This window comes from Bos indicus, chromosome 4 (assembly GCF_029378745.1).
Source record: "Bos indicus isolate NIAB-ARS_2022 breed Sahiwal x Tharparkar chromosome 4, NIAB-ARS_B.indTharparkar_mat_pri_1.0, whole genome shotgun sequence".
NCBI classification, from domain to species: Eukaryota; Metazoa; Chordata; class Mammalia; order Artiodactyla; family Bovidae; genus Bos; species Bos indicus.
The window spans coordinates 77590945-77663033 of NC_091763.1; the positions used below are offsets into that span (position 1 = coordinate 77590945).

At 42.0% G+C, this 72089-nt stretch overlaps 1 protein-coding gene across 1 annotated transcript; it reads right to left on the minus strand.

Annotated features, from left to right (window-relative positions):
• Window positions 1-1061: 1061 nt before the first annotated feature.
• Window positions 1062-51332, minus strand: BLVRA (biliverdin reductase A). Its single transcript, XM_019958961.2, has 8 exons — window positions 51208-51332; window positions 34879-34911; window positions 20273-20394; window positions 17043-17162; window positions 13692-13789; window positions 8156-8263; window positions 5703-5874; window positions 1062-1427 (listed from the first exon to the last, which is right to left on the minus strand). The coding sequence occupies exons 2-8, from the start codon at window positions 34888-34890 to the stop codon at window positions 1169-1171; spliced, it is 891 nt and encodes a 296-aa protein (XP_019814520.2). The 5' UTR covers window positions 34891-34911; window positions 51208-51332; the 3' UTR covers window positions 1062-1168.
• Window positions 51333-72089: the final 20757 nt, after the last annotated feature.

Consider the following 72089-nt stretch of genomic DNA (forward strand, 5'->3'; position numbering starts at 1 on the left):
AGGGCTGCAGCTACAAACACACGTGGCTCCCCTGGCCACCTCCTCCTGGGTCTCCAGTCTCCTCTCCAGGCAGCCTTCCTAGTTCTCTACCTAAACCAGAAACCTAACCATGCACACCCTTGCCCCCCTGCTTTAAGTAGCACCGTTTGGTGCCTCTGCACAGCTTAATAACTCCCCAGCCCTTCACCTGGTCTACAGGGCCCCCACCATCAGATCTCCCTCCCTGGGACTCCCACTTCCAGACCCAGTGCCCCAGGGCACTGGCTAGGTTGTCCCTCACTCCCTTCTGTTCACCCTGCTCCCAGCCACAATGCCCTCCTCTGACCTTCACACGGTTGATCTCTTCATCATCAGGACCTGGCATGGACATCTTCCCCGAACCCTTCTCCAGATGGCCAGGAGCACTCTGGACCTCCAGCAATGACTAGTTTATGTGACTTGCTTCCCTCTGGACATTGAGTTTTTGAAGGCAATGGCTACATCTTACTCATTTTTGGGATCCCCAGCACTAGGCATGATCACCCAGTTTGGCAGGGCAGGGGTGGGGGGCGCGTGGGTGGAAAGAAGGCTTTCCTGGTGGCTCAGATGGTAAAGAATCTGCCTGCAATGCAGGATACCCGGGTTTGATCCCTGGGTCAGGAAGATCCCCTGGAGGAGAGCATGGCAACCCACTTCAGTGATCTTGCCTGGAAAATTCCATGAATAGAGGAGCCTGGTGGGCTACAGTCGATGGGGTCTCAAAGAGTCAGACACGACTGAGTGACTAAGACTTTTCCAAGGCAGGGAAGAGGGTTCAAGGCACTGTTTCTTGGTGATTTAGCGTATGAGTGGGGTTTAAAGGCTGGTTCTGCTGTTTACTATCTGGGTGACTTCAAATAAGGTTTTCGAAGATACTAAGAAAAACATATCTGATAACACTCATCTGGCAGGGCCATTGGGAAGCCTGAGTGAAACCAGGCATCTTAAAGCATTTAGCACTGCTCAACCAAGGTTGGCTGTCTTTTCCATTCCTGTGGGAGCCCCCACTGGGGGCCCCAACATAGCTGGTGACAATAAGCAAATCCTGTTTACCCAAGACATGTTTAATGGTAAGAATAGAGAGAAAGGTCAACTCTCAATAAAGATCAGGCTCTGGTTTTGCTGAGCAGAGCAGCACTGCCCGTTCCCCTCACTGCTTTGAGCAGCAGTGTTTCTGGATCTCTCCTGCGAGCCACAGGCAGTGCAGGATGCGTTTCTTCTCGGCAGCCAGCTCCTCTTCCGAGAACTGGCCCAGGAGTTTCTGGACAAATATATTCTGATCTTTCAGGAAAATATTCTTATTGATGCCTACGTTGGGCATATTCTCTAGGGACCCAGATCTGAAATGGAAGCTTAAGCGTCTGTTTCGCTTTAGGCCAGGTGCTTTCTCTTCAATCCAGGTCAGCGGGCTGCGGAGGCGAGAGGCACAGTGTTAATTTCACTGAGGGCACACGGATGCTTGCTGGCACCTGAGCACCCCTACTAGATCCTCCTGTGTGCCCATCTCTCCTGCAGCTGCTGCATCCCGACCTCCACCAGCCTCCCAGAGGCCACGGTGACTGTTGGCAACTCTACTGACCAACGGTCCTTTTGTTTAGTTTTGCCACCAGGCAGGGGAATCTGTGCAATGATTTTGGTGTGAATATCAGTTCATTATTCAGGACTCTCTACCCTAGGGAGCCCTGAGGATGCAGACCTGAGGTTCTGGAGCAAACTGTTGTTTCCAAGTGTATGTGCATTTTTATGGGAAAGAATTCTTAGAGTGCTTTCATCCCATTTTCAAAGAGGTCTGTGATCCCCCGCACATGCCAGAAAAGACTAGATACTTTCTGCCTGCTCACAAAGCATCTGCTTCCATTTCACATGTGCCCCCCAGGTCAAGGCCAAGGTCAGCACTCACAAAAATCTCCAGTCCTAATGGGACAGACCCCACTTCCCTAAAGTTTCTCCTTTCTCTGGGTTTCTCTCTTCTGTCTTTATAGTAGATAATAACTGTGTTACCTGCTTAATCAGAAACAGAGAAGCCTAATTAGGCCTTTGATCTAAAGAAGCTTCACTGAATAATATGACAGCAAAAATACAAAATCTGCTTTAAAAAGTATTCTAAAAACAATACAGCATTGATTTAAAGACTTTTACAAGAAAAAGAAAAAAAATCCATAATTCTTTCGCCTAAATAAAAACCTTTTCAGTTTGAGACAACCCTTTCAAGTATTTGTCTATATGTATGTGGCATATAAACCCTAAGGTATAACTAATTTTTGACTATGTTTATTTAAAAATATCATCCTACAGATACTGCTATGATAATTATTTTCATCTGCATATCATGGACAACTGATTATATAATTCATTTACTATTTTATTATTGCCAAATATTCAAGCTCTTGCCAATTTTAATTTAATATGGATAGCCTGCATTCAAACTTTTCACACATATACAAATAAGTTTTCCTTCCTTCTTCTGGGAACAAAGTTTCAGGAAGTCTTAAGAGGACTTGCTTTGGCTACTTCTCTTTGCCTTCCCGTCCTTACTTCTCCTACAGGGTTGAGTCAGGGTCAAGGACAAGGCAATCTGGTTGGACGGCTGTGATATGAACAGGGAAAGGGTTCAATCCTGAGACGGCATCAGGGTCTTGTCTCCCATTACCATTCCTCGGATTCCTTCCCCCTCCCCCCAGGCTGTAGTCAGGCAGGCCAAGATGGGCAGTTTAGACCAGTGTTGCTGAGGACAAAGCGGAACCTCCTTCTGTTTGTTCTCTGCCTCTAGAGGGATGGGACATAATAAAGCTAAATATATAGATATGGGGGGACTTCCCTGGTGGCCCAGGGGTTAAGACTCTGTACTTCCAATGCAGGGGACATGGGTTCGACCCCTGGTTGGGAAACTCAGGGAACTAAAATCCTACATGTTGTGCGGCATGGCCAAAAAAAAAAAAACCAGATATAGGGTGTGAGGTTGCAAGAAAGGGGCCCAAAAGGATCACTTGATTGTTTTGAGTGCTGCAGGAAGCTCAGGGTAAACGAACCCTCCCTTCAGCTTACCGAGACCTACACTAGAGAGTGAGTAAAATGTTTAAGAGAAAAATAAGTGAAGTACATAAAGGGGGAACCATGCCAACACCCACACATGCAGGGAAACATCACGAGAGATGTGGACAGAGAAAACTTCCTCCTTTTGTGGTCCCACCTGCTCAAAACTTGGTTATGCTGTTTCCTGTTCATATTTTTGTGTGTGTGTGTGTGTGTGTGTATAATTTTGGCTGCACCATGCAGCATATGGATCTTAGTTCCCTGACCAGGGATTGAACCTCCACCCCCTGCATTGGAAGCAGGGAGTCTTAACTGCGAACCATCAGGGGGAGTCTCCCTGTACACATATTTAAAAGTGAGGACATCAGCTGTTGGGACCTTACTGTCAATTAGAGTGGAGCTAAAGGTAGCCCTGGGTCCATCCATGTTCTGGGCTTGGACAGCTCTTAGCTCTAGGCATCCCGACCCAAACCACAAGCTTGGACTCAGATGGCTCCTCTGGTCCTCTCTGGAAACCTCCGGTTGCAAATATCTGCATTCACCAGCCTGAGCTCTGACTACCTGCAAAAATGCTTCTTACTTCTCACCTTCCATAGGAAGGTGTACACCCACAGCCACATTCCTCTAGTCAGCACGTGTCTCAAGCACAGCAGAGGTGGCAATTTCCAACAGTGTTCTAACAGGACGAGGGGGTGGGGGGTGCACCTGGCTCTGGTCCCAGTCCTACCAACCAGCTTCAACAAGAGGACTGAAACGTGCACTTCTTCTATAGAGGTTTGGGTTGAAAAAGCATTTGAATGCTTATTTTTACAAAGTTTGAAAACTGCTAGTACAATGGAAAGAACACAGGCTTGGAAGTGAGTTGCACTGGGTTTTCCTGGATGATCTGGGGCCTGAGGCTAATGATACCTACTTCACTGATAGGTAAGGATGAGGTAAAGATAAGGCCTGATGATATTCCTTTTTTGTGCCCTTCCTGTGCATTGTGGAGGAGAAGGCGTGATCATTCGAGGACTGCAGACAGGCTGCTTGAGCATGATTCTCACATAATCATTTATTAGCTGTGTGCCCTTGGCGAGCTTCTTAACCTCTCTGAGCCTCGGGTGATCATAATTTCCCAGGTGATCATAATAATGCCCATTCCAGACAGTTGGTATAAACATTATGAGAAAATTCTTGTAAAAGTGCTAGGCCCTGGCACATTGGCGAGAACTCAGTAAACGTTAGCAAATACTAGCACTTTGTGCAACAGGGCTTCAGGCAATGACCCTGATCTCACTGGTCCTTTTACTGTGACCTTTCAAGGCTATGCATCCCCACCTCCTCATCCCCTGCTGCAGCTCTGCTCTGTTCCACTATGTTGTTGGAAGGCGGCTCTAACTTAAGGAATTGTGTCTGCAAACAACTCGCAGAGGCTCCTAATGTTTTAAAGACTTGTTATGAAGCTTTTTATCTTGAAGGGTGGTTTGCTGGTGAAAGAGCTGCATTTCGTACCAGATGGGACCCATCATGATGTTGGTTTCCCAAATGGACTAAGAGGACTTGGTTTCGAAAAACAACACATTAAGGATATTCAAGTAAAATCTGCAAACATTTAGTGATTATTTCTGGCGTTGTGTTTTCTGTCATTTATGGATGTGCGGGTGTTTATGGAAGATGCTGGGAATCAAAGAATATCACTACTCCCCAAATGGAAGAATTATCAGGGTGTGTAATGAACCAGGATCAAATGGAGGCTTTAGCAATGGAGGAACCAACAGACACCACCTCAGTATGATCTTATAGTCAACCTGAACATCTTTGTACTATTTTAAAGTCTCTTGAACATTTTTAAATGAAAAAAAAAAAAAAAAAGACTTGGTATGGAGAATAAAGAATCAGTATTTGGGGAACATTACAACAGTATGATGTGATAAAGCTGATAAAGAGCTGGGCATGATACAGGCAAGCTGAGTACAATATTAATGGCAAGATCTAGGTGGTAGCTGTGTAGATGCTCACTGCAGAGTTCTTTCAACTTCACCAGTGCCTGCAACTTTCACAATAAAATGCTGGAATGAATGCAGGTCACAGATGTAACTGGACTTCTGCTCCTATATCTGATATTGTTCACTGTGTGGCTTAGGCAACCCGCTCATATCTGTGTGTTGTGTCTGAGTCGCTCAGTCATGTCTGACTCTTTGCGACCCCAGGGACTGTAGCCCACCAGGCTCCTCTGTCCATGAAATTCTCCAGGCAAGAATACTGGAGTGTGTTGCCATTTCCTTCTCCATGGCTCCCATAGAGAAAATTAGAATTGGATCCCTCAAGTCCAAGGGAGCTCCCGGGGGGCATCTTCATTACTTGAGTGTTCCTCCTCTGTAAGCCTTCTGACTTCCAGATTGTTAAATTGTGAGCCATTCGGGGGCTCTTCTGATCTAAACATACCTAACATATCAGATCTGTATGCTTCTCTTAACCTTATGGGGCGACTAGGAGGAAGGCGTGAAGCAACATAAGTGAGATTCCAGCACCTGTCCCACTGCAGAAGCAGATGGCTCTTCTGGAGTCGGGGGTGGGGGTCTAGGTCCCTGGGTCTCCCCAAATTCTCCCTCATGAACACAAAAGGATGTCCTTATATTGCCCCCTCCTCACAGCTTTTCCTGACCTACCTTTTGTTCTCTGTCTCCAAGCACACGGTCATCTTCATATACTGGTCTTCCTTTCGCTCTTCCAAAGTGGCAGATACGAGAGAAAGCTCCCCGAAGAGGGAGACCAGCCAGGTCAGGCGAGAGATGCCGCTGAACGCAGGGAAGCCAAACCGCTCTTCTTCCAATGGGGCAGCTGTGGGGAATCACAGACAAGGCAGGGACTGGAGGGGAAAGGCTGACAATTGGGGGGTGACAGGGAGCCAACAGATGTGGCTGGGGATCAGAACACACAACCTTGCCTCCTAGCGGAGGTATGCGAGATGATTCTCATGGAGACTTTCAGAAAAATGTCTCCCTTTGCTCCTATTTCTGAAATTCAGTTTGCTGGTAAAATATTTCATTGGAAATTGCAGGTTATCTGGCTCACAGGGAAATAAAAATGTTTCAGGCTTCTAATGTATATATGTTGCCTGTGTATGCATGTATATATATATATATACACACACATACACACATATATATGTGGTACACACATATACATATATATTCTCTTAGTAACTTGAAGTAAAAGAAGAATTAACATATTTTAGTCCTGCAAGCCTATGTTCCTATAAATATATAGCTGTGTAAATTATAAGAGGGCGAAAGAATCGTGATAGCTGTGAAGAAAACAGTAATACCTATAGACTACATCAAGAAAATTGATACAGTGGTATTTTCTTAGACTTCAATATCTATCATCTCAGGTACAACAGTACATTCCAAAGAGGATCTGGGTGAGAAACCTGGTCAAGATGTTGCTCCCCTCTGTTCCCAGTCTAAATTTTAAACATAACTTCAATTTATAAGATATCATATCTGTTACACTGATTTTTAAACCACAGATTTCTTGTAACTTGATCCTGACTTAAAACAACTCATAATCATGAGTATGTTCTAAAGAAGATCACAAGCAAATCAAATTAAAAGGTAAATAATAGCAAACCAAGACTGTAAGTTTCATAGACTACATGGTTTGAAATCACTAGGACCTAAGTGTCAAACTTACACAGGAATCACAGCCCCCTCTGGGCTGGTCACTGTCTGCTCCTGCTCTTTGCAGAGGACTGAGCAGCCGTCACAAGTCTGAGCCTGAGTCATAACTGTTGGGTCAACTTTGTGAAGCTACCCACCTCTGAGCTTCATTAAAAAAAATCTGTATGACAGGGGTAATGAATACCCACTTTGTGGGATTATCCTATGAATTAATATGAAATAATGCATGTCACATACTTAGCACAATTCCTTGTGCAGATTAATGGTTATTATTTGTTGCCACAAAGCTCATTAGATGGTCATTTTAAAGGATGAAGATGGATCACAGCCTTGGAGAATGAACTTCTACAGTGGGGAAGAGAGCAGGGATGAGATAGTTAGGGTGTTTGGGATCAACATGTACACTCTGCTATATTTAAAATGAATAACCAACAAAGTCCTACTGTACAGCACTGGGAACTCTGCTCAATGTTATGGCAGCCTGGATGGGAGGGGAGTTTGGGGGAGAATGGATACATGTGTATGTATGACTGAGTTCCTTTGCTGTCCCGCTGAAACTATCACACATTGTTAAATGGCTATACTCCAATATAAAATAAAGAGTTTAAAACATACAAAAAGGAATAAAATAAAGGATGAAGATGGATTCTGAAATGAGATTCCACTGTATTTTCTGGAAACTCGTGAAGAGATGAATGGTTTTCCCACTTAACAATGTCACACTTTCCTTCCTGTAATGCAAGTCCTCGGGAAAGGTGGCCCAGATGCTTTAGGGTGCAGAACTGGAGGCTCCAGCTTGTTCATTTCCTACTGCTAATGCCTTAGGGGACAGACAGATCTAAGGAGTCCGCCCAGAGGAGACTGCAGAGCTGGAAGCTCCAGGTTGTTCATTTTCTCCTGCTAATGGAGGTGCTCCCAGAAAGACCAACATAAACGGCTGAATATATAGTAGATCGGATATTCTGGCTGCAGCTAATGTTCTGATAACTTGTTGGAGGAAGGAAGGGGCTATGCATATTCTATTTGCTGCATAGATAAGTATAAAAATATTCTCTTCTCCAAGGAACCTTTTTCTCAGTCCTTTTTAAAAAAGAGCTTTCACTTTTAACCTGTAGAACATAATATCCAATTTGTCAGGATTTCATGAGAGAAGCTTCTGCCTAATCGACTGGGCCAAAAGTATAAATGTGCTTCAGATTTCTAACACATATTTTACCCAAGGCCCACCAAGCAATCAAATCTCATTTGAGAAAAGAAGCAAAATAGATATTTTTATTGTCTGTGGCTATTTGGGAAAATTAAATCAGCCTGCAGAGACTCTTTGGCAGAAATGAATCCAAGCTCACATCCTAGAGAGCGAGGAAAGAACTCAGCATCCCCACCTCACCCCACCCTGCCTCACCAGGGACTCATGACCTGTGATCCCACCAAGGACTGACCTGTGAAGAGGAGAGACCCTTTCAGCAGGTCCTTCCCCACCACTTCTTTCTTCAGGAATGCAAACTCCTCCATCAAGAGTTCAACATGCTCCTCATGCAAGACTTTCCCTGTCATGACAAGAATGGAGTGAAAAAGGCAGTTATCATCAACTGTGTTATTTGTAGGATATACACATGAAATAATTAGGGGATCAGCTGGGCAACTTACTCTTATATGATTCAAGAAAAAGTAGTTCTCTGTACTGTATTATATTCACTACTCTTCTGGAAGTCTGTCATTATTTCAAATAATCTTCAACAAAACAAACAGTTACAGCAACAAAAATATGAGAGTAAGCCAGAAAGAGTCATGGATTATGAAATAAGAACTTCTTAGGAGAAAATGAAAGGGCAGCTTGCAATTCATGGACTTGAAGTCTCACTCATTCATTTTCTCACATGTATTTCAGCAGCTTTCTAAAACAACTAGTAATTTACGAAATTCTCAAGAACCATTTTGGCCTCATCTTTCAAAACAGGGTGTGTTGTCTATCTTAGAAATAATAAGTGTTTTTAAATTTGGGAGGAAAATGAGAAGTAAAAATATCAAGATCCTATTTACCAGAAAGAACCACTACTAAGATATTGGTTTATTTCCCTTTTGTCATTCTGCTGTGAATTATTTTTCATGATTGTGATCATATGGTAGAAACAAAATTATTTTTAGTTTTAAAGTATAAATGTAAATTCAGGTCATTGTAGAAAATTGAGAACACGTGAAAGAGCATAAAGAAAAAAGTGAAACCACTCAGAATGCTACCAGTAAATCATTGTTGCCTTTTGTTTCATTTGTTTTTTTTTCCCTTGAGTAACCAGTTAATCACTGTTGCCATTTTGTTTCATTTGCTTTTTTTCCCCCTCCCTTATATGTGACATGATGTTGACACTGATGTTTAAGCAATACAGGAAAGATCTCAGATCCTAGCTGAGAGATAATCGGAAAGGCAGTTTGGTAGTAGATCATCTATGTTACTGTGGGTATATATGACCGAGAGGACATGGGCACTAGGGAACTTTCTGGAATAATAAAAATGTTCTGTATCTTGACTGGAGTAATCATTACATGGGTATATACTCTGTCCAAATTCATTTAACTCTGCACTTAAAATCTCTGAATTTGTCACAAGGAAATTCTATCTCAAATTACAAAAACTCAGATAATCAGATGAGCACCAGATTTATTATTCAATTTCTTCAGTGGCTTTGGTGTTAGCCTGTTCAGAGCTCCTTTTGTAGAAGAAATAAAACGTACTTCTCAGAAATTCTTGTGTCATAGGGTTTGTGATTTGTAACTAGTTTAACCACCGACACAAGTGCTAGAAAAGCTCATCTCACTTGTTATTTAAATATGTCAGATTTGGCAAGCTATCCCCTCTGATTGGTGAGGTAACAGATGGGGCTAGAGATTCATTTTATGTGTGCCCATGAAAACAAAAACATGATTTTCCATTCTATTTGTGATATTCAAAATGCAAACAGTACCCTTAACCAAGCAGTAGTCAACTATATGATACCCAATGCTGAAACTATTTTCTATGGCATCCTGGGTAAATATGTTGGAACAGTTATGATTCTTAGAAAACTCTTCCTTGTATGAAGATGAGATCTCCATCTCTATAATTCTACCCCCTACCAGCAGAAGCAATACAACATAAATTTATTTTCTTTTTCTATAGAGAGCTTTTAATAATCTTAATTTTTTTTTCCTTTACATTAAATATTTAAATTTCTCTAGTGATTTGTCCAAATTATGTGTAACTTTTTAAAATTTGTTTTTGTTTTGGGGGGCTATACTGTATATACAATTTAGCACCTTCTTAACAATTTTAAAAAATGTATTATTTCATATTACTAAAACAAATTATGCTCATGAAACATGAAAAATAAAGAAACATGAAAAATAAAGAAAAATAGAAAGTAAATAAAATCATCCAAAATACCACTACCAAGAAATAACCACTATCAAAACAAATTGTCCACACATCTGTATTTAAGGTGATACTACATGTAGTTCTGTAACCTGTTCTGTATTTAGTCATGTATCATGTACCTTTTTTATGACAGTAAGAATCTATGACTGAGCCTAAATAGTATTCATCAGATGAAAATACCATAATTAATCATTAACCATTCTCTTTTGAATACTGAATTTGCGTGCCAATTTTTGCTCTTCAAATGTTGGCATGAACACTTCTGTACAAAATAATTTTTTTTATGTATTTCTGTAAAATGAGGTTTACAAAAGATCTGAACTTTTGACTATTATTTGATACGTATTTTGACTTGCCCAAATTGTTAAATTAATGATGTTGCATTTGGGGCTTTCTAATTATTGTGCATCAACATTCCACTTGAGGTCAAATCCTCTCTTCAATTTTGATTGCTCTGATTCTTCCAAATTTATTTGGTTTTTAAAAAAACTGTAGTAAAACGTATAATATAAAATTTACCCTATTAACCAATTTTCAGTCTATAGTCCAGTAGTAGTAACTATAAGGACACTGTTGTACAAAAGATCTTTAGAACTTTTTCACTTTGCAAAACTGAAACTTTGTACCCAACTAAAATAACTCCCTCTACTCCTCCACACCACTCCCTAGCAGCCATCCTTTTATTTTCTGTTTCTGCGAATTTAACTATTCTAGATACTTCATATAATCTCTTTGTGGCTAGCTTATATTATTTACCATAATATTCTCAAGATTCTTCCATGTTGCAGCTTGTGACAAGATTCACTTCTTTCTTAAGGCTGAATAATATTCCATTGTATATATTCACCACATTTTCTTTATCCATTCATTCATCAGTGGACATCTGAGTTGTTTCCACTTCTTGGTTATTGTGAATAATGTGCTATGAACCAGAGTGTGCAAATATCTCTTCCAAATCCTTTAGTCTTTTCAGTATATACCCAGAACTGGGATTGCTGGATCATACGGTAATTCTATTTATAAATTTTTCAGAAACCTCCATACAGTTTTCCAGAGTGGCTGAACCATATTATATTCCCACCAATAGGGCACAGGGCTCTAATTAGTTTCTCCACACTCTCACTGTTGTTGTTTTTTTTTTTTTTTTTGCTTTGTTTTGGCCATACTGTGTGGCATGTGGGATCTTAGTTCCCTTGTCAGGGATCAAACCTGTGCCCCCTGTATAGAAGCTTGGAGTCTTAACTACTGGACCAAAAGGGAAGTCCCAGTTTCGTTTCGTTTTTTTTAATAGTGGCTATCTTCATGGGTTTGAGGAGATATTTCAATGTGGTTTTGCTTTGCATTCCTTTAATCATTAATGATGTGTGCTCAGTTGCTCAGTTGTGTCTGACTCTGTGGCCCCATGGACTGTAGCCCACCAGGCTCCTCTGTCCATGGAATTTTCCAGGCAAGAATACTGGAGCGAGTTGCCATTTCCTTCTCCAGGAGATCTTCCCGACCCAGGGATCGCATCTTGCGTCTCCTACATTGGCAGGTGGATTCTTTACCAGCTGCCATGTAAGTTTCTGTACCAATTATGGTTTCCCTGGACCCAGTGGTCTTACAAACAGCAACATTAGCTCAAAGAATTGTGGACATCACAAAATATGGTTCTTTTAGACGTGAGAAATACACGCCCTTCAATGGTGCCTCAATGCTCTCTAATCTCTAATTTGAGTAAGGAAAAAATTCAGGCTGCTCTCAGAAGCACTTAGAAGTGAGATTCAATTCAGACCGATGGCCCCTCAGTTTCCTCCAGTGACCCTACACTGAACAAGGAAATTGCAAATTCCCTGTACATCTATGCCTTTCTCTAGTGTGAATTCTCCAGTGTTTAAACAGATCTGCTCGTAAAATATTTCCCACATTTAGTATACTCTTAAGGCCTTTCTCCTGTGTGATAATCATTAGTGACAATGAGCATCTTTTTGGTATGCTTGTTGGCCATTTGTAAATCTTCTTTGGAGAAGTACCTATTCAGGTTCTTTGTGTATTTTAAAGTCAGGTTATTTATTGTTGTTGTTGAGTCTTAAGAGCTCTTTATATAATCTGGATATTAACCCTTATCAGGTACCTGATTTGCAAACACATTCTCCCATTCTGTAGGTTGCCTTGTCACTCTGTTGACTGTCTCCTTTGTTGTGCAGAAGGGTTTTTAGTTTAGTGCAAAATCCCGTGTCTACTTTTGCTTTTGTTGCCTGTACTTCGGGTGTCACATCCAGAAAAAAATCACTGCCATGGCCAATGTCCAGAAGCTTTTCCCTACATTTTCTTCCAGGAGTTTTATAATTTTACACCTTACATTTAGGGCTGTATGAGTTAAAATGGTATAAGGTAAAGGTACAACTTTATTCTTTTGCATGTGGCTATCCATCTCTCCCAACACTTTCTGTTAAAGAGGCTGTCCATTCCGCCCACTGTGTGATCTCAAAGACCCTTGTCAAAGATCGCTTGACCATCTATACACAAGGGTTTGTTTCTGGGCTCTCTACTCTATTCCATTGGACTATATGCCTTTTAAGAAATATTTCTTTGTATTTGACTGCATCGGGTCTTAGTGGTGGCGTGTGGGCTTCTCTCTAGTTGTGGTGTTCAGCAAGGCTCAGAGGGAAAAATGTGGACTTCAGAGCCCAAAAGGATTGAAATCAAATCTCCACCTCTCATTTAGTGGTCACATTACTAGCTTTGTGACCTGGTACACAATTTTTTTAAAAAGTATAGTAGATGTACAATAGTATATAAGTTGCTGCTGCTGCTGCTAAGTCACTTCAGTCGTGTCCGACTCTGTGCGACCCCATAGACAGCAGCCCACCAGGCTCCCCCGTCCCTGGGATTCTCCAGGCAAGAACACTGGAGTTGGTTGCCATTTCCTTCTCCGATGCATGAAAGTGGAAAGTAAAAGTGAAGTCACTCAGTCGTATCTGACCCTCATTACAGGCGTACAATTTTTGAAGGTTATGCTCCATTTCTGGTAGAAAATTTTCGACTTCTCTGAACCATGGATTCCTATACATAAGCTAGAGAAAATACCTACCTCCAAGGATTTCTAAGAGAATTAAACAAAATAACATATGCTTAGAAGAGTTTCCAAGTTCTCAGTATTAATAAACGGTGCTCCTCTTGAGAACAAAAACCATAAACTGTGCACATCAGACAATAAATTACCCTAAACTAGGCATTTTCCCATTAGCAATACAAGTATCACATGAATAAAAGCAAGATAATATAATATTAGCATAAGTGGAAGCTAATTCATATTTTTCATTAGAGTAAAAGGAGCTGATAAGCCTTGAACAAAAGTCTGCCAATTCCCACCCATCCCTCTGCCCTGTTGTTCCTCCACAAACACACCCCGACCCCTGCGCTTTATGTGCCTACAGTATGCAGGCTGGGCTGGGAGCCCCTGGGCCAATAACATATCTGACACAGGGTTGTTTATAAGGCATAAGGTTGGTACCATAGAAGTCTTAGAGGCAGGAATTCTTAGTAAGAGGGTGTGCGCTCCAGACGCACAGAACATACATCACCTTTCTGCTCGGCCAACTCCCACAGGTCCTTAGCTGCCACCCAAGACAGTGTCATGGGGTATTCCACAAGGACATGCTTTCCAGCATTCAGGAATTGCCTTTGGAAAAGAGGGATAAATACGGATAAAATGCACTTCAATTAAGCTTTGCTTAAGTACCCTGCATGACAGACTGAAAAATGCACACAAGTCTCCAGGTAAATGTGCCATGACAGAATGCAGACGAGAGTCAGGGCCAGGGGATGCGGAGGACAAACTGCATCTCATGCTATTTTCTATTTAGCAGTAAGAGAAAGGCTTTCTAGTTATGTGCTCACTTGAACATTCACCCATTCGTTCACTGACATATCCAACCAGGTAATATTTACCAGTTATTCTGGAGGACAAATACAGCCGTGTCAATAGGTAAATTGTCCATTACCACAGTCAGTTCCCAACTGTGGGAGTTGGTGATGGACAGGGAGGCCTGGTGTGCTGCAGTCCTTGAGCAGCGACTGGAAGTTGCTCAGTCATGTCCATTTACTGCAGCATGCTAGGCCTCTCTGTCCATCACCAACTCCTGGAGCTTACTCAAACTCATGTCCATGAAGTCAGTGACGCCATCCAACCATCTCATCCTCTGTTGTCCCCTTCTCCTCCTGCCTTCAATCTTTCCCAGCATCAGGGTCTTTTCAAATGAGTTAGTTCTTTGCATCAGGTGGCCAAAGTATTAGAGTTTCAGCTTCAGCATCAGTCCTTCCACTGAATATTCAGGACTGATTTCCTTTAGGATGGACTGGTTGGATCTCCTTGCAGTCCAAGGGACTCTCAAGAGTCTCCTCCAACACCACAGTTCAAAAGCATCAGTTCTTCAGCACTCAGCTTTCTTTATTGTCCAACTCTCACATCCATACATGACTACTGGAAAAACCATAGCTTTGACTAGATGGACCTTTGTTGGCACAGTAATGTCTCTGCTTCTTAATATGCTATCTAGGTTCATCATAACTTTTCTTCCAAGGAGCAAGCATCTTTTAATTTCATGGCTGCAATCACCATCTGCAGTGATTTTGGAGCCCTCCAAAAATAAAGTCTGTTACTGTTTCCACTGTTTCCCCATCTATTTGCCATGAAATGATGGGACCAGATGCCATGATCTTAGTTTTCCGAATGTTGAGCTTTAAGCCAAAATTTTTCATTCTCCTCTTATATTTTCATCAACAGGGTCTTTAGTTCTTCTTCACTTTTTGCCATAAGGGTGGTGTCATCTGCATATCTGAGGTTATTGATATTTCTTCCGGCAATCTTGATTCTAGCTTGTGCTTCACCCAGTCCAGCATTTCTCACGATGTAGTCTGCATATAAGTTAAATAAGCAGGGTGACATTATACAGCCTTGACTTATTCCTTTTCCTATTTGGAACCAGTCTGTTGTTCCATATCCAATTCTAACTGTTGCTTCTTGACATGCATACAGATTTCTCAGGAGGCAGGGCAGGTGGTCTGGTATTCCCATCTTGTTAAGAATTTCCCACAGTTTGCTGTGATCCACACAGTCAAAGGCTTTGGCGTAGTCAATAAAGCAGAAATAGATGTTTTTCTGGAACTTTCTCACTTTTTCGATGATCCAACGGATATTGGCAATTTGGTCTCTGGTTCCTCTGCCTTTTCTAAATTCAGCTTGAACATCTGGAAGTTCACAGTTCACGTACTGTTGAAGTCTGGCTTGGAGAATTTTGAGCATTACTTTACTAGTGTGTGAGATGAGTGCAATTGTGTGGTAGTCTGAACATTCTTCGGCATTGCCTTTCTTTGGGGTTGGAATGAAAACTGACCTTTTCTAGTCCTATGGCCACTGCTGAGTTTTCCAAATTTGCTGGCATATTGAATGCAGCACTTTCACAGCATCATGTTTTAGGATTTGCAATAGCTCAACTGGAATTCCATTACCTCTAGTAGCTCCATTACCACATGACAGCTATCAATCAAGACTACAAAACTCGTGGCAGCCAGCTCTGTCTGAGGCAATTGGAAAACATTTCACTAAGGCTCTGAACTGGGTCTTGAAGTGTAAACAGGCATTTTCCAGGTGCCAGGAGATGAGGGTGTTTCACGATGAACAGCATAGGCAGGGGCTTGGGCATTTATGGGGCTTTGTCCATTGAGACATGGTGTGAATTTCAGCGTTTCTGTGTGGCAGGGGAGGGGAGAGAGAGAGAAATGAGGTCCTAAAAGGAGCTGGGAGTCTGATGTAAGGGAAGGACCCAGAGTGCTGTGCTCAGAAGTGCGGCTTTTATGCTCCAGATATTCTAGGGACAAACATTGATAAGTATGGGAATTATATGATTACTTCGTTCAGGTCTTCTCTGGTGCCAAAGAAGGTTAAGGGGATCCACATAAAGGTGCTCTGTCCACATTTAGAGTGAGTGTGATAAAGAGAGAGCAGCTGACTTCTGGGCAACCACACTGCAGAAGTAGCTGTAGTTTAATGTCAGGGCCTAAACGGAAAGCTGAGCTCTAGGGGCAGGTGACACTGCCTTGTTAGCTGCCAGGTCTTCCATGGGGCTCTTCCTTCCAGGCTCCATGCCACCAAATGCCTGGAGAGCTCTAGGCTTTGCATTCAAAGGTGGGGCAGGGGGTAGGGTATGTGTGGGGGAGACATTTCATTTCTCTTACTCTATGAATATAATGCAACCTCCCCAATCTTAGGCCACCACTATTTCCTTAATCATCTCATGGCAAAAAACACTTCCTATTAAAGAACTCCTAGAGATATTCTCAGAGAGATTTCATGTTGTTTAAAGTACAAAGGATAAAATGTTGGAAGCTGAAAGAACTATGGCATTTCTCCAAGGCACAAAAAAGACATTGGCTCCATATCCTAAATTATACGCTGAGAAGAAGGCAAATGTTGGTCGCTCAGTCGTGTCTAACTCTGTGGCCGGTGGACTATAGCCTGCCAGGCTCCTCTGTCCATGGAATTCTCCAGGCCAGAATACTGCAGTGGGTAGCCTTTCCCTTCTCCAGGAGATCTTCCCAACCCAGGGATCGAACCCAGGTCTCCCACATTGTAGGCAGATTCTAAGAAGGTAGGCACTAGTCAAACTACTCTCAATAAAATTTTTACAATGAAATAAGGCACTTTAATTCTTAATGTGTCTAATGTTTTAAATTATGGTGAACTAAATATTATTTCTACTATATTTTTCATGTCCTTATACCTTTATAACCCATAGTGAGAGTTAACATTTTGACAATAATTTTTTAAAGTCCTGGGTCCATCCCACTGCTTATTAAGACCCCTGTGTAAGACGTCAGCCCAGGCATTTCCATTGTCCTGTACGACTGTGCAAGGTGAGGACTTGAACACCCACCTGATGTAGTCCTCGTGGCTGGAGCTCTCACTGCAGATAAAAGCAACCTCGACCTCTTGACTGGAAAGAGCATCTTCCAGAGAAATTTGCGGCACCTCATCAATGCTCCCCAGCTCTCGTCTGTTTGAGAAGAACAGACAAATGGGACTCAAAGCAGGCAGAACATCGGCTGAGAATAAATGAGTGCCATCCTGCTCCCCAGCTCCCAACAATGTCCTGGTGATCAGTTTTTGGAAATGAAGAGAGCAATTTCTTCCATCTCATTTCCACGGCACTTCCAGCACAGAGTAAGAAACAGAGCCTCCAGCACAGAGTAAGAAATTGGGGAACTGGCATTGAGTGCTGATACCACCGCTAACAGCCTGTATGATGTGGGAGCCTTTGAATTTACGTCATCTCTAAAATAAAAAGAACGGATCTCCTGTTATCTCATAAGAAGTAATCTCTATGGTCACTGCCAGCTCCAAGTACTTGGCCAGACACTAGGACTGTCAAACCTAATCGAGATCCAAGACACTAACACCTCTGAGGGGCCCAGTGCTGCGTGGCTTTGAGCTCCTTCACGTACATCACGGCCTTGTGTCCATCAAGCAGAAGGCGGGCATCACTGCCTCCTTTATAGCCAAGCTGACAAAGCCCAGAGAGGCAGGGGCTCCACAGCTAACTGTAGTAGGGGCAGGACAGGAGCCTGAGCCTTCTGACTCCCACACAGTAAGAAGGACCCCTGCTTTAGAACAGCTGAGAGTGCTGGCTGCACACTGCCCTGGGACTGAGGCTGGGGCAGAGGAGCAATCCTCCAACCAAGGTTGTCACAAAGGAAACAGGGCAGCTGGCAGGAGGCTTGGGGGCAGCGCAGAGCCCCCTTGAGTGGCAGCAGCCAGCGGGCAGCTGGGGGAATTTGGCTGCTGAAGAACATTGTGGTAGGCTCTTTCCTGTGGGGGCCACCCCATTTGCACTGCTTGGTCTGACCAATGCCTCTTGCTTGCCTCCCTGTGCCTTCCCAGTAGGGAAGATGTGGTAAAGAGGAAAAGTTAAAATTTTACATAACCTCCTGCTCGTTCTGCCTCTGTAACTCAGCTTGCTCCTTGCAAAGTCTGGATCACATAGGTCACGTAGTCTCAGAAAGACTTACAACACTAGGAACTGGAGCTTATCTCACTCACCCTTGTCCTGCTGTTTGCAGTTGCCCAGCCCTGCAAACCTGCTTAATCATGCCTGTCCATGTAAAGGTCAAGCGTCCTCCTCCCCATCTTGACTGCTGTTCCCATGCTCACGAAACCCCTTAAACCACCCTATTAGCAGCTAGATTTGCCCACTATAGTCTGTCTATAAAACTCTGTAACCCCTTTATTCGGGGCTCAGGGCTTGTAGTGTTGACTCTTTCGGGCTCACCGGCATAATAAACCTGAGTTCTCCAATTCTCCAAGTGTGGTGCTTGGTTTCTCGATTACTGGATTCTGCAACAGTGGGGAATGAACTAAAGTCTTCAGCTTCTAGCAAGCTTGGTCTGGTAGAGGGAGGAAGAGACTACATAACTACAACACAAGAATAACAGGAGGTGGGGTCTTCCCTGGTGGGTCAGTGGCTAAAACTCTGTGCTTCCAATGCAGGAGTCACGGGTTTGATGCCTGGTTGGGGAACTAAGATCCCACACACCATGCAGCATGGCCAAATAAAAATAACCAGAGGGATGCTGTGCCTAGGGTACAAGTGGGAGATTCCAGGAAGGCAAGGAACACCCAGTTCAGGGTTTCAGAAGAGGATTCCTGGGGAGGTAAGAGGTCTTAGCAGGTAGGTTGTGAGGAACAGATCATGTGGCGAGGGGACAGTGTGATAACAGCAGGGGGGTGGTAAAGCGAGGGGAAGGGAGGATGAGCTGGCCATCCTATGGGACCTGGGTAGGTGAGGCATAGCAGCAGCTAGCAGAGGAGGGCTGATGGGGAAGCAGAAGCCCCCCTTCAGCCCAGAGCCCTGGTTCGTGAGATCCCAAATGCAGGCAGGGCAGCAGGGGAGGAACAGTGCTGCTAATCACGGTATCAAGTCTCCCATCTGTGCTGCTCCCTTAGACTCCTCCTGCGAGGGGAAGACTGACCAAGGGCAGGTTGGTATCAAGTCTCCCATCTGTGCTGCTCCCTTAGACTCCTCCTGCGAGGGGAAGACTGACCAAGGGCAGGTTGGTATCAAGTCTCCCATCTGTGCTGCTCCCTTAGACTCCTCCTGCGAGGGGAAGACTGACCAAGGGCAGGTTGCCAGCACTTCTGGGTTGCCTCTGTGCCCTAAATTCACTTTAAGTCCTTAAGGAAGGGCTAGGTTTTGAGACAGGCAAACTGGAAGAAGGCAGGTCCCATAAACTAAAATACGAAAGAACTTCTACATGGACCGTCATGATGATTACTTAAGCTTGTCTAAGTATTGACATTTAGGTGATTTCTCTAAAGCACTAAAAAGCAGAGACCTGCCTGACTTGCTCTCTGCCCCAGTGCCTGGGCTCACACAGGGCCTACCTCAGGTTCACAATGACTGCTGGTAACTGATGTTCCACGGTGTGAGTTTTGTAAGTAGTGTGTGTGGAAGTGGTGGGGGTCAAGGAGGAGCTGAGGGTGAGTAAGGGAAGAAGAAACGCAGTTAAAGTTAGGTTTTGGCTGAGTTACAGGACATAAATGATAATCCTTGAAAGCAGGGTACAGAATTATCAAAGGGGAAATGAATACATGGTGTTTAAAAGCCGGGCTTTGGAATCGGATAGACGTGCACTGTTGTCCAGCTCTTCGATTTCTCCAGCTGTGAGACATCAGGCAAATTACTTAACCTCTCTGCAGTTCAGCTTCTGGATCTGTCAAGTAGGTTGATATTGGCATTGATGTCAAATAACTGGTCAGGCTTACAAAGCCCAGGGCCCTGGGAAGGCTGTCATAGTTAACTGATGGAACACACCTAAAGCTTCTTTCAGGCCAACCCACGTGCGTTCACTGTGCCCCTCCTGTCACCGTAGGCCCTGTGCTCACCCTCCCCGCCTCTGCCTTTGCGGTCCCCTACAGGATGACTCACTGCACATCCCAGTTGCAGGGCCAGCGCTCTTTAGTTCCCAGGCCCGTCTGAGATCTTGTGGGGCTGACCCTGCACAGTTCCCTGGAATGATCCCAGAGCTGGCTTGCTCTCTCTGGGGTCTGGAGAACCCTAATCCATTGCACCCAGCTCCCGGGGAATTACAGGGCACAAGGCAAAGCCACCTGGACACGAAGCCAATCAGGTTCAGGAACGCTGAGGAAGCGTGTGGATTCCGCAGGTCCCGCATCCGTACGGAGCCGGCTCTGCCGACGCCCACCACCACCACGCCAAACTTCCTCTCGGGCTGAAACACAGGGGATCGAGGTGGGGTTTAAAAATGGTTCAGGATCATACTTACAATGTTTAACTTGAGTATTTCTGTCCCTCCCTGCCGTGTATAGATGCTGAACTTGTTTGGCTTGAGTACAATATCAACTGAAAAGACCAAATATTTTTCATTCTGACAAAATTTAAAATCCAACAAACATTTATTAAAATCTAAAAGAACACCCCCTAAAATAAAACAGTCTGGGCAGATAGCATAGAACAGCAAAACAGACATGTGGGCAGGACCAGTCAGGGACCAGACAAGCAAGCCAGGAGCCAACACAGATCACAGAACCCACAGCAGGGGAAGGGGAATGAGACTCCCTGAAATGCAGGGTTGGAGAGAAGTCAGCTTCCCCACAATATTTCTGTGGCTGCTCTGACCTGTGTTATCCATGGAAAAGGCTCCTTGCACACTTGGCTCTCCACCCACTTCTACGGCCACCTCCCCCCTAATGAAAGACCTTCATCTTGAAGCTGTACCCAGCCCTAGTCTGGTACCTCTGTCCTCCCTAAATCTCCTCCAGTGGACGCGCAAATCTGATGCAGCGGAGAGTCATACAGAAGTGACAGTGCTCAGTGAGATTCGGGGGGACAGGGCACGTGGGCACACGGTCACCTTATTCAGACTCCTCACCACCGTGGCTTCCTGGGTTCCAACTAATGTCACTCTCAGCCTACTGTGACAGCTTACTCATTATTTGGGTACAATGCATATAGTATTAGAATGAAAAATCAACTCAAGTTTTTCAAGTTATATAGCAACTTACTATAATCCAAACTGATAAAAATTCTCTCTATATATAAACCTCAAACCCAGTTCTTCTTGGATGCCTCCGAGCACAGAAACTTGAATGTCCCCCTTAGGTTCCCCTTTCCTTCACCTTTGTCATCTGAGTGTGTCACCATTTCCTACAGAGTTTGCCCCCTTTCCTAATGATCTGATAAATCCCCTCCTGGTCTCACCCTCCCCAAGGGTGGTACCCCGGCCTGCCAGAGCAGATGCTTCAGATGAAAACTAAGTCCTTCCCCTGATTAAAGCTCTTCATTTTCCCAACTGTTACAGACTGAATGACTGTATCCCTCAAAAGGCATATTGGGATCCCTGTCCCCCAGTATGATGGTAGTAGGAGGTGGGGCCTCTGGGTAATCAGGGTGAGATGAAGTCATGCGGGAGGAGCCCCCACGAATGGGGTTGGTACTTTTGCAAGAGTCACAAGACAGCCTGACTCCTCTCCCTGCTCTCTGCTCACGTGAGAACATGAGGAGGAGTCAGCAGTCTGCAGCCCACAAAGGGGGCCCCCCATATCTCAGCGTGATCTCAGACTTCTAGACTCCGAACTTCAAGAGAATTTCTGTGGCACTGTACAGCAGCCCAAACCATGAGACAGTTTGTAAGAAAACAATTGAAGGGGGAAAAAAAATCCAAGTCCATGTTTTCTACCAAACACGAGTCCTTCCACAACCCAGCTCCAGCCTGCTTCTCCAGCACTGCCTTTCAGTCACCTCCACTTTATAACTTTATGCTTCCGACCTCCCAAGAACACACAGGACTGTTTGCTCCCTCCCAGTCTTTGCAAATCCTGTTCTCTTTGCTTGGAAGGAGCTTCTCCCTACCATCCACAGGGGGATGCCTTCAAAGCGTTCAAGACTTGGGCATCTTAAACCATATGAAGGCTTTCCTGATGGTATCAGTTAGATTTTTCTTTTTGCATATAATGAAGATCACCCATTTCGTGTACAGTTCTATGGGTTCTGACCAACACACACTTACATACCTACCACAATCAAGATACAGAACAGTTCTATCATCCCCTCCAAAATTACCCATACCCCTTTGCAGTCAACTGTTTCCCCTGGCAGGCAACCATCGACTTGTCTTGCCATCCCAGTAGTTTTGCCTTTTCTAGAATATCGTATAAGTGAAATCACAATATGCAGTCTTTTGGGTCTGGCTTCCACTTAAAACAATGCGTTTATACTGTTTTGCATTCTGTCACTGATGTCTGAGAGGTCCAGTGGTTCTGCATTCTTGCCAGCACCTGGTATCATCAGGTCTTCTCCTCTTTTCATTTTAGTCCTTATAATAGGTGTGTTGTGGTCTCTCATTGAGGTTTCTTATTTGCAGTTCCATAATGACTAATGTGGAGGAGGCAATGGCACCCCACTCCAGTACTCTTGCCTGGAAAATCCCATGGACGGAGGAGCCTGGTAGGCTGCAGTCCATGGGGTCCCTAAGAGTTGGATACGACTGAGCGACTTCACTTTCACTTTTCATTTTCATGCATTGGAGAAGGAAATGGCAACCCACTCCAATGTTCTTGCCTGGAGAATCCCAGGGACGGGGGAGCCTCATGGGCTGCTGTCTATGGGGTTGCACAGAGTTGGACACGACTGAAGTGACTTAGCAGCAGCAGCAGCAATGACTAACGATGATGAGCAGCACTGTTTCATGTGTTTATTCGCCATCTATAAATCTCCACTGGTGAGGTCTGATTATTCCACAGGCTGTATCAACTATCCACAACTAGGCAGGGGTATGCCAGGCCTGTCTTTAAATATACTGGGTGCTTAAACCCAGCTCACAGGTCACCTTCTCTGGAAGCCATCAAGCTTTTTTGTTTTGTTTTATTTGAATACACTATCCAATTGTCCTAATATCAAGTATTGAGAAAGACAAACCTTGTTCTATTGAAATGCCTTTGTACCTTGGTGGAAGCTGTCTTGATTACTATAGTTTTATGGTAAGTATGGAAGTCTATTACTGTGAATTCATTTTGTTTTTCAAAATTCTAGTTCTCCTCCCTTTACATACACATTTTAGAATCAATTACTAAATAAATAAAATGAAATAAAATAAAAATTCCTGCCAGAATTTTGAGTGGGATTATATTGAATTTATGGATAAGTTTGAGGGAAAAACCCCAACATCTTCAGTAAAGTAAATCTTCTAATCCGTGAATATGTCATATATTTACATTTATTTAGGTCCTTGATTTGTTTCATTCTGTCATTTTCAGTGGATAGATTCTGTACCCATTTTGTTAAATTTATACTTAAATTTTTATGATTTTTAGTGCTATTATAAATTTTATTTATAAATGAAATTATACTTTACCTTCCATTTCCAATTGCTCATTGTGCTTATATAGACGTACAACTGATTTCTGTATACTGACTTGGCATCTTGCAATCTTGCTGAACTCACTTATTACTTCTAGCAGCTTTTTTTGTAATTCTATTAAATTCTCCACATAGACCATAGAGTGAGATGTGACTAGAAATGATTTTATTTCCAATCTGTATGTGCTTTACTCATTTTTCTTGCCTGACTGCCCTGGGTGGGTATGATTTTGAACAGGAGCAGTAAGAAAGGACAATCTTGCTTAGCTTTTAATCTTTGGGGATAAAATTTGTTCTTTTACCATGAAGAATGATCTTGGCTATAGATTTTTTTGTAGATATCCTTTATCAGGATGTGGATATTTCCATTTATTCATATTTTGTTTACATTTTAAAACCATAAATGGTCTAACTTTGTCAAGTGCCTTTTCTGTGTCTATTGAGATGATCATATGATATTTTTCTTCTTAAAGTCCGTTGATACAATGACACCTTTCATTCCTAGGATAAACCTCACTTGGTCATAATGTATTATCCTTTACATATACTGTTGATTCTATTTGCCAAAATCTTATTTTAAATATTTGCATCTGTGTTCATGAGAGTTGTTCAGTTGCTAAGTCATGACTGAGATAACATTGTATCATTTCAAACATAAGAACCTTACAACAGTATACTTCCACTTCCTGTCTCCCTGACTTTGTACTGCTGTTGTTACATAACTTATAAACTGCTCAAGGTACCAGTCAGGATTCAGTAATGTGTTCTAAGCACAGAGTTTTAACATGGGGAGTCAGAGGTTTACATCACCATTGCAACCACTGGGGAGGTAAAGCCAGAGAAGCCATCACTGACCATCTCCTACTGCAATCAAGCAAGTGATTCTCAAGAGTTTGCCTGGAAGCCAAGACCTCAGGAAAGCATCTGCAGCCTGAAGCTTGGAAGAGCAACTGTGCCCTCTGAATAAGTTTCTTTCTTCAGCCTCCAAATCTCCCGGGAGCGCCTCTCACTGGCCAAGTTCACACGTGAAATGGAACTTTGGGAAATGTAGTTCTAAGCTTGTGGCCACAATGCCCAACTGACAACAGGCCGTTTGGCCCAGTTAGTGCCTCTGGGTTACAAGTCTAGCTATTAATTTTTATTTTTGACAGTCTCATACACAAAAAAGAAGAAAGACAGTCTTTAGAGTAATCTGTACTGAGCAGCCAAAATACACGTCTGATCAAATATTTGCTGCTTCTTTCGTTCAGAAAAGGAAACAAGCAATTTCCTTATGAGACTGATCAAATATTTGTTTCTTCTTTCACACGGAAAAGGAAACAAGCAATCTCCTTATGAGGCTGAATATTTATGGTATTCCTAAGATTAACTACTAAATTACAGATTTAGTAGATTAAGTAGTTTAGTAGATTAAGATTAACTACTAAATTAACTACTAAATTACATTACAGAAAATAACGAGGATCATAGGTTTCTGTTAGCTTTAAAAGAGGCATGAGGTTAAGAAACAGCTTCCTTATCTGTAAGAAGCCAAGTCACTTTTTCCATTTTAATAATTAATGATACACACACACTTGTAAACCTGGCTTGGGTAGTGTCTGACTGAAAGTGCTTTCAAATTTCATTTAGACAACATTTCCTTGCAAAACTGATACCAAGGGACAAGATATGGGTGAAAATGCTGACATATTAACAACTGAGTTCCTCGTTGGGAAAGAACTTCATCTTTGAGAAAAATGACTTTCCTAGACCATTTCACCTGTGTCTGTTCATGTTACATGAGGCATCAAGGCATGTTCTGAAAGGAAACTGCAAATCAAAGAGATGAAGGCTTCTGGTTTCCCACTTTACACGTAAGGAGCTTGCTCTGCTCTCCAAGCTGCTGCTCTACCTGGACAAATAAACAGCTAACCAGACTGAAAAACTAACTAAAATGAACTCCTCTAGGATCCTTAAGAGAGGTGAGAACATGAGGCAAACTGCTGCCCCCACGACTGGAGAAACTGAGGGACTAACGCAGAGAATAACTTGGTGGAGCAGAGACTCAAGAGTGGAAACCACAGCAGGAAGCCGTAGGAAAGCCTGAACTGTAACAGATGAGTGACTGGGGGCTCAGTGCGGACAACTCTGAGACCTAGAAACTCCAGAGAGACCCAGTCGCAGGAAGACCCTCTCAGTTTTGTGACATTTACCTCCAGGAGCTTGACCAGGTTCTCACAGTAAATACTGGACATGTTTCCTCTCATATTTCCAACAAGACTGGGTAAAAGCATCACTCTTGAAATCACCAGTGCTTTGTATTTCCTAAGGAGACTGCCCTTACAGGAAACTAGTTAACCAGTCCCTAACCTGCTGGGGTATTATTAGACCCTAACTGACTGCAGGGTAGGAAAAAACAGTTGACCCTTGAACAACATGGGTTTGAACAGTGCTTATATGTGGATTTTTTTCCATTTTAAATTATCACTGTACTAGACAATCGTGGCTGGTTGAATCTGTGGATGCAGAATTGTGGATAGGAATTGTGTGTATGGAGGGCAGACTATGGGTTATAGGCAGATTTTCAACTATACAGACAGTCAGCACCTCTAAGCATGGTACTGTTCAAGGGTCAACTGTACAAAACTCCAGGCTACTCTAGAATTCCATTTGGGAGAAAGGAAACACCCAACTCTGGCCCACTCTAGCCATACTCCCCCACCTAAGAGAGGCAGAAAAATAAACTGAAAAATACTTCTGTGGTTCATAGTGTAGAGCCATAGGCTCACCAGAAGACTGAGACTTGATCATGGGACTGTAGAATGTGTCCCCTCCCCCTACACCTCCCCACCATTTAAAGCAGTTTCTTTTATATGATACATCATGTCTGGAGATCAAGAAAAAACAACAAGCCATAACAAGACAAAAACACAATCTGAAGAAAGAGAGAAGCATCAAAACCAGCATAACAGGAGTGTTGAAATTACTGAGACTGGGAATTTAAAACAACTATGATTACTATCCGAGAAGGCAATGGCACCCCACTCCAGTACTTTTGCCTGGAAAATCCCATGGATGGAGGAGCCTGGTAGGCTGCAGTCCATGGGGTTGCGAAGAGTCGGACACGACTGAGCGACTTCACTTTCAATTTTCACTTTCATGCATTGGAGAAGGAAATGGCAACCCACTCCAGTGTTCTTGCCTGGAGAAGGACAGGGGAGTCTGGTGGGCTGCCGTCTATGGGGTCGCACAGAGTTGGACACGACTGAAGTGACTTAGCAGCAGCATGATTACTATGATAAGGATCTAATGGATAAAGTAGAAAACATCTAAGAACAGATGGGCAATGTAAGAAATTGAGAGACATCCTGAGACAGAATAAAAAAGAAATGCTAGAGATCAAACACAATGTAACAGAAATGAAGAATGCCTTTTATGGTTTACTAGTAGACTAGACACGGCACTGGAAAGAATCCCTAAAACTGAGGATATCTCAATAGTAACCCCCGAAAACTTGAAAAGCAAAGAGAACAGAGACTGAAAAAAGGAAGAGAATATCCAAGGACTGTGGGTCACTACAAATGGTGTAACACACATGTAATGAGAACACCGGAAAGAGAAGGAAGAGAGAAAAGAACACAAGATATATTTGAAATAATAATAAATAAGAATTTCCCTAAACTAACGTCAGACACCAAACCACAGATCTAGGAAGTTCAGAGAATGCCAAACAGGATAAATGCCCTGTCCCCAAAAAATGATGTTTAGGCATATCATTTTCAGATTACAGAAAAGCAAAGATAAAGAAAAAAAAAATCCTGAAAGAAGCCAGAGAGAAAAAAACCTTACCTACAGAACAAAGATAAAAATTATATCCAACTTCTCCTCAACAACCATACAAGAAAGGAGAGTGGAATGAAATATTTCATGTGTCAAGAGGAAAAAACTTACCAACCTAGAATTCTGTACCCTGTGAAGTTATCCTTCCAAAGTGAAGGAGAAATAAAGACTTTCTCAGACAAACAAAAATTTGAGGGAATTTGTAGTAGACCTAGCTTGCAAGAAATATTAAAAGAATTTCTTTAGAGAGAAGAAAAATATTACAGGTGAGAAACTCAGATCTACCTAAAGAAAGGAAGACGGATTAAGTGAAAGTAAAATACAAACTTTATTTTTCTTATTCTTAGTTGATCTAAATAAAATAATAACAGCAACAAAGTATTGAATTATGTATGCTGATGTATATATTTATGTTTATGTAAATGCATATACGTAAGTGAAATGAATGACAGCACTGATCCACAGGACAAGAAGAAGGAATGGGATTATTGTTATTTTACAGTATTCACACTACCTGTGAGGTGGTACAGGTATTATTTGAAAGTGGATTTGAATTAGTTGTAAATGTATATTGCACGCTCTGGCACAACCAATAAAAAAGTTTAAAAAACGAAGTATAATCAATATGCTAAGAAAAAAGAGAATAGGAACTATATAAAATACTCAGTTTACATCATAAAAAGCAGAAGAAGAGTGGAAGGCAAAAATAGGACCAAAGAACAAAGTCAATGAATAGAGTGAAGTCGCTCAGTCGTGTCCGACTCTTTGCGACCCCGTGGACTGTAGCCTACTAGCTCCTCTGTCCATGGGATTTTCCAGGCAAGAATACTGGAGTGGGTTGCCAACAATAACAAATATTAATCCACCTATATCAGTAATCACTTTGAATGTTAATGGTCTAAATGCATCAATTAAAAGATAAAGATTGTTGGAGTGGACCAAAAATCAAGACTCAACTCTATGTTGCCTACAAGAAAACACTTTAAATATAAAGACACATATGGATTAAAAGTAAATGGATGGAGACAAATATATCATGCTAACACTATAAACAAAAGACAGCAGGAGTAGTTATGTTAATTGCAAGAAGGGCATTACATAACAAGATCCAACACGTGTGCACCTAACAAAAGGGCACCAACTACATTAGGTGAAATCTGATAGAACAACCGCGAAGAGAAGCAGATGAATCCAAAATCAGCTGCATCACACTCCAACACCCCTCTAACAGAAATGGACAGATCGAAAAGGCAGAAAAATCAGGAAGGACACATTCGCACTCAGCACTACCAATCAACTGGACAAAACTGGCATCTGTAGTCTGCTTCACCCAACAGCAGCAGGATGCATTCTTCTCAAGCATACACGAAACATTCACCAAGACAGACGGGTTATAAAATACACCTCCACAAGTTTCAAAACACAGAAATCATACAATGTTTAATCTGAGACCACAATGGAATTAAACTAGAAATCAGTAACAGAACGATAACTGAAAAATCTCCAAATATAAGGAGACTAAACCTTGGGCTCAGTTGGTAAAGAATCTGTCTGCAATGCAGGAGACCTGGGTTCGATCCCTGGGTTGGGAAGATCCTCTGGAGAAGGAAAAGGCTACCCACTCCAGTATTCTGGTGTGGAGAATTCCATAGACTATATAGGGGTCACAAAGAGTGGGACAATGCTAAAAAAAAAAAAAGTCAAAGAGATGGCTAAACTCCTCTGCAATTTAGTAGCTAAAACTTTCAGGGTGAGAACCTGCAGAAAGCAGAGGAAATGGGAGGAAAGAGTAGAAAGGGGAACGTGCATGTAGATTATCAGGAGGCTGAAGTATGCAGAGAAAGGAGATGGTGAGATATGCCCAGCGGAGGGGTGGGCAACAGGTTTCTAGAATGTCTAAAATTCCATTTCAGTTGTCTTGCTGTGCCCTGCTGTCTTGAATTTTTGATAAAATGCACTATATATTCAGCCCTGCACTGCTGCTGCTGCTGCTAAGTCGCTTCAGTTGTGTCCAACTCTGTGCTACCCCACAGACGGCAGCCTACCAGGCTCCCCCTTCCCTGGGATTCTCCAGGCAAGAACACTGGAGTAGGTTGCCATTTATTCAGCCCTGTAGAGGTGCCGTTTTAAGGAACAAAGGAACAAGAATAGTTTCAAGATGCAGAAAAGAGACAGACAGGACAGCAAAGTGACTCAAAAACTAATTGGGGACCAACTTATCGTCACAAAGTGAGCCAGCTCTCCCTGTCTTGGATGCAGAGAAGCTAAGTGTTTGGAGCTCGAGATTAGATGATGGGATTCCGAAATTAAGAACACATACTCTGCCAACTCAGAAAAAAAAATTCTGTTTTGAGATAAGGAGGGTAGGAGAAAATGTAAAATTACTGTAGAACTTCAAAGTGGAAGGTATGAGGGCAAGTGCCAGGTTCCCACTCCAGGAGGAGGTATGATGATTGTAAACAGTCAGGAAGGACAACCCAATGTTTTTCACTCATTTACAAGAATCAGTAAGTTTGACCATACATTGGCTGGCATAGGAAAACAGGCATGTTCATATGTTGCTGGAGGGTGAGGAGAACAGGCAACCTTTGTGGAGAACAGCTTGGAAACATTTAACATGCAAATACTCTTTGTTGGGCATGGGGGGAATTTATTTTCAAAACACATACATAAGTGAAATGACTCAGGTTTATTGCAGCCTTGCTTGTAACAGCAAAAGACTGAATATAAAGTATATGTTATCAATAGCAGGCTGGTTAGATAATTATGGTATACTTTGAAAATGGAATGCTACATAGCTATTAAAAAAAAAGAACAAGAAAGTTTTTTATGTACTGGAAGGGACTGATCTCCAAGATACATTGTTGGGTGAGAAAAGCAAAATACAGACCAGTGTAAGATATGTGCTCTAGTGTATGTTTAAAAAAAAAAAAAAAGGAGGGCGGGGCAATGGCTGAAGGAAAAACAATACTTATATATGTTTTGAATCTCTCTGGAAGGACAGGAAAGAAACCAGTAAGGGTAGTTGCTTTGGACCATGAGAATAGAGTAGCTGGGAGAGAAGAGGACTTCTCAGGATAAAGTTTTTGTGTGTGTGAAATTCTTTAAAATTTTGAATCATGTGAATGTATGTTATCCAAAATACAAACACTTAAGATAGATATGAAAATCCAAGGAATGCTCTGAGTAGATGAGAACTCTACAATTTGTACAGAGTTGGGCTTACACCCTGCTCCCTTCCATAGAGCTGGGTGTCCTCTGCTGTCTGCCCTCCAGGACACTCTGCCCCTGGTGGTGCCCACTGCCCCCAAATCAGCCGACACTCCACAACTCCAGGCTGTGTCTGCTCTCCCCACTCACCCTTCCAGTTCAGCTGTAATCTGGGTTTCACTACCAAACCTCTCTGCCTCATTACAGGTCATCTTAGATCTTAGCCAAATTCAAGGGCTTTCCCTAGGTGGCATTCTCCTGGACCTCACTCCTGTTTGATACTTGAGGGGACCTTCTTAAAATTCACTCCTTCCTTGTCTTCCCTCACCTCACAGCGAGATTTCCTTTTCACTCGTCACCGCTTTCCCTCTTCATCCTGTACCCTAGTGGTGCACGTTTCCCCATGCTCAATCCTGTCCCCCTGATCTCTCCTCCCCGTATTCCCCAAGTAGGGGAGGGGTGCCTCTCATTCTTAAGGTTTCCAAGACCACCGTTGTGCTGAAGGTTCCAACATTGTGCACAATGAGCTGTCCTCTCCTCCAAGCTCTAGACCCAGGAAGGAATGCCAACTGGGCATTTCCACCTGGCCGTCCCACCCTGACCTAGATCCTCATGTTCTGTGCTAGACTCCAACCACCAGCCTCACTTGACCACTGTGGTCTGAACTTCCGGGAAAAGGCCAGGGGCTCTGCAAATTCTATCAGGCACCCAGCATGACGTGCTGGAAATCCTGGGAGTCTTTGCTGCCTCGGACAAATCCTCTGAAACCAAAGGTCTGACTGCAGCTGACAGCCTACTCCTCCCTCCCTGCTCCAGCCAGCCTCAAGTCACTGCAGGTTTCTCTTCCTCTGCATTTTCACTAATCTTTCACGCAAGCTCTGGATTGCTGTACATGATGACTAGACAGTCTATGAGTCATCCCATCACTGAGTCAACTGCCACTCAGTGAAAACACATGGTATTTGAGGCACCAGGTCAGATGCTGTGGGGATGCTAAGATGAAGGAGGCACACGGACAGCTCTACCCAAGTCAGAGAATGGAAGGTCACAAAAGAAGTGATCATTAAAGGGCCATGGAAATTCACACAAGGGAGGTATCACTTCCAGAGAGAGAGAGAGAGCTCTGAGATGTTTTTACCAGAGCAGTGAGGACCAGGTCAGGCTGCCCAGGGATCAGACAGGAAATGGAAGTGAGAAGGGGGTCACAGAAGGTAGTTACAGGGTGTTTAAGGCAGAAGAGGAGGCAGACTAGTTAGAGGGGGTCCCACGGTCTGGGAATATTTTTAAAAGGTTAAGAGAGAAAAGCCACCAAAGAAGGAAAGTCGAAATTACAGAACAGAAGGGGTAGTTGACGATTAACAGAACTATTACTGAGCCAGGCTCCGTGAGCTTAATATGAGTGCAAAGTTTCTACTCTTTTTGCACAATTTCCAAGACCATGAGAATTAGAGCGAGTCATGGGGTCTTAGGATAAGAGGGCAGAGGCACCAGAAAATGGTTAACAGAGGTCAACCCTGGGGTAGGGGAGGCTGGGGTGATTAGGTAGTGAGGACACTCACTTTTGACTATTTAACATTTTGTAGCTTTTGAGTTTTGTTCTAGGTCTGTGTATGAACACTACTACAAAAATGAATTTTTTTAAAAAAACTTGCTTTTTGTTTTATACATATATACATTCTCTTTTCTATTATGGTTTATCACCAGAGATTGGATATAGTTCTCAGTGCTATACATTAGGACCTTGTTGTTTATCCATTCTAAATGTAATAGTTTGCATCAACCAACCCCAAACTCCCAGTCCATCTCTCCCTCCCCACTTCCCCCTTGGCAACCAGAAGTATGCTCTCTATGTCAATGAGTCTCTTTCTGTTTTGTAGATAGGCTCATTTGTGCCATATTTTAGATTCCACAAGTGATACAGTGTGTCTTTCTCTTTCTGATTTACTTCACTTCAGTATGATAATCTTTGGTTGTGTCTGTGTTGCTGCAAACGGCATTATTTCCTTCTTCTTGCGGCTGAGTAGTGTTCCATCATATGCATGCACCACATCTTCTTTCTCCATTCATCTGTTGATGGACATTTAGGGTGTTTCCGTATTGTGACTATTGTGAATAGTACTGCTATGAACATAGAGGTACGTGTTTCTTTTAGAATTATATTAAAAAACTACTTTTTAAAGATGAATTTCAGTATAATGCTAGGAAAAGACTACAGCAGGTTGAGCATGTCAACAACCCTCCCTCTGAAGGGGATGGATGAGAAAACAGGATTACAGCAGCTTGAGAAGACCTCAGGTGTTGTTTCGTTCTGAAAAAGTAAAAACTAAAGCAGTTGGAAATGCTGATGGGAAAGAACCAGTAGAAACAAGTTGAACAATGCAGCCGCTCAAAGAGGAATTCAGAGAGGTGGTACAGAATCTGAACAGGCAGCAGAGTCTTCAGTTCTGAGTGTGGACAGTGTTGCTTGTCACGCCAGTAAACAAAGGATGTTGAGGCTACCACGCCAGCAGCTTCTGCAGCTACCCGCAACGGTGCACCCTCAGGGGACTTGAGATGGGAAGGAGTAGGGTACCGGTCTGGGGTAGCTAAGGTGCATATCAAAAGAATGATTTCAATAAGCCTAGACTCTTGCATCTTCTCATACACACAAAAGTGATAAATTCACTAATTTGAGATAGTTGTTTTCCTTTAATTAACAGTAATCTTTTGATTACCTTCCAACTACCCGTTTTTTTGTTTTTTTGTGTTTGTTTGCAAAAACTTCTATATATCCTTGGCACGTCCCTTACCTCTTTAGAGCAGTCCCTCAGAGCTATAAGAGAGGCCGTAGCCCAGGCTTAAGTTCTCAGTAAGTCTGCCCATAACACGTAATTCTCAACTTTGCATTTTTTTCAGTCGACTCACATTCACAAGAAATGTCTGGGATGGGATGCAGTGGGTCCTTTCCTGAAGTCCACTCCCCTTCCTTCTTCCCAGATCCAGCTCTGGGGTACAGGAGAAGATGCTCTAGCTGAGAAAATCCTGGTTCCTCTGACACAGTAATTGGTCCAGGAATGGGCATGGGACCCAGATCTGGCCAGTGAGGCCTAAAAAGGCACTTGGTGGAACTTCAAGAAAGGAGGCTCCCACTCTTCTGGGAGAGCTGCAGGAATCCATCTCTTTCTCCCACTCAGAGTGAATGAGGATGCATGTAGCCCCAACCGCTGCTGGCAGCCATTCCTATCACCATGAGGGCCACTATCTCCCAGATGAAGCCAACACTTAGATGAGAGCAAAGAGATGAAAAGATCCTAGATCTTTGATGAGATGGCTGAGCCACTGGATCAGCCCCGCCCTGGAGCCTGCCCTCCATCTGGACTTCTAGGACAAAAACCACATTAAATTGGGATTTTCTGTACTTGCAGTCTGGAGCTTTCTCACTGATAAAAATCCCTTCCTCTAGGAAAAAAAACAAGACAAATGGGGAGGCAGAAATTGAGAGAGATGATGTCTGATGGTTGCAAATTTTCTCCACAAAGTAAAAGGTGATCAGAAGCTAAGAGTGAGGAAGCAGCTGGGAGGAGTGAGGAAGACTGGACCTGGCTATTCAGGGCAGAGGGAGAGAGAGCTGTCTGGGGGCCAAGGAGAGGGTCTGGTGGGCATGCTGAGTACCCAGATGAGGGTTTTGAGAAGTTTGTCAGCTGCAAATAGCATGAAACTATGCCACTCACCGAAGACCACCCTCCTCTGGGCATGGCCTCTGGGCTGGCCATGCAGGATCAGGAGGACAAGGGGAAAGGAGCTGGGGCATGAGCACAGCAGTAGTGGAGGAGAGGACCCCAGCGTCTAGCTGGACCTGAAGGCAGTGAAAGCAGAAAGGGCTGATTGGTCAGGAAAAAACAAAGGTGCAAAGACACAAGGCACCTCACTGGACTGAAGAACAAGTTCAGTGGAAGTGAGAATACAAGGAGGTAATGCAGAGGGAGGTCCTTCTAAGCAGAGTTAATTGTCCCCAGAATAACACTAGGGCCCAGTGGCTGCCATGCTCCATTGTAGCCCACTCCACCCCAGCCCATGAGTGTTGTTTCAGGATTAACTGAGGTAGATAAATTCTAATCTAACTGAAGCTGGACAGACATAGATAAGAGCTCAGAAGGGCCTATTTCTTCCCATATCACCCAGAGCCACGTGCATGGCAGGATGCAGGGGACATGTTTTCAAGTTTGTGCTGATGTTTCCGAAAGCTCTGGAGGGAAAGACGCTCTGTGAAGAAGAAATGAGGCATGCTGCAAGAAAAGCATCTTTAAATCGGTCCTCTTAGAGAACTCACCTCTGTGTTCATCTTGGTCTCTTTCTGTAGAAGCTGTGAAAACAAAAGCAGAGGTTCAGGACCTTGGTGGCACTCGCCCCCAACTCTGCGCAGACACTCTCCTTGATCACCACCCCTTCTCCCCCACTTCCTGTCCAGTTGTCTCCATCTCCCTTAAATGCCTTCAAAACCTTGCCCACCAGTGAGGGGACCCAGGTGTCTGTTCTGAGACAGGTACTCGCTGGCCCCCCTGGGACATCATACCAGTACTGTTTCTCTAAAGGATACTGCCAACCTCTAAGGTTTTCTCCTATATTGGAAGGGATGCCTCTGTGTGCTTAAAACAATGATGCATTTCCCAAAGTTGGGGCTTGGAGAGGCTTCCTGTCTACCCTTCTTTTATGGGGACAAACAAGGCAGTAAGAAATATATACCTTCTTTTTTCCCTCCTCGCTGAGTTTCCCAGGGACTTAAATATGTTAAAAAATCAGGACGCATGCATATACACTACTATGTATAAGATAGGTAACTACTAAGGGCCTACTGTATAGCACAGGAAACGCTATACTCAATATTCTGTAGTGACTTATATGAGAAAAGAATCTAAAAAAGAGTGGATATATGTGTATATACATTAACTGATTCACTTTGCTGTACACCTGCAACTAATACAATATTGTAAATGAACTATACTCCAATAAAAGTTAAAAAAAAAAAAAGTTCAGTGGGCTACTCTGAAGCCTTGGCATTAAGGAGGAGGGAGAAGGGAGGAGACAGGGGAGCAAGAGTCACAAGGAATAAGGAAAGAAAAAGATGAGGGGAAACGAGAGAGAAGGGAAAGAAATAAGGAACTTGTACAGAATAGTGGGGTTCTAAAGTTTGGGGGTTCCAAACTTTAATGGACTCCTGGGGCTGCCTGTTGGAAATGCGCTTTTCTGGGTTGCAACCCCAGAGCTTCTACAAGGGAGGGAGGCTAAGAGTGTGCATTTTCAACAGGCATCTAGGAGACCGTGCTCAGACGGTCAGAGAAGCACTCTTGGAGAATCACTAGAATTGAGAGCAGAATGGATGGGTCCCTAAGAGTGAACTTTCTCATTCATTTTCAGAGCAGTTAGAATTTTCACTTGATTTTAACTAGGATGGTGAGTGAGGGTGGGGGGACAGAAGTGATGGAGAAGGGACTAAGGAAGCCTCTCCAGCCCTTCCATCTGGGGTGAGGGGTTGTCCGGGATGCCAACAAAAAGGATGCTCCTGAGGAGCCGAGAAGGGGAAGGAGAGCCCTCCAGGGCCTCCAGAAAGGGAGGCTGAGGTAGCCCCTGTCCTTGGACCAGTCCTGCATTTGATTTTATTCTCTTTCAGAATACAAAAGGGTTACGCGTAGTGAAACGAACTGACTAGCAACAGCAAAAATAATACCCATCTTTAAAAGCCTTGACTCCTGGCAATCTTCAGCCTTCAACACCCCAGGCTATGTGTTGAAAATAACTGGTTTTCAGTAATTCCCTTCTGAAAATAACAGGTTTTCAGTAATTCCCTTCCCTCCTCCCTTCCTGTTCCTCCTTCCTGCTTTTGACAGTGGGTCTCATGACCCACGCTGGTCAGTACACATGTTGTCTCTCCTCTGGCCATATGGAAGCTTTTCAAGTTTCCTGGAAAATCTGAACAGAAGAACTTGTTAGAAATCAGACCCTAAAAAGCAGAGAGTGAGTGATAAAGAGGGTGAGCTTTCTTCTCAGGTCCTCGGGAGTCAGTATGGGCGTGATGTCTTCTTGTTCATAAAATACCTCCAAAGAATAACCAAGACACTGATGGCAAAGCCAGAAGAAGCCAGAACCAAGTCAAGGATGTGTGCTGGGCAATGGTCTAGACTACAGGGGCTCCCGGAGGAGCCTGCCCCTCACAGATTCCTCTCTATCACTCTATGGTAAGTTACTTATATGGTTGAGAATGTTAGTGTGAGTGTCCCTTGGGGCTTACATGTGGGTGTGGAAGTCAGATAACAAACATGAGGAGGTGGATAACAGTTGTGAGAGGACTGGGTCAGCTACTTTATCTACATGAACCTAATCTTTGAAAACTGACAAAAAGGCTAATAATATCAACTCCACGTTACATACGAGGGACCTGAAGTTCAGGGTAGGTTAAAGCACTTGGCCTCACAGTCATTGTGTTGTGGTTCTGAGCTGTAACTTTCAGCTTCCTGGCTCTGGAGCCAAACCCAGAATGCTCCAGAGGCCTTTCCAGGGCTGTCTGACACTCAGCCAGAGAGCTGCTATAATAAACAGGAGATATAGGGTTTGATCTGGCTTCAGTCAAGGACTGTTCAAGTGACCCTGGTCAAACAGGTTCCCCATTTGTAGGCTGAACGGCTGGACTTCATCTCTAACATCTCTTCTAGTTCTATAATGCTCACTGATTCCCAAAATAGGAAAATCTGGTGACTCCTCAAACAGTGCTCAACCTCAGTTGTGAGATGACTTTACCCAGATGCTCTATCAGACTGACAAAGAATTCAGAACGTTTGCCACAGAGTGTTAGTCAAATATCTTTGATTTTTTTTTTGCCATGTTTTGCAGCTTGTAGGATCTTAGCTCCCCAACTAGAGATTGAACCCAGGACCCCAGCAGTGAAAGTGCAGAGTCCTAACCACTAGACCACCAGTGAATTCCTTAACATCACTGGGGAACTATAGATAGGTATCTCCACAGATAGCAGTTTAGCAACATCCATTAAAATTCCAAATGTAAGCAAATGAACTCTGACCTAGCAATTCTGCTGCTTCCCCCTTTTTTTTATTACAAAATTTTTTTCAAGATTTAACAGTTAACTTACAATGTTGTTAGTTTAAGGTGCACAGCAAAGTGATTCAATTATATATATCACACATATACACACATAATTTATATGTAATAGCCAAAACATGGAAGGAACCTAAATGTTCATCCACAGAGGAATGGATAAAGAAGATGTGGAAATATACAATGGAATAATACTCAGCCATAAAAAGAATTGAAATAATGCCATTTGCAGCACCATGAATGGACCCAGAGTTAATAATTATCATATTAAGTGAAATAAGTCAAACAGAGAAAAATAAATACCATGCAATATCATTTATATGTGGAATCTCAAAAATGACATGTGAACTTATTTACAAAACAGAAAAAAAAAAAAACACTCAGAAATAGACTCACAGACACAGAAAACAAACTTATAGTTACCAAAGGGGAAAGAGGGTGAGGGATAAATTAGCAGTTTGGGATTAACATATACACACTCCTATATATGAAACAGATAAATAAAGATGTACTGTATAGCATAGAGAACTATATTCAATATTTTGTAATAACCATTGCTTTCTGTCTCTAGACCCCAAACCACATTCAGGAGAAATCAGTAAATTGCCCTGAGTCCTTTGTCCTTTTTTTTATCTCTTTATTTTATATTGAAATAGAGCTGATTAAAAGTTGTGATGGTTTCAGGTGGACACCAAAGGGGGAATCCTTTGTTCTTGTAGAAATACTATTGCTTGCCTTCCCTTTCTAATAAGAACTTCCAGAAAAGCTTTCCTCTAAAAAGTCTATAAAACATATGAACTTTACTGCTTTCCCACAGGATCTGGGGAAAGCAAAACAAAACAGAAACAATTTGCAGAGCTACACCTACATGAGAAAGACCCCCACCTGGAAGTCCTACCACCCTAGGCACCAGCACTCTACCACCAAGGATGAACTGTATTATCATTTAGAAAGCACATTCAGCAGGAGTATCGTGGACAGATTCTTTCCATTCTCCTCCTCCTCCAAGTCTCAACTTCAAGTTGCTGCCAACTCCAAGGCAGCAACTCCAGGCCACCTTTTAACACCTGCCCTGCCCATTTTCCCCACTGTCCTGCCAAGACCATTACAGTATGAACAGAACCCAAGGAGGACTTTATTCTATATTTTGACATATTCTAAAAGAGCTAGGACCTAACCCTATAACAAGAAGATTTACTTTATTTTTTTGTTCTCTTTTATTTTTCTTGGAGCATAGTTGATCTACGTTGTTGTGTTAGTTTCAGGGGTACAGCGAAGTGTATCAGTTATAGACATACAGATACGCATTCTTTTTCAGATTCTTTACCCTTGTACATTATTACAGAATATTGAGTAGAGTTCCCTGTGCTATACAATAGGTCCTTGTTGTTATCTATCTTATAGTAGTGAGTGTATGTTATGTATGTTAATCCCAGACTCCTAATTTATCCCTTCCTCCCAACATTTTCCCTTTGGTAAGTGTAAGTTTGTTTTAGAAACTTGTGAGTCTGTGTCTGTTTTATAAATAAGTTTATTTGTATCCTTTTTAATATGAAAGATGAGATGGTTCGATGGTATCACTGACTCAGTTGACATAAGTTTTGAGCAAACTCCAGGAGATGGTGGAAGACAGGTAAGCCTGGTGTGCTGCAATCCATGAGGTCGCAGAGTCAGACAACTTAGTGACTGAACAGCAACATCCTTTTTAAATTAGATTACACATATGAGTGATACCATATTATATTTCTCTTTCTCTGACTTACTTCACTTAGTATCATAATCTCTAGGTCCACTCATGTTGCTGCAAATGGCACTATTTTGTTCTTTTTTATGGTTGAGTAATATTCCATTGGATACATGTACCACATCTTTTTTATCCTTTCCCCTGTTTAGGCTGCTTCTATATCTTAGCTATTGTAAATAGTGCTGCAAAAATCACTGGGGTGCAAGATTTACTTTTGTTTGATTTTTATTTCAAGGGTTTAATATTTTAAGAATATTGAAAACATTTTAATATTTAAAAGCTTAAAGGCTTTAAGTTTCTGACTTTTAGCATTACGTTTAGAAAGACTTATATATACATTTTTTCTTTTAGATTTTTAACTTTTTCCCCCTTTATTTACATGTTTCAGTTCAGTTCACTCAGTTGTGTCTGACACTTTGCGACCCAACGAATCGCAGCACTCCAGGCCTCCCTGTCCATCACCAACTCCCGGAGTTCGCTCAGACTCACGTCCATTGAGTCAGTAATGCCATCCAGCCATCTCATCCTCTGTCGTCCCCTTCTCCTCCTGCCCCCAATCCCTCCCAGCATCAGGGTCTTTTCCAATGAGTCAACTCTTTGCATGAGGTGGCCAAAGTACTGGAGTTTCAGCTCAGCATCAGTCCTTCCAATAAACACCCAGGACTGATCTCCTTCAGAATGGACTGGTTGGATCTCCTTGCAGTCCAAGGGACTCTCAAGAGTCTTCTCCAACACCCAGAGGGTTTTAATCAATCTAAGTTGTTTGGTATATAGCATAAGAGAAGACTACTGTAATCTCCCCAAATAGGTAAATTGTTCTCATATCATTTATTCTCATAAATTTATTTATTCTCATAAAGATTCATTCTTTCCCCCAGTGGCTCGTATTTAAATTCTTATGAATATGGTTATTCTTTCTTTCACATCATTATTGACCCCGATTTCCATACCTATAATATATTATTTATAGGACTGTGGCTTTACAACATATTCTGCTTTCTGGTAGTTCAAGTTCTCCCATTAAATTGTTCCATATTCATATCTATTCTTGCTCACTCAGACTTCTAGATTAAATTTAGAACAGCTTTGTCAAGTTAAGAAAAAAAATTCCACAGGGACTGTGCTTGTGATTGCATCAAATTGATAAATTAAATTAGGATTAATCATTCAGTCTTCCCACCCAGAAATATATGGTATGCCTCTGTAGGAGAAGCCACTTAAAGAAAACAGAAAAAGAATCTCAAATTAGTTTTTGAATTACTGCATAATTACAAATGACAGCTCAGGCTGCAGTGGTTCACTAGAAAGTTAATTGAAAAAAGTCAAGACTTTGGCATAAATAACCTGCTTAAAGCATTTTCAAGTAGATAAGCCTCTCCTCAGACGTCCTGTAGCAGACACGCTATCCTCTGGGAAATGGGGTTACAGATCATCATACTAAGTGAAGCAAGTCAGAAAGAGAAAGACAAATGCCATATGACATCACTTATATGTGGGGTCTAAAATATGACACAAAATATGAACTTATCAATTAAACAGAAACAGACTCACAGACACAGAGAACAGACGTATGGTTGCCACGAGGGAGAGGCGGCAGGGAGAGATGGATTCGGAGTTTGGAAAAAGCAGATGCAAGGTATTATATATAATGGATAAACAACAAGTTCCTCCTGTATAGCACAGGGAACTATATTCAACATCCTGTGATAAACCATAAAGGAAAAGAATATGAAATAGAATGTATATGTATGTATAACTAAATTACTTTGCCCTAGAGTAGAAGTTAGCAAAATATTATAAATCAACTATATTTAAAAAAAAATAAATTTTTTAAAACAAAGGCCAGTTTTAGACCTGGCTTGGATATCCACTAGTTGTGTGATTGAGGCCAGGGCACATGGTCTCTGAGCACCTTGAAAAAGGGGAGCAGATGAGTGTAAATGAACTTAGATGACCCCTAACATACTCTTTCAGTGCTGACATGCCATAAATTCTAACTCACTTCTATTTTTTGTTTCTTCTTTGGTTTAGCTTTCTTCATGTTTGGCTTGGTTACCTGGAGGTTATTAGCGTCTCTTGGGTTCACTTAGGGCTTCCCTTGTGGTTCAGCTGGTAAAGAATCTGCCTGCAATGCAGGAGACTTGGGTTTGATCCCTGGGTTGGGAAGATCCCCTGGAGAAGGGGAAGGCTACTCCAGTATTCTGGCCTGGAGAATTCCATGGACTGTATACTCCATGGGGTCGCAAAGAGTCGGACACGACTGAGTGAGTTCACTTAGGGGCAGACAGACACAAGTAATCGAGGAAAAAGCTCAGGTTATCAGATCTAGGGAGGCTGCTGCCCAGCTGCCCTGAGTCCCAGTCACTCAGCAGGTAAAGCATTCCTCAGCACTCTGTCTGAACATATGTCACTGTCCTTCCCCTCCCAACTTTCAAAGCTCCTCCCACCTGCTCCTGCTTAGTGACCCCATGGACTGCAGCCCACCAGGCTCCTCCATCCATGGGATTTTCCTGCTCCATGACCCTCCTATTCCTCCTACTGGCCATTTCAAAACCTTCTGCCTTTCACCGAGAGTGATCTTGATATTTAATTCAGTTCAGTTCAGTTGATCAGTCATGTCCGACTCTTTACGACCCCATGGACTGCAGCATGCCAGGCCTCCCTGTCTGTCGCCAACTCCCGGAGTTTACTCAAACTCATGTTCATCGAGTCAGTGATGCCATCCAGCCATCTCATCCTCTGTCATCCCCTTCTCCTCCTGCCTTCAATCTTTCCCAGCATCAGGGTCTTTTCAAATGAGTCAGCTCTTTGCATCAGGTGGCCAAAATACTGGAGTTTCAGCTTCAGCATCAGTCCTTCCAATGAATATTCAGGACTGATTTCCTTTAGGATGGACTGGTTGGATCTCCTTGCAGTCCAAAGGACTCTCAAGAGTCTTCTCCAACACCACGGTTCAAAAGCATCAATTCTTCAGCGCTCAGCTTTCTTTATAGTCCAACTCTCACATCCATAGATGACTACTGGAAAAACCATAGCTTTGACTAGACAGACCTTGATATAACAGGAGAGAAATGTTGTATCAGGAGTCAAAGCATGCTTACTAAGAATGTGTTTAAACTTACAAGGGTATATCCATCCTTTAAAAGAGCAGCTTATTCACTCAAATAATTGCAAGCAATACAATCTGAGTGTAACTCAATTTTAAAGGTGGGTTGAGAGAAGGACATTCTGGGGCCCATACATGCTGTTAGGCACTGATACCCAAGAAAGTCCAGGTCAAAACCTTGGTCCCCTATTGCTGAGATTAGTTCTTCCTGGCCAAGTGCTTTTGGAAACCATGAACTTCTGGAACATCTGAGCACAGCACAAACGACAAGTGTGTTGGGGCTGGGACAAAGGAATATAAATCTTCCACCTGGGAAGAATCTGTAATTCTGGTTTCTAACTATTTATTTATATCTAAAATTGCTTACTCCTTGGAAGGAAAGTTATGACCAACCTAGGTAGCATATTCAAAAGCAGAGACATTACTTTGCCAACAAAGGTTCGTCTAGTCAAGGCTGTGGTTTTTCCTGTGTTCATGTATGGATGTGAGAGTTGGACTATGAAGAAGGCTGAGCACCGAAGAATTGATGCTTTTGAACTGTGGTGTTGGAGAAGACTCTTGAGAGTCCCTTGGACTGCAAGGAGATCCAACCAGTCCATTCTGGAGATCAGCCCTGGGATTTCTTTGGAGGGAATGATGCTAAAGCTGAAACTCCAGTACTTTGGCCACCTCATGCGAAGAGTTGACTCATTGGAAAAGACTCTGATGCTGGGAGGGATTGGGGGCAGGAGGAGAAGGGGATGACAGAGGATGAGATAGCTGGATGGCATCACTGACTCGATGGACGTGAGTCTGGGTGAACTCCGGGAGCTGGTGATGGACAGGGAGGCCTGGCGTGCTGCGATTCATGGGGTCACAAAGAGTCAGACACGACTGAGCAACTGAACTCAACTGAAAATTTATTATTATTTGGCTGCGTCAGGTCTTAGTTGCAGCATGTAGGATCTTTGACGAATCATGCAGGGTCTTTCGTTGTGGTACACTCACTCCCTGGTTGTGGTGCATGGGCTCAGTAGTTGCAGCACTCGGGGCTTAACTGCTCCGGGACACGTGGGATCTTTGTTCCCTGACCAGGGATCAAACCCACATCCTTTGCATTGCAAGGTGGATTCTTAACCACTGGACTACTAAGGAAGCCCCTGGTTTCTAGCACTTTAAAATCTCAATAATTATGCTCTTCAGGATTGTTAGAGGGAATGTGTTTTCTTTCCCCTTAGCAGATCAATTAAGACTTTCACAAGCAAAATTTCACAACGTGTTATATGTCTCCTCGATGATAAATCGTATTATGCTCTACAACTGAGCATATGTTTTTCTGCTATTTTGTGTCTGTTCTGTTTTCCTATGTTGCTTTTTTCCAGCTTTCTAGAGATATCACTAACAGATTACATCCTTGATCCACGTATATATTTCTCATGCAGTTTTTTTAAAGGCACTGCAAATTCTCAGATTTCAGATGAGAAAATTTAAGGCCCCCTTCCAAACTCTGAAGTATTATGACATGGTTTCTGTGATGATAAAAAGTAAAAGTAAACAGTTAAGCTATAAGAACAATCATTCTGTATAAGACATATAGAAAATATCAAACTATTCAGGCACAAGCAAAGATACGTTTTAGTACACCAAACAACACAACTGAGTTGGCATATGGAGGATTAAAAAGCTTAAAGAAATCCTGCAATAAAGTTGACCGAGATGACGACATAGAAGGCTCCTGATTCCCCTCCTGCTATGGACACACTGATACACAGCTACAGTGGGAGCAGTCCTTTCTGAAAGAGATCCAGAAACTAGCTCAGTGACTCCTACACATCTGGTGAATAAGCAAATATTCACATCAAAACAGGTAAGAAAGGCTGAGTCAAATGACAAGGTCCTGCTGTATAGCACAGGGAATTCTATTCAATATCCTGTGATAAAACACATGGAAAAGAACATATAAAAATGAATGTATACGTGTGCATGATCGAATCACTTTGCTGAATAGCAGAAATTAACACAATATTGTAAATCAACTAAATTTCAATTTTAAAAAAGATCTTTACAATGAACACTACAAGGGAATTCCCTGGCGGTCCAATAGTTAGGACTCTGTGCTTCCACTGCCGATGGCTCGGATTTAATTCCTAGTCAGGGAACTGAGATCCCACAAGTCACATGGCATGGCCAGAAAAAAAAAAGGAAAAAAAACTATAAGACATTAATGAAAAGAATGGAAAAAGACACGAAAAAATGAAAAAAGATATTCTGTGCTCATGGATTGAAAGGATTAATATTATTTATGTCCATACTACCCAAAGTGATCTACAGATTCAATGCAATCCTTATTAAAACTCCAATGGCATTCATCACAGAAACAGAAAAGCAACCCTAAATTTTGTATGGAACCACCTAAGATCTGAAACTGTAAATCTCCTGGAAGAATACACGAGGGGTAAGTAAACTCCTTAACTTTGGTCTTGGCAATGATTTTTTGGATTTGACACCAAAAGCAAAGACAACAAAAGCAAAAATAAATAAGACAGACTACAAGAAACTAAAAAGCTTCTGCAAGGCAAAGGAGGCCATGGAATGGGAGAATATCTCTGCAAATCACGTATCTAATAAGGGGTTAATAACCAAAATATATGAGGAACTCCTACAACTCAATGGCAAAAAACCCCAAATGGTCCAATTTAAAACTGGGCAGAGAAACTTAGTAAGCATTCTTCCAAAGACATACAAATGGTCAACAGGTACACAAAAAGCTTTCAGCATTCAACATCATTAATCATCAGGGAAATCAAAAAGAGAAATTATCTCACTAGTTAGTTTGGCCATCATCAAAAAGAAAAGAGAGAACAAATACTGGTGAGGATGTAGGAAAAAGTGAAAGCTTGTGTACTGTTAATGGGAATGTAAACTGGTACAGCCACTACGGAAAACAATATGGAGATTCCTCAAGAAATTAAGAATAGTATCACTGTGTGAAGAAGGCTGAGCGCCGAAGAATTGATGCTTTGAACTGTGGTGTTGGAGAAGACTCTTGAGAGTCCCTTGGACTGCAAGGAGATCCAACCAGTCCATTCTGAAGGAGATCAGCCCTGGGATTTCTTTGGCAGGAATGATGCTAAAGCTGAAACTCCAATACTTTGGCCACCTCATGTGAAGAGTTGACTCATTGGAAAAGACTCTGATGCTGGGAGGGATTGGGGGCAGGAGGAGAAGGGGACGACAGAGGATGAGATGGCTGGATGGCATCACTGACTCGATGGACGTGAATCTGGGTGAACTCCGGGAGCTGGTGATGGACAGGGAGGCCTGGCGTGCTGCGATTCATGGGGTCGCAAAGAGTCAGACATGACTGAGTGACTGATCTGATCTGATCTGATGATCCAGCAATCCCACTTCTGGGTATACATCCAAAGGAAACAAAATGATTATCTCAAAGAGATATATATGTACTCCCATGTTCACTGCAGCATTATTTACAATAGCCAAGACCTAACTGCAGACAATGAAAGAATAAAACTGTGATTCATATAGAGTCAGCCCTGCATACCTAAGGATGTGTAATGCACAGATAAGGAAACTGACTATATTCATTATATTGCACCATTTTATACAAGGGACTTGAGGACCCAAGATTTTGGTATCCACAGGGGCTCCTGGAGCCAATGCCCTACAGAGAGTGAGGGACAACTCTATATGGAATATTATTCAGCCTTAAAAAGGGAAGAAAATATTGTTATTTGTGACAACATAGGTGAACTCAGACAGCATCATGCTAAGTGAAATAAGCCAGGCAGAGAAAGACAACTAATGCATGGTATCACTTATAAGTGATTCCATCACTTAATGCATGGAATCTATTAGAAAACTGGTACCCAGTGTAGGGGAAATAGGGAGAGATAGGTAAAAAGGCACAAATTTTTAGCTACAACATGAATAAGGTCTGAGGATCTAATGTAAAACACGGTAACTACAGTTGATAACAGTCATGTATGATTGAAATTTGCTAAGAGCAGAACCTAAATGTTCTCACCAAAACCAGTAAATGTGTATTAGTTCACTCCATGGAGAGAATACTTTCATAATGTTATCCGTATATCAAATCATCACACTATATACACTTTAAGTATCTTAGAATGTTTTTGTCAATTATACCTCAATAAAGTTGGAAAAAAAAAATCCTGCCTTAGCTAAAACAACATGACTTGACATTACCACTTAAAACAGCCAGAGATCAAAAGCAGCAGTGGCTACATGTGTTTGTGTTTTCTTTTTCAAAAACATTTTTGCCTATCGCCTTTTACTCCCACAGCAACCCTTAAGAAGTTAGAGCCCTCAAACTTTCATTCTGCAGAGACAGGAAGACTTTAAATCACTTGCTGCTGGTGGTTCTCCATCTGCCCTCCTCCTCCCGCCTCAGGAACTGGCTGACCTCCCTATGTTGCGTCTCCTGCCTGCTTCACCCTCCACCTTCCACTTGGCACTGGCCAGAGAGGGAGATCAGACGAGGAGAAAGGTGTAACACAGAACAAACCTGACTCCCTGCTTGGTCACTCTGGATCTTACCTCTTTGCAAAACAATGTTGCCTCTGGCCTGAAATATGCAAGGCAGCACATTCTCAAGGCTTTGCCTCCCAGGCTTGCTCTTTCAAGGCCTAACAGTTTTCATTTATATAAAGATAAAAAGTTGCACAACAGAGGATCACACTGGTCCTGTTGGAGGCTGACAGCAGACCTACAGGGACAGCTGCAAGAGCAAAGGATTATCACATCCCCTTCCTGGTCTGGGCCGCACCAAGGCTTCTGCAACAACTAGCTATACCCTTGTCCCCTTTGAAGCCTGAATTCTAACTCAGGGGTAAGATGGTTCCTTGGGACACTAGGTTACCATCTTCTCTGTCTGCTGGGTTTCCAGAAAAAGTCACAATACTTTGCCCCAACACCTCGTCTCTTGATTGAGTAGCCAGTCATGCGGCTGAGCAGTACGGGGTTTGGACGAAAGGAGAGGCTGGTGAACTTATCCCTGACTTGTCCTGTCCCACCAAGCTGGTGGTCCAGCAGTGGCTGACTTCTGCCAAGGCCCCCCTGCAGCCCTGGAGGGCGAGCCCTCCTTGGGAGCTCCACCCCCACACTCACCTCCAAGCTCTGGAACCACAGTCCCTTCCCTGCCCCTTCAGACCGGGGTGGGGATGGCACCCCACCAACCCTCTTCCCTGGGTGCCTCACTGTCATTTGTTGGTTCCGCGAAACCCACCCCCTCTTCTATAGAGTCCCTTCAAAAATGTCTTGCATTTTTGTGTTTTTTTTTTCCTGTTTCCATTCTAACCAATATACTTGCCCACCAAAATCTCACCGTAAATGAATGGTACAGCCAGGACTAAACAGCTTCCTTGGCTTAAACTATGCCTCTCTTTCCATCTTAGTCTTTCTTCTAAGCGCAAACTGGAATATGAACCTCTCTAGAGCATACCATGAATAATATGGCAATTTCCGCTAACCCAATGGTCTCAATCAACATTTCTGATTGTTAGGATGAGAAGTGGGAAGTGAGCCAGTGTGCTGCTAACCATCTTCTAATGCACGGGACAGCCTCCCACAACAAAGAGTTATCCAGCCCCCAATATCAACAGTTCCGAGGTTGATTACTCCTCCTGCAGAATGACCCACAGCTGCGACTTTCCTCCTCTCTAAAATGCTCTCAGATGCCTATAACCACTGCTCTCAAGCCAGGCCACTGGCAGAAGTATGTTGAGTCCTGCTCCAGGTCCCAGGTGCCTTGCACCAATGCCTCAGAAGTGGAGCCCAGAACCCAAGTCACCTCCAAAGCTGATTGAGCCCTTTTGTAACTGTTGCCCAAAGCCCCTGATATCACTGACAAGCTTCCTGACTCCCAATTAGGCAAAGAGGCCCACTCCTGTAAACACACTATAGCGTCCCAATCAATGATCTAACACCAACCTTTCAGCAGGAATTTTTTTTGTCTTGAGGCTATAAAAATTGGCTATTAACTCATGAAAATTGTTGGCTTTCCCTGGTCTGTCAGGAGGTCAGCCCACTGTGCTCACATTATCTCTGCCCACATTATCTCTGCTCTTTGCTCTTAATAAACTCATTCCCTTCTGAAATGCTCTATGTCTGGAAATTCTTTTCCAACCTGTGCTCACACTGACTCAACAAAGAATGGGGGAAGGATTGGGGAGACGGTGACCTTCTCAGACAGGGCCGGGTGCTGGCCTGAGAGGTCCAAGAGTTAAGGTAAAAATGACCTTTACCCCTAGGCTGAATTTTCCTTTCTTGAAGGGAGCTGATACTTTGGGGCCTACCAAGGAAAATAAAATGACTACATGGGGCAAAAGTCGGGAAAAATACACATCAAAATATTAATTGTAAATATGTCTCTGAGTGGTAGAATTTTTAGTGGTTTCTTTGTGGTTATCTATATATTTTAAATTTTGCGGGACTTCCCTGGTGGTCCAGTGGTTAAGAATCCACCTTTCAATGCATGGGATGTAGATTCGATCCCTGGTCAGGGAACCAAGATTCCACATGCCACGTTGCAACTAAGCAACGAAGACCCAGCACAGTCCAAAAAAGTTAATAAAATAAATTTTGCTAAAATAAATAAAAATAAAATTTGCTATAAAGGTTAGTTAACATTTATATAATTATTTAAAACTCTAAAAAGAAGCTATTATGCCATATTCACTGATTCCATCCCTCCCAACCCCAGTTCCTTGAGTGCATAGAATTTCACATGGCAATATATCAGGGTACTTTAATAATGAAAACCAGAAAATTGTCTTTACAGCCAATTATAAGGAATGACTCTACTTCCTTCAAGGTCATTCATATTTGAGGAATGAATGAATGAATGAAGTATTCTTTACTTTCAAATGATATGTACTTATGCAACTGACCAAGTTTACTTTCCTAGAGGCAAATTTGAGACTCAGCACAAAAGCAATATACACCTGCGCTGTCCTATATGGTAGCCACTGTAGGCTAATTTGTTTCCGTCATGTCTCTCTGCAACCCCATGGACTATAGCCCACCAAGCTCCTCTGTCCATGAGATTCTCCAGGCAAGCACACTGGAGGGGGTTGCCATTTCTTTCTCCAGGGAATCTTCCTGACCCAGGGATCAAACCTGCATCTCCTGTGGCTCCTGCATTGCAGGCAGATTCTTTACCGCTTGAGCCATCAGGGAAGCCCCAAGGAAGCCATTAGACACACGCTATTTTTTTAAATTGAAGTATAGCAGATTTACAATGTGCCAACCTCTGCTGTACAGCAAAGTGACTCAGTTATACACATATTAAATATTCTTTTAAAAATATTCTTTTCCATTATAGCTTATCCAGGAGATTGGATATAGTTCCCTGTGATATACATTAGGACCTTGTTGTTTATCCGTTCTAAATGTAACATTTTGCATCTACCAACCCCAAACTCCCAGTCCATCCCTATCCCTTCCCCTCTCCCCCTTGGCAACCATAAGTCTGTACTCTATGTCTGTGAGTCTATTTCTGTTTTGTAGATAGGTTCATTTGTGCTATATTTTAGATTCCACATATTAGTCATATCATATGGTATTTCTCATTCTGACTTACTTCACTTAGTATGATAATCTCTAGTTGCATGCGTGTTTCTGTTTTTGTGGCTAAGTTAATACTTCACTGTTTATATGTATCTCATCTTATTTTGCCATTCATCTGTCACTGGACATTTCTCTTGTTTCCATGTTTGGCTGTTGTGAATAGTGCTGTTATGAACATCGGGGTGTGTGTTTCTTTTAGAATTATAGTTTTCTCAGGTCCAGGAGTGGGATGGCTGGATCCTATGGTAATTCTATTTTTAGTTTTTTGAGGAACCTCCATACTGTTTAACAAACAGACACACACTATTTAAATGTAAATTAATTAAATATAGAACATTTCCATTTTCACAGCAAGTTCACACTTTATTTTTTCCCCTGGACTTACTTTCTCTCTTACATTATCTTTGCTCCCCATATCTGGTTACATTTATTTTCTGCTGACTTGCTACGCCTCTACATGATTTTGTTGCAAACCACCCTAGTTTCTTTGTGGGACAATTCAGGGTATCAGTACTTCTAAACATTTGTGTCGAGATAACCTTATGTTGCTGGGAGCTCAGCCTTAGTTTTTCTAGAGTGCACTTAAATCATGTAACCCGCAGAACAACGTCTGAAATGCTAAGAGTTTCCAGTTTCCAAAGAGGAAAGCGAAGTCAGGAGAGGTTAAGTGACCTGCGGAAGATTCATACCAAGGAGCAGAACCCCAGGCCGGCGGGACCCTGGAGTCCCAGCCGGCCGAGTTCTCACCCCCGCTGGAGATGCCGAGCACAGCCTTTCGCTCACCCTGCCGCCCCACTACGCCGAATCGCCCTAAACACTAGCTGAATACCTCTACATAAAAACCGAAACCATCACTATAATGAAATAGGGATGAAATGTTCTTAATACTCGGCCTTTGTTTATTTGACTCAGGCCCTCCCCAAGGAGCCCGGAGCGATCGCCGGCCAGCCGAGTCTCGCTTGCGCCCGCTCCCTGCCGGTCCGGGCGAGGCGGGCGGCGCCCAGAGTTCTGGGCCGGTGGCTGGTCAGGCGCTGGGTCTCCCGCGCGCCTCGGTTTTTAAGCTCCTTCTGGAGGGTTTCAGAAAAGCCTGACCCCAATCCCCCTGCGCGCCTTACCTGCCGCTGGGCACAAAGCTGAAGCTCTCCGAGCCACCTCCGGGCTCCGCGCCACCACCCGCCCTACGAACACTGCAGGAGCGCGGCTGGGATTGGCTGCCGAGGGACGGGGAGAGGCGGGCGGAGGGAGGAGGAGAAACCGGACTGGGTGGGGAGTGTGTGGGGAAGGGGTCCCGCCTACGCCTCCTCCCCCGAGGGCGCAGCCCCAGCACTCTGCTAGGTTACCCGAGCCGCTGGACTGGCTGTGAACTTGTGCAGGCGGCAGTCTTCGGCCCAGCTCCTGCCCTGTCCCTTGCGCCTTGCTTGGCGGCGCCAGTGGGCCGAGGGCGCGCATCCGCAGGGGAGCGGGAGCCCTAAGCTCGTGCTCCGGGCCCGCAGAGTGTCTGGGGCTGTGCACCGTGTGCCCCATCTCTAGTAGGGGGCATCGGAGCCCCCTCCTCTGCCCCAGTCCCGCCACGGGAACCCGATGGATCTTTTTTGGGTTAGTAGCTCCGGCCCTGGTGGAATAACCAGGGAGGAGTTTTTTTCTCCTCCGTGTGTATATTGAAATACCTGTAACATAACATTTCGATCTTAACCATTTTTAAAGTGTATACAGTTCAGTGGTATCAAATACATTTACTTAGTTGTGCAAAAACACCACTATCCATAACTGCTTTCATCTTGTGAAACTGAAGCTCTATACCCATAAAACAATGACTCCTTGGTTATTTCTTGCCCCCAAGTCCTGGTAAGCACCATTCTACTTTCTGTGTTTATGATTTTGACTGGTGTATCTCGTATATGTGGAATCATACATTATGTATCTTTTTCTGACTGGCTTATTTCATTTAGCATAATGACCCCAAGAGTCATCCATGTTGTAACATATCACACAATGTCCTTCCTTTTTAAGACTGAACAATATTCCATTGAATGTATATTTACATTTTGCTTATCTGTTCATCCACTGATGCACACGACTTGCTTTGTTGGGTTAGTTATTACAAATAATGCTGCTATGAACATGGGTATACAAATATCTCTTTGAGACCCTGCTTTCAATTCTTTGGGGTATATGCCCAGAAATGGAATTGCTGGATCATAGGTGGCTCAGAGGATACAGTGTCTGCCTACAATGCGGGAGACCCGGGTTCGATCCCTATGTCGGGAAGATCCCCTGGAGAAGGAAATGGGAACCCATTTCGGTACTCTTGCCTGGAAAATCCTATGGTCTGAGAACCCAACCCTGGTAGGCTGCAGTCCATGGGTCGCAAAGAGTCGGACACGACTAAGCGACTTCATTTCATAACTTCATAGTAATTCTATCTTTAATTACTTGAGGAAACACCAGTTTTCCATAGTGACTATACCATTTTACATTTTCACCAATAATGCACAAAGTCCTAATTTCTCCATGTCGTCGCAAACACTCATATTCTGTTTGTTTGTTCGTTTCAGCAGTAGCTAGCCTAATGGATGTGAGGTGGTATCTCAATTCAGTTTTGATTTGCATTTCCCTAATGATTTGGATCTCTTCTTCGGAGAAAAATCTGTTTTGTTCATTTTGAATCAGGTTGTTTGGCTTTTGTTGTTGAGTTTTAGGAGTTCTCTATATATTCTGGGTATTAATTTTTTATCAGATATATGATTTGCAAATATTTTCTCCCATTCTATGGGTTGCCTTTTTACTCTTTTTGCTTTTGATGCACAATCTGTCTTAATTTCATGAAGCCCAATTTGCCTATTTTTCCTTTTGTTACCTGTGCCTTTGGTGTCATATCCAAGAAATCATTGCTAAATCCATGTAGAAGTTTATGTCTTACATTTAGGTCCTTTATCTGTTTTTGAGTTAATTTTGTATATGTCAGGTAGGGGTCCAACTTTATTCTTTTTCATTGTGGATATCCAGTTTTTCTAGCAACATTTACTGAACAGATTGTACTTTCCCCCATTGAATGGTGTTGGCTCCCTTGTCAAAAATAATTTGACTACATTTGGGGTTTATTTTTGGATGCCCCATTCTATTCCATTGTTCAATGTCTCTGTGTTTATGCTAATACCACACATTTTTGATTAGTGTAGCTTTAAGATAAGTTTTAAAATCAGGAAATCAGGGGTGAAGTCCTCCACTTTAGCTCTTTTTCAAGATTGTTTTGGCAATTTGGGGTCCTTTGAAATTCCACATGAATTTTAGGGTGGTTTTTTCTATTTCTGCAAAAAAATTGTTGAAATTTTCATACGGATTGCTTTGAATCTATGGATTAGTTGAATTTTATTGACATTTTGACAATATTGTCTTTTACTTCATGAACATGGAATGTACATCCGTTTATTTATGTCTTCTTTAATTTCTTTCAGCATTGTTTTGTATTTTCCATTGTATGAGCCTTTCACCTCCTTACTTAATTCCTAGATATTTTATTTTGTTTGATGCTGTTATATATAGAATTGTTTTGTAATTTCTTTTCAGATAGTTCATTGTCAGTGTACAAAAGTGCAACTAATTTTTGTGCGTTGGCTTTATGACTTGCTACTTTGATGAAAATTTATTAGTTATAATAGGTTTTTTTTTTTTTTCTTCCTTGATGGATTCGGGCTTTCTATATATTAGATCATATCATCTATGAACAGATGCACTTTTACTTCTTTTTTTCCAATTTGGATGACCTTTTTTTTTTTCTTACTTAATTGCACTGGCTAGAATTTCAGTATTGTATCGAATAGAAGTGGCAAAAGTGGCTATTCTTGCCTTGTTCCTTGTCTTTTGGAAAAGCTTTGAGTCTCTCACCATTGCCTATGATGTTCACTGACAGTTTTTCACATATGATTTTACTATGGTGAGGTAGTTTCATTTTACTCTAGTGTAGTGAGTGTTTTTTATCATGAAAAGGTGTTGAATTTTGTCAAATGCTTTTTCTACATCAATTGGAGCGATCATGTGCTTTTTCCGCTTCGTTCTATTGGTATGACTCATTATATGGATTGATTTTCATATGTTGAACCGTCCTTAGTTATTGTGAATAATCCTTCTAATATGCTGCTGAATTATATTTCCTAGTATTTTGGTGAGCATTTCTCATCAATGTTTATAGGGGATATTGATCTGTAGTTTTCCTTTTTTAGGATGTCTTTATCTGTCTTTGGTGTCAGGGTAATGGTAGCCTCATAGAATGAGGTAGGGAGTATTTCCTTCTCTTCATTTATTATTTTTTTTTCTGGAAAATTAGAGAAGGATTAGTATTCTTCTTTAAATGATACCTTCACTGTGAAGCCATCAGATCCAGGACTTTTATTTGTGGAAAGTTTTTATTACAGATTCAATCTCCTTACCAGTTGTAGCTACATTTCAAATTTTCTATTTCTTCATGAGTTAGTCTTGGTAGGTTCTGTGTTTCTAGAGTTTGTCATTTCATGTAGGTTCTCCAATTTGTTGTTGTACAGTTGTTTATACTATTCTCTTACAATCCTTTTTATTTCTGTAGCATCAGTAGTGTCGTCACTACTTTCTTATCTGATTTTCGTAGTTTGAGTCTTCTTTGTTTTCTTAGTCCGTGTAGCCAAAGGTTTGCCAATTTTGCTGATCTTCTCAAAGAACCAACTTTTGGTGTCATTGATTTTCTCTATTGTTTTTATATTCTCATTTTCATTTATCTGTAATCTAATCTTTATTGTCTCCTCTCTTCTAGCTTTGAGTTTGTTCTTCTTTTTCAAGTTCCTTAGGTTGTTGATTTGAAATCTTTCTTATTTTTTAACATAAGCTTTTATAGCTATAAATTTTCCCCTTAGCACTGCTTTTGATAAGTCCCATAAGTTACGGTATGCCATGTTTTCATTTTTATTTATCTCTGAGTATTTGCTAATTTCTCTTATATTTTCTTCTTTGATCCATTGGGTGTTTGTATGTATATTGTTTAATTTCTACAACTTTGTGAATTTTCCAGTTTTCTTCTTGTTATTGATTTCTAATTCCATCCGTTGTGGTCAGAGAAGGTACTTTGTATGATATCTATGTTTTCAAACCTATTGAGACTTAATTTGCAGCCTAACATGTGATCTATCCTGAAAAATGTCCAAGGTGCATTTGAGAAGAAGGTGTAGTCCGTTGTAGAGTGCTCTGTGTATGTCTGTTAGATCAGTTGGTTTACTGTATTAAGTCTTCTATTTCCTTTCTTATATTCTGTCTTTTTTTTTTTTAGCCATTATTATGAGTGGGGCATTGAAGTCTTCAACTACTATTGTAGAACTATTTCTTCTTTCAATTTTGTCAATTTTTGCTTCATATATTTTGATGTTCTATATTAAAGTGTGTATATGTCTATACTTATTAAATCTTCTTTCTTGAGTGAATCTTTTATGAATATATAATGTGCTTGTCACATAATCTTTTTGGATTTAAAGTCGATTTTGTCTGGTATTATTATAGCCATATCTGCTCTCTTTGGGTTACTGTTTTCATGGATTATCTTTTCCCATCCTTTCTCTTTCACCATGTTGTGTCTTTGGATCTCAAGTGCATCTCTTACAGACAGCATAGAGTTGCATCATGTGTTTTATTTATTCTGCCAGGATGAGTCTTTTGACTGGAGAGTTTGATCTATTTACATTTAAAGCAATTACTGATAGCAAAGCTCTTCTGTCACATGCTAGTTGTTTTCTATATACCTTTTTTGTCTCTCATTTCCTGCATTACTATCTTCTTATGTGTTTAGTTGATAGTAAAATGATTACATTTCTATCTCATTTCCTTTTGTGTATATTCTATAGCTATTTTCTTTGTGGCCACCAAAGAAGATTATATTTAACATCCTAAAGTTATAGCATTATAATTTTAATTTACTCTAGCTTCACTTCAATAACATGCAAAAACTCTGTTCCTTTATAGTTCTTTCCCCACCTCCTTTGGCTGTTGATGTTGCACATTTACATCTTACACATTGTGTGCCCCAAAACATAAACGAATAATTATTTTAAATCATGTAGAAAACAAAAAGTGCAGTTACAAACCATTGTTGCAATGATATAGCTTTTATAATTGCTCATGTACCTTTACTGAAACCCTGATTTCTCCATACAGTTTCGGGTTACTATTGAGTGTCCTCATTTCACCTTGCAGGAGTCCCTTGAGCATTTCTTGCGGGGCAGATCTAATGGTTACAAACTCCCTCAATTTTTGTTTATCTGGGATTATCTTAATTTTCCCCTCAACTTTGAAAGACAGTTTTGCCACATTTAGGATTCTTATTGATATGCTTTCCTTTTAGCACTTTGGATATATCAGCCCACTTCTGGCCTCCAAGTTTTCGGAAGAGAAATTTGCTGATAATCTTTTTGAGTATACTTGTATGTGATGATTTTCTCCTCTCTCTGCTTCTTTTAAGATCATTTCTTTGGCTTTTGTAAGTTTGACTATATGTATCTTGGTATGGATATGTGAGTTCATCTTATTTGGAGTTGGTCAAATTTATTGGATGTTTATGTTCATGTATTTGACCACGTTTGGGCATGTTTTGGTCACTGTTTCTGCAAATATTCTCTTTGCCCCCTTCTGTTCTTCTTGGTCTCTCATGCGCATATTGTTCTGCTTGATGTCCCGTAGGTCCCTTAGGCTATGTTCATTTTCCATTTATTTTCGTTCTGTTCCTCATAGTTGATAACTTTAATTGTCCTATTAAGTTACTGATTGTTTCTTCAGTCTGCTCAAATCTGCCTTTGAATCCCTCTTGTTGATTTTTCATTTCAGTTACTGTACTTTTCAATTCCAGAATTTCTTTTCTACTTCATCTTAGGCTTTCTATGTATTTCCATTTTGCTCACACATTGTTTTCTTGACATTTCCCACATATCTCTCTAGTTCTTTGAGCATCTGTCAGACAGTTGTTTTAAAGATTTGTCTAGTATATCTGCCATTAAATCTTTTTCAGGGACAGTTTCTGTTCATTTCTTTTCTTTGAATGGGCTATACTTTCTCTGTATGCTTTGTGATTTTGTGTGTGCGTGTGTGTGTGTGTGTAACACTGATCATTTGAATCTAATAATGTGGTAATGCTGGAAATCAGATCTTCCCTTTCCCCAGGGTCTACTGATTTCTGTTGTTTTTGTTTTTATTGATTGTTGTAGGTTACTTGTGTGATGAGGATCAGCCTAATATGTACATTTGAGGTTTTCTCTGGTCTTTTGTGAGACTTTTCCTGGGTATGTGTGGTCACTTTCCAATTCCCCGCTTACATACAGTTGTTTTTTATGTCCTAGTCTTTAATGTCCCCCCAAAGGGGGAAAAAGCAAATGAGGAAGGGGAGGTGGGGAGGGAAGGGCCCTTTTAATCCTCTGTAGGTCACTTCAGTTGGGGAGGAAGGATTTGCACCAATGAAGGGAGGTGCAATTGTGGCTGCCCCCCTCTTTGATTGCACCTCTGTGATCATGAGTAGTAATCTGTGCTCAGAGGCAGATATTCAGAGGACAGGCTCCTGCCTCCCCCAAGCTCTATATAAGCCATTCCAGGAGCGTGTGCACAGTTGTCTGCCATGCAGCTGGGGATGGAGGATGGGGAGCTGCTGCTGTGCTAACAGTTGAAATTGGCTGAAATTAACCACAATTTGCTGTCCAAATCTTCCCCTGGAAGTTGAAAGCCTTCAGCAGACTCCAGAGTTCCAAAATAATTACCTCGGACAGATTCTGACCGTGCAGTTGTTGTCTGGATAGGCAGACAGATTCTTGATGTGTCCTATTCTTTCCATAATCAGGACTGCGACCTGTAGGTTGACTAGCATTTCCCTCGACAAACAGTTTTCACACTTTACTCTGTGTTGTGTCTGACTCTTTGCAACCCCATGGCCCGTAGCCCGCCAGGCTTCTCTGTCCATGGGATTATCGAGACAAGAATACTGGAGTGGGTCGTCATGCCCTCCTCCAGGGAATCTTTCTGACCCAGAGATCAAACCCACCCACACTTTATCCTTTGACCTGACAAACCTGCTTAACCAAGTGAGAAGAGAGAAAACAAGTCTTTATCTTGCATTTAAATTCCCCTGTCTCCTAAGCGCCATACTCTTCTCTTTCACAGCCCACTTAATATTTCTCCTTGGATGTCTGAAATACATTTCCATCTTAACATGCACAGATCTGTGCCCCTGATTTTCCCTCTTCCCATACTTTACCAACTCCATCCTTCCAGCTGTTCGGGCCAAAAACTTAATGTTACCTTTGACTTATCTTTCTCTCACATCCCACATCTGTGGGCCAGGAAATTGTTGGGTGGACCCTCCTAGCATATACAGTCTGACTACTTCTTACCATATCTCATTCATCTCCGACCTGAGTCACTGAAGTCTTCTTCCTGGCTTTCCTGCAGTTTATCCTCACACAGTAGCCAGAATGACCTTGAAAAAAATAAAAGATTATGTACCTCCTCTTCCCAAATCTTCCAGTGGTTTCCCATTTAATTCAGAGTAAAAGCCAAACCCCTCAGTGCCCTAGAGGATCCTTTCCTAGTGCTTCAGTGACCTCAAACACTACAACCCTCTTTGGCTAATTCAGTTACTCTGGCCTTCTTACCATTCCTTGAAAAGGCAGGCAGGCTTCTGCCATAAGGCCTTTACATTGGGTTGTCCAGCTCTGGAATGCATGACTAATTCCCATTTCCTGATCTTTGCTTAAATTCTATCTCAGTGAGAACTATCCCTACCACCTTACTCAAAATTATCATCTCCCTGCTCCTAATTCCTTAATTTGCTTATTTCTTCTCATAACATTTATCATCTTCTAATATACTCGATTATTTATTTATTTATTCTGCTTATTGTTTATTATCTGTCTCTTCCATTCATCTACTCCTACTCTTGCTTCTTGGGCCATTGATATGCCCTTTCTTGGGGAAAAAAAAAAAAAAAGTTAACTGCCATGAGAAGGGTGCTTCACAGGCAAGGTCTAGATCATAAGCCAAAACTCTGGAATCTGAATGTAAGATAATTTTAAATAAACTGCATGGAGAAGAGGTGGTTCCCCATAAGGAAATGCTGTGTTCTGCCATCAGGAGAAGAGATGCTGGCTAGGCAAAAGCCACAAGATTGTCACTTGCTGAGTCAGACTAGCTCACCCAGAGAAACTTTGGGAAAGTCTATGAAAGGGGCCACACGTGTCCTCAAGTGTAGGGTGTAAGGATGAGGCTGCTGCTGACGAAAAAAAAATGCAAAATGTGCGAGTTGCAAGTCAAATTTTATTTGAGGCAGTATGAGGACTGGGGCCTGGGAGACAGCACCTCAGATAGCTCTGAGAAACTGCTCCAAAGAGGTAGAGGGCAGGGAGGACAGTGTATATGTGATTCTGGTAAAGGGGGAGTACACTTGCAATCAAGCACATATTTTTTTGTAGAAAATTTCTGCTGATCTTGGGAAACTTCTTCTAGTCACAAGAAACAATTGTTACACATGAAGGATTTTAGTGCTTTTCTAGATATGAGGAGATATAAGAATTGGGCTCATAAAATCAGCTCCCACGAATATCTGTTTGAGGACCTGCCCTGCCAGTTTTCCCAGAACACAGAGTGCCTCGTTTCTGCTCTCCATTCTGGACTCCTTCAGGGAGTGTTGGAGGTTAGCAGCTGTAGCAGCACATGATTTAATCCTGGTAGAGGTGGATGGCAAGTGCCCGAGGCAAGTGCCAATTGTAGTTGATACTGCCAAAGCCCTTTCTTGTAGTGTGTCATGAAGGAGCTGTTTATCTTAATCCTTGTGTAGTTTGATTTTATGTTCATTTTCTACTTTTATGAGAACTTCCCATTATAAAAAGTAACCTTCTCCAACCTGAAGGCGTTTGTGGAGGTTGGAGGTGGGGAACAGTAACAGGCTGCCTCGGGCCACAAGTAGCAGGAAGCCCGCATTCAGACGGCAGTAAACAAGAGGCTGTGTTAGGGCTCCACCTCCACTTCTCTGATACTCTGTTTGCTCTTCCCCCCTCCCCCTACGAGTGACAGATTTTGTATAGATTTTGATTAAGAAATCAAGATACACTAGATGTGAAATTCTAGGACCAGATCTCCAAGGAGATAAGAAGGAATCAAAGGGGAGGGATGATTTGGTAATGAAATCTCTGATCAGTTCTTGCTGTGCTGTGAATTCCCCTTCTCCCCATTTGAGGAAAACTGCAGCCAGCATCATTCCTCCAGGCTTCCAGAAGACCACTTGGAGAACTTGATAAGTATACTTGAAGAACCCTCTGGACTGTCATCTACTCTCAGCTGGGAAAGACACGCTGCAGCTGGCTGGGGAAGCAGAGCCAGCAGTGTGCTGCTTGGCTGGCACTGGTCAGCGTGCATAGAGGGTCCATTTATAGGATGCATTTGTGCTTCCCATGGTCAGGTGTAAGCCATGCACAAGAGACGGTCCTTTTGGGTCCAGTCCAATAAAGCCTCCTAGAGAGGCAGAGGGATCCTCTGAAGAAGGATCCTATGCCACCAGGGGAAGACAGAGACTTCAGGAGAATACCATCAGCTAGACACCAACCAGAAAATGCCTGGAATATCTGGCAGCTAAGCAACAATCAGAACATTTTGAAACTAAACAGACTTATTTAGGTCACTACCACAGAAAAATGGATACAATAACTGCATTTGACCTTGTGAGGTCTCTAAGATAATGGGCCCTGAGAAAAACTGCATTCCTATATGTAGCCAAGAATGTAGGTGAAAGGGGAAAGAAACTAAGCAAAAGGGGCATTACACCAAAACCTGAGATGAATTACCGCATTTTAATATATGTTACCACTCTTTTGCTAATAAATACATGATTTAAATAGCGCCATGACAGTTCTGTTTAGACCATATGGGATTAAAGGAGGAACTAATCATGTAAGCCTTGACATCTACCCAGGAATGAAAAAGAAGGTGGTTTTCTCTCCTCCCCACTTTTTCCTTGATTATAAAAATGCAGCCCTAGTTGTTCTCGGGGCTGCGCTCCCTTGCCTGCTTATTGTATGTCTCACAAACGTCCTATGCTAATAAACTCACTCCTTCCTGTCACTTAGCCCCACAGTCAATTCTTTTTGGTCTCAGGTTTGAGACCAAAGGACCTGACTATCAGTAAGTCCTGACACCAGGTGAGCAGTTTTAATTAAAAGAGTGCGTTCAAGTCCCCTTCTGAGTCAGGGATTGTGGATTTAAGTCCCAATCTGCAGTGCAGCTGTGTCTGAGTCCCATCCTGTGGGTTCAAATCCCGGCCTGAGGTTTGGCTGGTTTCAAGTACCATCTGAGGAGGAGTGTGGTTTAAACAGTACATCTTAGGGCAGGAGAATTGCTGGAGAGAGGTCCTTGGTGACAGTCACCTCCAAAGAGTTTGTAAAAATCCCAGTCCAAAATTAAGATCATATATGTATTTCTCAGGGCTTTCCAGGTGGCACTATTGGTAAAGAACCCGTCTGCAATGCAGGAGACTTATATAAGAGATGCAGGTTTGATCCTTGGTTCAGGAAGTTCCCCTGGTTCTTGCCTGGAGAATTCCATGGATGGAGGAGCCTGGTGGGCTCCAGTCCACAGGGTTGCACAGAGTCAGACACGACTGAAGCAAAGTAGCATGCACACATGTATGTTTATCTCAAAATCTTATAATAGGAACTGTTCACCTAGGTTCCATTTATTATTCCTTGCCAGTCAGAACCATTTCAGGATCTCCCTCACAGAATCAGCGAGTTGCTTATAAATTCATTTGGCTTTATTGCAGAAAGTCTGCAAGTGAGAGGTATTTTTCTCCTTGTGTTTTGTTCCATCCAAATATCAAGCCCTATTTGATCTTAAGACCCAAGAGATTCTGATTTCTACTTATGGTCTCTTAACAGAAATGCAGAATCAAGCTCCAATTCCCTTGCCCCAAGCCGTCTGAGTGCAATTTTAAGGCTTTATATTGCTCTTTGGTTAGAATTAGTCTTATGGCTCCATCTAACTCTATAACTGGCTAGAAACTATGGGGTACTAAAGGGAATGTCTGGAGGCTCTTACTGTCTCTGCCACTTAAGGGCATAGAGGGGTTCATCATTCTGTAATTATTTATTGAGCACATGCTGTATGAGCACTGGTATAAGGTACTGGGGAAACACGTTAATGAAACAGTCCTAGATGGCATTACTTGGAGGACATTGTAGTTTTAGAAGAAACTCAGGCAGAAACAGGAGAGTGCAGTATCCCGCATGCCTTGACTTCTTTATGAAATCCTCTGAGATACCACCTGAAGACGGGGGCACTGCACAGGATCTTGCATGTGTAGACAGGAATGGTCAACTAGAAAAAACGGAGAGTAAATGCAAATGTGACCTTATTTATACACAGGCAGGGGAAGTTTCAGAACACCAGAAATATATCTACATATTCTAGAATTTTGAATGTAAATTTTGAATATGTAGAAATACGTCTATATATTCTAAATTTTTGAAGGGATTACTATATTTTCTATTGTATCAGAAAAAATCCTCATGTCCATCTGCATCAACTTTAAGATCTGGAGGGACTCCTCCCTTCCCAGGAGATACTGCTTAGGAAAACCTACCTCCAGTTTGTAAAAGAAAGCAGTGGCTAAAGTGGCCTACACAGAAAAATGGGTCAACTTCCGCCCGATCAATTTACCCCTCCAATCCCACTGGGATTTCTTTATTGACTCTTTACCGACCCACATTTTCTTTTCTCCCTGCAAAATGTACTTACCAATGCTAAACACTCGCAGCTGTGGTATGGCACACCCGCTTTTGTTCCCACCAGCCGAATAGTAAATTTACCAAGTTATCAGTGTAGTGGGTGGACTGGTGAGGGTTGAATTGTGTCCCCTAAAAACGACCTGCTGACATCCTAACTCCTAGTACCTCAGGATGTGACCTTATTTGGAGATGGATTCTCGACATCAGAGTCCTCAGAGTAGACTCTAAGTAGATATCATTGATGTTCTTATGAAAGGGGGAAATTTGGACAGACATACACAGAAAGAAGATGGCCATGTAAAGACAGAGAACTGGAGTATTATGTCTACAAGTCAAGAACACCAAAGATTTCCAGCAAATTATTTGAAAGTAGAGATAGGCAAGGAACAATATTTCCTCTTCAAGTTTCATAGAAAATGTGGGCCTGCTGATACCTTGATTTCAGACTCTAGCTTGCACATCTGTGAGACAACAAATCTGTGTGGTTCTCAACCACTCAGTTTGTGATAGTTATGGCAGCCACACAAAGCTGCTGCTGCTGCTAAGTCGCTTCAGTCGAGTCCAACTCTGTGAGACCCCATAGACAGCAGCCCACCAGGCTCCCCCGTCCCTGGGATTCTCCAGGCAAGAACACTGGAGTGAGTTGCCATTTCCTTCTCCAATGCCTGAAAGTGAAAAGTGAAAGTGAAGTCACTCAGTCGTGTCCAACTCTTAGCGACCCCATGGACTGCAGCGCACCAGGCTCCTCCATCCATGGGATTTTCCAGGCAAGAGGACTGGAGTGGGTGCCATTGCCTTCTCCAACACAAAGCTACCACAGTGTGCATATGCCAACGCCAGTTATATTAGTCATTATAATTTAAGTAAATATGTCAACCAAAGAATTAACGCAAAAAGGAGCTGTTAAAAGAGACTCAAGACTTAGAGAATTAACTTATGGTTGCCGGGGTGAAGGATAGGGGAAGGGAGAGTAAGGGAGTTTGAGGTGGACACATACACACTGCTATACTTAAAATGGATAACCAACGAGGACTTAGTGTATAGCATATGGGGCTCTGCTCATTGTTACATGGCAGCCTGGATGGGAGGGGAGTTTGGGAGAGAATGGATACATGTATATATGCATGGCTGAATCTCTTCACTGTTCACCTGAAATTATCATAATATAGTTAATTGGCTATACGCCAATAGAAAATTGGAGAAGGAAATGGCAACCCACTCCAGTATTCTTGCTTGGGAAATCACATGGAAAGGGGAGCCTGGCAGGCTATAGTCAGTGGAGTCACCAATAGTTGGACATGACTGAACATGCATGCATGCACACGATAGAAAATAAAAAGTTAAAAAAAATTTTTTAAAAAGGACCTGTTATAGCTAAGATTTAAGTTGAATGCTTTGAAAGACATGATAGGAGTGAGTCTTTGAAAAACCTGCTGTTGAATTACACGTAGGCAAGCAATTGTAGTCTATTGGAAGGAAAAAAAGTAGGGTCCTGCACTCAAATTGCTAAAAGCAAATTTTTCACAATGCCTGGTGTGGTTCATGTAAGAAAGATGTTACAAAACTCTAGTCATCAGCCATACACTCAAACAAATGTCTTGAACCTAAAGAAAATATTGGCAAACAAATATACACTTATGTGTCTTAAAATATATGAGATAAGTGCATGCTATGCATGCTAAGTCGCTTCAGTCATGTCCAACTCTGTGCAACCCCATAGGCGGCAGCCCATCAGGCTCCTCCGTCCACAGGATTCTCCAGGCAAGAATACTGGAGTGGGTTGCCATTTCCTTCTCCAAATCTTGATATGAAAACCATACAAATACGAGAAAGAAAAATTGTAAGCCCATTTCTTAAATATAGATGCAGAAATCCAGCTAAAATACCAGCAAACTGAATTGTGCAGTGACTAAATATAGTGAAATAAGATCAAGAATGTAAAGGTGATTTAACATTAGAAAGTCATAACTAAACTAAAGCAAGATCTCTGAAATCTTCCAGAAATTGGTCACCGAGTATGTGCATGTTGCTGCTGCTGCTGCTGCTAACTTGCTTCAGTCGTGTCCGACTCTGTGTGACCCCATAGGCAGCAGCCCAGCAGGCTCCGCTGTCCCTGGGATTCTCCAGGCAAGAACACTGGAGTGGGTTGCCATTCCCTTCTCTAGGCAAGAACACTGGAGCGGGTTGCCATTCCCTTCTCCAGTGCATGAAAGTGAAAAGTGAAAGTGAAGTTGCTCAGTCGTGTCCAACTCGTCGAGACCCCATGGACCGCAGCCTACCGGGCTCCTCCGTCCATGGGATTTTCCAGGCAAGAGTACTGGAGTGGGGTGCCATCGCCTCCCATGTGCATGTTGCTTAAAACTAATTCTCTGCCTTTACTCTTTTGGTTAATTGATCATTAATGTGCTGATCACACGAGTAAGAGGGACTCTACTGTATTGTTACAGAAAATTTGGAACTAGATATGAGTTTGAAACTTGGTTCAATGAACTATACATCTTGTGCAAGTTTCCAAATTTTTCTAAGATTTAGTCATCTCATTTGTATAAAATGGGAATAATAATACCTGCAAACCACATTGTGAAATTACATGAAATAATGTATTTAAATTGGCAGTATTAGATGTGCTTCTGTTGAAAGTGGGAGAAAACTTAAACATGGCTTAAACAAAAAGAGCATGTATTGGCTTGTGACAGTAACAAAATTCTGAGGGTAGCATTGGCTCCAGGCACAGCTGGACTCAATTCTATAAGTAACATTCCAGAACCTGGTTTCTCTGTCTACATCAGTCAACTACTCCTTGTTGGCTCAGATGTTAGACAAAATCTCCCTAAGGGCCACAAAAGACATTTTTTTCCATATCCTCCCAAGTTCAAGATTGGGGCAAAAGAGTCCCTGCTTTACTTTCAGAGCCCCATTAAGTCCTTGGTTTGGAGAAGATGCCACGCCTATCTCTGTATCAGTCACTATCCCAGAGGAAAGCAGTGATTCAATTTGGGAGGATGAGGTCCTATGTTCCACACAAAGAATGTGGTTTGGGTAGGGGCAGGGGGCTCTCTCAAAAAACAGTAACAGTACCAAAAGCATGGGGGATGAGTTTGGGGCAGGTAGAAACACTAAATGTTCATGCACTAGCTTTGAGATGATGCCTCTTAGACAAACCAGCATTAGCTATCTCTGTTTTGTCTCACACCTCCAGCTCCTAACTCCTACTCCCACTTTGGGTCTAGAGAGGGTGCTGATTTCATTAGAGGAGATGCCCTGATCTTCCCTCTGCTTTCAAATCCTTGACGGTATACCCCCAATCTGCCAGACCAAATTGTGGCAAATCTCCTCTGGTGCTGTTCTTCCAACTGCCTCACCCTTCACCCTCACCCACTACTCTAATTCTGACCTTTAAGTTTCAAGGTTGCTCTTCAATTCTAGGATATCAGGAGGCAGTAAAGTATTAAATTCTTCACGAGTTTCATGACTTTGTTCACTTCTTTTACTCTGTCTTTCCAAACTCAGATTTTGATTTGAGCCACACTGAGAAACGCATCTACCTCCTATCACTTGCATTGGGAACCTGGACTTCTCTACCACTGTTTTTTAATTGTTTGGAGTAGATGTCTGCTCCGTAATCATAACTGGCTCTAAATTGAATACTGGGGTACAAACCACTCATCAACCTCAATATCCATTCTCCTGCTTTTGGTGCCCCAAATTTTAGCTGGGCACACTCTGCCCAGAACAGACCATGTTATCTAGTCTTCTTGGCAGCCCAGATGTAGTCATGAGATTAAGTTTCAGTTGGGAATAGGTGACTCATAAAATTTCCAAATCGTTTCCTTAAAGGGAAAGGGTTTTCCCTTCCCACTTGACTTTGTATCGCTAGTTTGTTCTTGCGTGTTTCTCTTCATACATCCCTGCCTAATTCAACTCAGTTATTCTCACTAGTTATCCTTCCTCCAGAGGATTCTTCCACCCATTCCTTCATACAGGTAATTACACTCTTGGTTTTCTTCCAGTCTTTCCTGGAGTCCCACAGATTCCCAAGGGTTTTGTCATACATCATATCCTAATGACTTCCAAGGGTGTACCTCCAGGGATCATTGCCCTCTTGAGCTCTGACCCTCTATGTCCAACTGCTTATCTTGTTCCAGGTGATTTTATAAACCTGTCATTCTCCTTGTGTTCATTAGTTGGAATTCTCTATTCAGAAGAATTTCCTTTCTTCAACTGAAATATATGTCGAGAAAATGCAGGTGAATGCTTATTTGTTACTAATCTATTTTCTGAATACTATATTGGTGCCCTAACAGCCACTAAAGGGATCAGTGAATTTGTTTTCTTAAGTACCACTTGCACAGCAAAAAAAAAAAAAAAAAAAAAATCGACCAATGAAAAGGCAACTTCAGAATGAGAGAAAATATTTAAAAACAGTATATCTGATAAGAAGTTAATATCCAAAATATATAAGAAACTATACAATGCAAAAGCAAAAAAAATAATGATAATCCAATCCAAAAATGGGCAAAGGACTTGAATAGACATGTTTCTGGAGAAGACACAGAAATGGCCAGAAAGTACATGAAAAGGTATTCAGGGTCACTAATCATCAGGAAATGGAAATCGAAACCACAGTGAGATATCAGTCACTCCTGCTAAATTGCTGTTATTGAAAAGAGATAGCAAAAGGGCTTCCCTGGTGGTTCAGTGGATAAGAATCCTCCTGTTAATGCAGGGGACACAGGTTCACGGGTCTGAGAAGATTTCACATGCCTCAGAGTACTCTTGCCTGGAAAATCCCATCGGTGGAGGAGCCTGGTAGGCTGCAGTCCATGGGGTTGCAAAGATTCGGACATGATTGAGCGACTTCACTTTCACTTTTCACTTTCATGCACTGGAGAAGGAAATGGCAACCTACTCCAGTGTTCTTGCCTGGAGAATCCCAGGGACGGCGGAGCCTGGTGGGCTGCCATTTATGGGGTCGCACAGAGTCGGACACGACTGAAGTGATTGAGCAGCAGCAGCAGCAGAGAACCTAGGCCCATATGCCGCAACTACTGAATCCACGCTCTAGAGCCCGCAAGCCGCAGCTACTGAAGGCTGCGCGCCTTGAATCTGTTCTCCGCAACAAGAGAAGCCACCGCAAAGAGAAGCCGGTGCTACAGCGAAGTAGCCCCTGCTCGCCGCAACTAGAGAAAGACTGTACAGCAACGAACAGCCAGTGCAGTCAAAACAAAAGTAAAAAAGAAAAAGAGAGATAACCAGTGTTGGTGAAGATGTGGAGAAAAGAGAACCGTTGTGAATTGTTGATGGAAATGTAAATTGGTGTGGTATTATGGAAAATAGTATGGAAGTTTCTCAAAAAGTTAAACATAGGCCTATCATATAATTCACTGTAGCCAAGACATGGAAACAGTCTAAGTGTCCATTGATGGATAAAAGAATAAAGAAAAAACACGGACACAGTTATTATATATATACAATTTGTTCAGTCATAAAATAAAAGTGTATCTTGCCATTTGCAACTAAATAGATCTTAGAGGCATCATGATAAGTGAAACAAGTCAGTCACAGAAAGACAAATACTGCATAGTCTCACTTTATGGAATCTAAAAAAAGCTGAACTCATAGAAACAGAGTAGAATGGTGGTTGCCAGGGGCTGGAGTTGAGGAAACGAGGTGATGTTGGTCAAAGGGAACACATTTCCGGTTATGAGCTCAAGTTCTAGCATGGCTCCAGTAGTTTTTGATAGTGCCCCTGCTTTCATACTTCAGGAAACAACCCAAGTACATTTTTCATACTTTCTGTCCCATATCCGGTGTCAGGTGTTTCTTCAAAATGTCTGGTTTCTTTTAAGAAGGAATAATATTATGCAACCACAGTATAAGCACTGGAGGGGTTCATTGCTAGTGGAGTGTCATTATCTCTAGGCCTTTTTAGTGGTCAGGGTTAGGAAATATGCATTTATTTAGGAAAAGAAAAATGAATAAACCCTGCACTTATAGCAGTATTTTTAATTCAAATAAAGGGTATCAAATTTTTCATTCTTTGATTTTATTTTTGCATCTCATTTTCTTATTGTGAAAAAATTGGTTTCCAACAACACTAATGTCATTACTTACTTGATTTTTTACCCAACAAACACAGACATTAGATATTATATATAAATCATTGTAATACCTTCTAAGTAACAATATTAATACAAAAACAAACCAATTGAATTCAAGTTAAGATATCTTTGCAGGTTTTTTTTTTCCCGTAAGTGTACAGTCAAAATTGTTATTGTTGTTTAGTCACTAAGCCATGTCTGACTCTTTTGGGATCTCATGGACTGTATCCCGTGAGGCTCCTCTGTCCATAGGATTTCCCAGCAAGAATACTAGAGTGGGTTGCTATTTCCTTCTCCAGGGGATCTTCCTGATCCAGGGATTGAGCCCAAGTCTCCCACACTGGCAGGCAGATTCTTTACTACTGAGCCCATACAGGGCTTTAAAGTCATAATAATTTTTCTAAAAGTGGTTATACCAATAACTTTATCCAGAGTGAAGTTCATTTGTTTAATTTTTGCTTAGAACAAGTTTTATAAATTTAATTTTATTTTTTAATTATGTGAAATAATACTTGTTTCCAAAATAAAAATTAGAAAATCTGGAGTGGTCTGGCTCCCATCCCTGCTTCCTTTCCTCCGTTCCTCACTCACTTCCTATAACATGATTAGATTTTTTAATCTATTTTTTAAAAAAAATTAGCAAAAGCATATTAATCTTTCTCCCCTCCCCTATTTTCTATACAAAATACAGCATATTATCCATATCCTTCTAACTCATAGAAGTTTTTTTTGTTTTTTTTTTGACACTATATCCTGGAAATCACTCCATGGCCCTGTGAAGAGATATTCATTATTTTGTTTTAGAGATTCACAGAACTCCATTGAAAATCATAATTTGTCTGACTATTCTCCAATTAATAGGATATTCAGTTAAACCCAGTCTTTACTAATACACATAGTGCCAAAATAAGTGGCTTTGTGCATATTTCATTTCATATTTATAACATTTTAAAATGGCAATGTAAATATTCTGTCTTAAGGGTATGCTAGGTCAACTTAATTATTTTTTTACCATTAGACATTTTGGCAATTTTCTAATTTTTATTATAAAGAATGCAATTAACACAGTTAACATCCATATGCATAATTTTATTTCTGCTTCTGAGTATTTCTCTTTTAATCTGTACAGCATATAAACCATTTTAACAATGAAGGCTGAAAATGTTCTGCTAAGTGAAAGAAGCCAGTGGCCAAGGCAGCATTTTGTATGACTCTATTATGACATGGCACAAATAGGCATATCTGTGGACACTGCTGCTGAAGCTTTAGCTTCAATATTTTGACTACCTGATGTGAAGAGCTGACTCATTGGAAAACACCCTAATGCTGGGAAAGATTGAAGGCAAAAGAAGAAGGGGGTGGCAGAGGATGAGATGGTTAGGCAGCATCACCAACTCAATGGACATGAATTGAAGCAAACTTCAGGAGATAGTGAAGGACAGGGAAGCCTGGCATGCTGCAGTCCGTGGGATCACAGAGTTGGACAGGACTCAGTGACTGAGCAACAACCACAGCAGAGACAGAAGTTGATTACTGGTTGTCTGGGGCTGTGAGGGTAGGTGGGGACGTTGGGGAAGTGACAGTTAAGGGATGTGAGGTTTCATTTTGAGGTGATGAAATGTTCTAAAATTGATTGTGGTCATGGTTACACAAGTCTGTGAATATATAAAAGCCATTGAATAGTACACTTTAAATGAGTGAATTATAGTTAATTACATTTCAATAAAGCTATTAAAAATAGGATTTAGATTTATGCCTGCTGCTTTACTATTCTCACTCATTTCTGCTTTTATCTTCATTATTCCTCCTATTGCTTTTTTTTTTTTTTTTTTGGTTTGTTTATTATATTTTCCTTGTTTTTGACCTGGAAGTTTAATTAATTTATTTTAATTAAAACTTTTGATTAACAGTGTTTAGTACAATGAATTTTTCTCTGATCACTGCTTTACATGCATCTCATAGATTTCAATATGTAGTAATTTCATTGTCATTCTTTTTAATTTTATAAATTCAGTTTGTGTTTCCTTTCCCCAAGAGTGTAGGAAGTTTTAAAATACAAATCGAGAATTCTAGGTTGACAGTTTCTTCCCTTTCACCACACTAGGGCTATTTCATTTCCTTCTTGCCTCCATTGTTTCTGAAGAGAAACCAGCCATATTTCTTATGCATGTGTCCTTTTTCTGCTCTCCTTGTTTTTAAGATTTTCTCTTCTCTTTTGGTTTTTAGTAATTTGATTATGGCATGTCTAAGTGTGGTTTCCTGAAAGTCTTGGGAGATTGCTTGAGGTTCCTGAATCTCAGCTTATTGCTGTTGCCACTGTTTTAAATCAGATTCAGAAAACTTTGGGGAATATTTCATTTTTTTGGCTTACTTTGGAATATAAGATTATGTTTTCATCCGTTTGTGGGCATGTTTTTTAGTGTGCCTTTATTGTCTGTAGGGATGTTGTTCTGCTTATTCCTTTTTTTCTCATAGTAACTTTTATGAGTTTCAGTTATGTGATCTATTTGCTTGCCCGTGTTTAAGTGAAATGAGTACTTGACTTCCCTGGTGGCTCAGACGGTAAAGAATCTGCCTGCATTGTGGAAGACCTGGGCTCGATCTCTGGATTGGGAAGATCCTTTGGTGAAGGAACCAACTACCCACTCCAGTATTCTGGCCTGGAGAATTCCATGGACTGTATAGTCCATCGGGTTGCAAAGAGTGGGACACGACTGAGCAACTTTTCAGTGAAGGTTAATATCTTTTTTTTAACCTCTCAGTTCTAGAGCGCCCTCTGCTGCTGTTGTTGTAAAGTACTCCTTCTGCTTCCTTTCCTCTTTCTGTTCCTGACCTGATCAATTTGCGTGCCAAGTCGCTTCAGTTGTGGTCGACTCTTTGTGACTCCATGGAATGTAGCCTGCCAGCCTCCTCCGTCTATGGGATTTTCCAGGCAAGAATACTGGAGTGGGTTGCCGTGACCTCTGTCAGGGGATCTTCCCCACCCAGAGATCGAACCTTCATCTCATACGTCTCATGCCTTGTGGCAGGCGGGTTCTTTATCACTAGCGCCATCTGGGAAGCCCAACCTGCTCAGTTTGCTCTGCTCAATTCTGCTTCCGCAGTCTCTCCTTAAGGTGGGCTTTG

Bases quoted from the DNA above. Each gene is read 5' to 3' on its own strand.
- BLVRA (XM_019958961.2), bottom strand. The intron at 13,790-17,042 runs GTGGGTGTTCAA...TCTTTTCCAAAG, and splicing joins AGCCACGAGGACTACATCAG to GCAATTCCTGAATGCTGGAA. The intron at 8,264-13,691 runs GTGATGTATGTT...TTGTCATGACAG, and splicing joins GGAGTTGGCCGAGCAGAAAG to GGAAAGTCTTGCATGAGGAG.